The sequence below is a fragment of the Thermobia domestica genome, unplaced genomic scaffold (assembly GCF_964235325.1).
Source record: "Thermobia domestica unplaced genomic scaffold, izTheDome1.hap1.1 HAP1_SCAFFOLD_780, whole genome shotgun sequence".
Lineage (NCBI taxonomy): Eukaryota > Metazoa > Arthropoda > Insecta > Zygentoma > Lepismatidae > Thermobia > Thermobia domestica.
In genome coordinates, this window is record NW_027656490.1 from 22680 (window position 1) to 86219 (window position 63540).

The 63540-nt window shown below is 35.4% G+C and overlaps 1 long non-coding RNA gene across 1 annotated transcript; it reads right to left on the reverse strand.

Annotated features, from left to right (window-relative positions):
- Positions 1 to 47152: 47152 nt before the first annotated feature.
- LOC145677334 (uncharacterized) lies at positions 47153 to 58001 on the reverse strand. Its single transcript, XR_014129773.1, has 3 exons — positions 57595 to 58001; positions 51560 to 51698; positions 47153 to 47415 (listed from the first exon to the last, which is right to left on the reverse strand). It is a non-coding gene; the product is annotated as an uncharacterized LOC145677334 (long non-coding RNA).
- Positions 58002 to 63540: the final 5539 nt, after the last annotated feature.

Sequence of the window (63540 nt, forward strand, 5' to 3'; positions counted from 1 at the left end):
CGTATGCATGCTTGTACCGACAACTCCATGCGCCTAGTAATGCTTGGGCGTGTTTGCTTTAAACATTATCTGTCACAGTTCTGTGTTCAAAAACTATTCTTTATTCCTTTCAGGCCGGTAGCCATCCCAAAAATGGATGGGGGAGCGGTAGAAGTTGGTGGGGGGGGGCGATCCAATCATATTATAGTTTATCACCATATTATAGTTCATTTGCAAGCCTATCGTGAAAATTTTAGGGGGGTAGTAAAAATTTAGGAGGGCCCGCCTCCTAGACCCCCGTGAATACGGGCCTGGTTCCTTTCTGTACTTTTCGTGAATTTTAGCATTTATACTATTATATTTAATTTAGTGTTACTTATTTGTCTTTTGAAAAAAATCATGTAATTTTCATTCTTACAAGTAACACTCCCTAAGTGTAACACTCCGATTTTGATAAAATTTGGCAGGTAGACACTACACATAAAATAAACGAATACGTGTTATTTGTTTTCTGCAGAAAAACGGTTTTAGGAAGCAAAAGCCCCCACCCAAAATTTTGAAAGTTGACGCACGAAAGGCAAAAACAAGCGGACAGAAGTGAACGAAATTGTGTACAAATATTGCAGACGTAAAATGAGGAAAATACGGGTTTCGTATTTTCATGGAAAAAAACCGGTTGGGTGGGGCACGGACCCCTCCAAATCTTTGATCATGAAATATCATTATGTCAGATGTGTGTTAAGGAAATGAAGAATTGCAACAAAACTTTGTGTATTGAATACGCAAAAAAAAAAAAAAAAAAAACAAAGAATACGTTTTTTTATTTACTGCGGAAAAACGGATTTAGGGGGCAAAAGCCCCACCCAAAATTTTGAAAGTTGAAGCGCGAAAGGCAAAAACAAGTGGACCGAAGTGAATGAAATTGTGCACAGATATTGCAGACGTAAAATGAGCGAATGTGTGTTTCGTATTTTCCCGGAAAAAACGGTTCGGTGGGGTATGGACCCTTCCAAACCTTTGATCATTAAATATCAAAAGTGCTAGTAACAGTATGACAGATGTGTGTAAAGGACATGAAGAATTGCAACAAAACTTTGTGTAGGAACAATACGCAGAAAATAAACGAATAGTTTTTTTTTTAATTTTCTGCGATAAAACGGTTTTAGAGGGCACAAGTCCCCACCCAAAATTTTGAAAGTTGACGCACGAAAGGCAAGAAGAAGTGGACTGAAGTGAATGAAATTGTGTACAGATATTGTAGACGAAAAATGAGGGGATGCGGGTTTCGTATTTTCATAAAAAAAAAAACGGTTCGGTGGGGCACGGACCCCTCCAAATCTTTGATCATGAAATATCATTATGTCAGATGTGTGTTAAGGACATGAAGAATTGCAACAAAACTTTGTGTATTGAATACGCAAAAAAAAAAAAAAAAAAAAAAGAAAAAAGAAAAAGAAAAAGAAAAAAGAATACGGTTTTTTTTATTTACTGCGGAAAAACGGATTTAGGGGGCAAAAGCCTCCACCCAAAATTTTGAAAGTTGAGGCACGAAAGGCAAAAACAAGTGGACCGAAGTGAATGAAATTGTGTACAGATATTGTAGACGAAAAATGAGGTAATACTGGTTTCGTATTGTCCTGGAAAAAACGGCTCGGTGGGGCACAGATCCCTCTAAACCTTTGATCATGAAACATCAAAAGTGCTAATAACAGTATGTCAGAAGTGCCTAAAGGACATGAAGAATTGGAACAAAACTTTGTGTAGGGACGATAAGCAAAAGATAAACAAATACGATTTTTGTTATGCTGAAAAACGGTTTTAGGGTTCAAATAATAATAATAATAATAATAATAATAATAATAATAATAATAATAATAATAATAATAATAATAATAATAATAATAATAATAATACACTTTAGAACTCTTTACTTGCTATAGTTATTTGTTGATATTTTCCAGTTTTTGGCCAATTCAAGGCAAACATTTTTTGACATATTTCAGCAGTGTGCTCTGCCATGTATTCTAGTTGAGTTGAGTTGATTTAGAGTTTAAACTCCCTTTCAGCACCGAGGCTATGTGAGACGAGACCTACTAATTAACGTGGAATCCGAACCACATGAGCTCCCGCTGAAAATCGAACCCGGGTCTTCAACGCCAAAGGCGCGTACCCTAACCGCTTAGCCACGAAGGAGCTCTATCACGTATTCTTGTGATTACTGAGTACTATGTTGTAAAAATAAAACAGGAAACCATTCGTAATTTTACCACAGGAAAACTATAGTTATCATTTCCAGCAGGAAAATGTAATGCAGCATATTCACAATTTATTTATATGTTACTGGAGTAATGTATCTTCAAACTGTAACTCAAGAAAATCTGAAATGCGAGATCACGTCACTGTAACTATGGGTTCTTATAAATAGTAATGATAAATATATTTCATTAGAAAGTGTATACAGTATACGAGGTCTGGGTGGAAAATAACGACACTGGTGCCAAGAGTACGGTTTTTTGTAACTAAAATGTAAGTTATACGATGAAAACACAATTCTTTTCTCTTGAGATTTAAGTGATTCCCGACTCGGAAATTTTCGGGCACCTCCAAAAGCTGTCAAATACGGACACCTTCCTATTTCATGCTTTGTATATACCATACGGACACGGACACGGACCCCAAAATACAAATAGTCCGTACAAAATACGGTCATATGGCAACCCTAAACATTGATCGCTATAGAACAAAAACGGTAATAGATAACGAGGAGCGGCTTCTTAGAATCCATTAGGAGTACATTGCATCTCCATTCTTAACTCTATACTAAAACTAGAAGTGATAGTAATTCAGTACAATTTCCGGTTTAAATGTTGATCTACATAGAGCAAAAACGATATGAAATAACAATAATTGTTTTTTTTTTTTTTTTTAGAATTAATTTAGCGTTCTATGAATAAGTACAATCTTCCCTCTTAGTCCTCTACTCAAACCGGAAGTGGTAGAAATCAACCATTTCCGGTTTTAATATTGATTGCTATAGAGTAAGAAACCGTATTAGATAGAGAGAAGGGGCGGTATTCATAGAGAATTCGTTAATGAAGGGTTAGTCACAGACTAGTTAGTGGCATAGTAGCTTATTACTAAGGAAGGTGTACTTTTTGGTATTCAGAGTCTACTTTGAATACAACTAAAAATTTGATTTGAGTATGATTAACTAATATAATCTCAAAGCATCGGGTGAGGAAAATAAATGTGGCAACTACGGAAAAGAAGATGTGAGCATGCGTAGTCTGTAAACATGAAAATAAATGAAATACGAAATACGAAATGTGTCGCACAAGCTAAACCGTGGCTAAAAGGGTACCCTCTGCTCTAGATTAGTCACATGTGATTAACTTCGTGAACTACTACGTCCTAATCAGAAACTGTGAATACACTTTTGATAACAATCCGTTAGTCAAACCCGTAGTAAGTCTTTAATCAGACGTCAAAACGACTCTGCATAAAACCCAAGAAGTTTTCAGTAATTTGTTAAGCATTCCAAAAATACGTTCCATCTCTACTCTAATCTTTCTACTAAAACCGAACGAGTTATAAATCTACTACTAATTTCCGTTTGAATATTAATTGAGAAAATACCACTCGTACTAACTAAACTTCTTCGCTTTGTGTACATGCCACACTGCTACTTAATTTCAATTTCTTTCTTTCATTTCTTCTTATAGACTATGCTGATTAAGAATATTTCAGTTCTCATAGGTTTGCGTTACAGCTATCGTCTTCTTTGTATTGTTGAAATGATGAGTCATCATATCAGCACTTAGTTTGCAGGTTGTTTTATTTCCCTGACACCACAAATTTATTTTCTCAGCGGCTCTACCTTTTGATTCAGCGGAGCAAAAGGAAGAACAGCAACATGCGTTCAAGTCTGGATGTTCTACAAGTATTCATTTCAAGAAGAAATTCCAATGTCTCTTGGTTTGAATTTTGACTTTAGTGTTGCTTTCAGCAGCGAGGCTATATGAGACATTGACCTACAGCTGAACGTGGAATCCAAACCACATGAGATCCCGACTCCAGTGCCTGTTGTTGAATGACTTTTACCTTTTGGACAGTGTGGATTTATTTGTCCATTTTTTACTGTCGAGCAGGCACGTACACAGGAATTTATTTCGGGGGACGGGGTGCAGATCTTTTCAGGAGGTCCAAGTTCAATATGAGGATAAATTATATTAAAATTTGTAAAAAAAAAATCACTTCTAAAATTAGAATAAATTTACAGAAAAGTCGAAATATCGGGAAGGGTGTCTAGACCGCAGCTCTCACTGCCTGCGTACATCCCTGCTTTCGAGCAACGATAGGTGAGAAGAAAGTATGGTGATCGTGAAAAAAAAAAAAAAAAAAAATCAAATTCGGGATTTCAATTACTTTACGGTTCATGATTCGCCCAAAAAAAAGGAATTTTTGAACGTGTATCCATTCTTCTTCTAGGTGTAAATGCAGTACACTTGCCTTGAGGGCATGCTGTTCAGCGTATCAAGACCACATTTTGCACTGAACATTTCTATCATGTTCTCTAGTTATTTTTCCTTTTTTCTTTTCTTTTCGAATTTCCTTCCTATCCCCCATAATAAGAGAAGTTCACTGAAGGTTAAAATCAAAATTTATGATTTTCTTGGAAAGATTTTAATGATTTTGTTTATATTTCATATATTAGTATTCTACGTATTAACAACTTTACAATGTACACTCATGTCCAAAATTATTGTCGCATGTCTATAAATATAATTTGATAACGAATATACCCGGTATATTCGATTGATAGCGATGTTGTAGGAATATAATTTGATAACGTATTCACCCGTTGTATCTTATAATGTTAGTATGTGTATAATCAGCAAAGACATGTATGTAGCAAATTTCATGTCAAAAGAGCAGTAAATAAGAATAATAAAATCAAAATAAAACTATCTTGTCCATGCAGCAACATTTTGTTTTACTCATTCTAATTTTCGTATTTATAATTATTTTCCTATGAAATTTATCACAAATAAACATTTCCCGATTATACACACAGTATCAGTATTAAAAGTGCAATGCAAAATCATTATCATCTTCAATTCTTACAAGAAGACAGTTATAGTTTTACGACAATCATTTTGAACATAACTGTACATCGTTTTTCTAGGAAATATTTTGAAGGCGAAGTTTACTCTAATGGGTTGGTTCTTTCAGGACTATTTTCTCAAAATCGATTCATGTGGTTCTGTTCATATTTCACAAATAAATATTTAATTAGTAAATTTATAACAGGGATGGTCAATCTTTTTAGGTTTGAGAACTACTCTTCATTTGAGAAATTACTGACGGTCTACTTACTACTTATTTGAATAGAGACCAATAGTTTACAATTATCCTTAACCCAGGGACCATAGGCGTGTGGTAAGAACAACCACAGCCTCTCTAAAGCAGAAGGTTGTCCTTTTAAAGATGGACAAACTCTTCAAAAAAGTTTTTTTCTTTCTTCTTCCACCTTTTCCCTCCTCGCCCTTTGAAATGACAGTGTATATTTAGAAATCTCACAGATTCACCATATTGATATATATATAACAATGTGTTTCCTCATAAAGACTAACTTCTGTAATCCAAAAATAAGATTTTCTGCAAATAATCCGTTAAAAAAAAAGTTTTGTTGTATAGTGATATGAATCAGCATACTGGATGGGTGCAATGCTTTTGCGCACACTTTCTTCCAGCTTATCATTCCATGCAGATAAGAAGCAAAACAAATAATCATTTTAATGCTTTTGCGCACAAAATGGTATGCAACGTTGCCAATTCATTCTTTGATCTTAATATACAACATATTTTGTAGTTTTTTTTTGCAAAACAAGACAGGACTCATTTGATTAAATAAAATAAACTAATTTATCAAATTAGCTAAGTAACTCCAACTACCTTACTTTCTTGGCTTCTTCAAACACACTAACTCACTTATCTAACAGAATACATAGCGAGACAGCAAGTGGTTCCTGATTGGTTACCGCCAGCTAGCGGCAGCCAATCCCGTGACAGCTTCCAAAAGAGAACTACAAAAATGAACTTTTAATTAACAACTTTCACTTGGCAGTAGCTCGTTAATTAAAAGTTCGTTTTGTAGTTCTTTTTGGGTAGCTGTCACGTGATTGGCTGGCGGTAACCAATCAGGAACCACTTGCTGTGTCTGTGGAACTTGTTAACTACCTGATATGAATATATATACTGGAGGATATTGAGAATAATTGTAATCTGTTGAAACTGAGACGACAGTATGGACTTCGAGATATCAACTACGAAGAAAGGCGCACCATGCATAATAGTGGGAGGTTATAAATATCGTCGTTTCCGTGAAGGAAGAGAAGGATCAATATGGAGGTAAGTTAAAATAGACTTACTAAATTGGTGAGAGCAGAAACTTTTGTTCTTCTCAGATTGCATTGTGAACAATTTTAATTTCTACAGACTATGTTGACATTTATAATCCTTGAGTTTAAACGTAGCTTACTGTGCCTCTCCACTGGCTAAAGTAAGGTAATGAAGCAGTGGATGTAAACTAACTTAATACTCTAAGATTTCGAACGTTTTCGGTTTTGAATACATTTTCATACAAAAGTAGCAGAGGTAATCTATGGACCTTTTGGTGAGGCACCTGCTCACTATTGCTCCATCTACTAATGATTGTTTACTTACACCAAATCATTAATTTTGCAGGTGTACCTTGAAAACATGCTCGGCTACAATTAAAGTTGATGGTACTAAAAGCAGGGTATTACAGAAGGGAGTGGAGCATAATCATCAGGGGAGTATTGAAAATGTTAACAGGCATTTGTTGAGGGAAAACTGTGAACGTCGTGCTGTAGAATGCCTTGACGAACGGCCAAATAAAGTCATAAGAAAGGAGATTTCAAAAATGACAAGCTTGAACAAGCTTGATTATAAGGTTATGAAAACATGCAGAGAAGCAATGTATCGATCTCTGAGGAAGAAAATGCCCAGTAAACCAAAAGATATCACCGAAGCTATTCAACAATTGAAAGAAAGAACGAACGATATAACTATGGCTGGAGAAAGGTTTCTGTACGTCAATGAAGCAGCGCAAATAGTCCTTCTTACATGCAATGAAAACATCAGGTATGTGTTCCTTTTTAGTTGTTGTTGATTTTGATGTTGTTTTTATATAGTTGTTTCTATATAGCCCTAGTGAAGAAAATGTTTCGCTTCTACGTGTTCTTTATTCTTATTCGGTATTATTATTCCTTTATTATTTTTTCATTTCAGGTTCTGGTGTGATTTCCAGGACATGAATTGTTTGCTGACGGGACATTTGCATATTGTCCACGACATTTTGCCCAGCTAATGTTATATACCATTCACGGCTATAAGAATGGATATTATGTCCCTCTATGCTTCGCGTTATTGCCAAAAAAAGATAAACAGACTTACGAAGCTATATGGAAGATGGTTATCAGTTTAGACGCAAGAGTGACACTCAGATATATTTACACAGACTTTGAAAATTCTGCCATATAAGCTATCAGAGTGATGTTCCCAGACTGTGATATTCGTTTTTGCAGGTTCCACCTAGGTCAAGCATGGTGGCGAAAGATACAAAGTGATAGCGATCTCCGTAGTGCCTATTTAGATTCAAAGTCACAGTTAGGTATGTACCATTATGATTTGTGCCTTAGTTACTTTTCTTTTCGGTTTTATAGTTACTTCTTTAAACTGTGGACTTTTGAAATAACTCTACTATCATGACATTAGATTATGTCTTCTAAATATGAATTTCTGGCTACTACTCTAGGCAAGACTACTCTAGGAAATTTAAGTTGTGAACTACCCATAAAAAAGTCAACAATGTTAAACTCATTTTAATTTCTATGCTTTTTAGGTTCTTGGCTAAAGACATTTTTTGGACTCCCGTATTTATCTCCAGAGCAAATACCAGATGCCTTTGCCGATCTGATTTTGGTGGCACCTGACACCAAAGGATTTAGATTTTCAGATTATGTGCTGAACAACTACATCGAAGATAATTGCAGGTAATATTCTGGTTTGATAAATGTAAAAGATATAATGAATTTTGGGGGCAATAACAACCCTGTGGCTTACACCCGTTCCGATCTGGGAAAAAGCACTTAACTTAGTTTTAACTATTAAAGAATGATAAATATCAAAATTAAAGAGGGCGCATAGAAATAGTAAAGTATTATATGAAATGAGATCCGAAAATTAGTTTCTACTTTATAGCAGTTTTGGAAATCAAAATATTATTTCAAAATAAAAAAATAAACGGTGATAGGATATGGTATTCATGATTACCTTTTTTTTTCAGGTACCCTCCAGTGATGTGGGCTTGTGAACCACCTCCAGCACCTAGGACAACAAATGGACCAAAATCTTTCCACCGTCACTACAACAGCCAGTTCTATTCTAGTGCACCTGATGTCCATAAGGTAGTATCAGTGTTACTTGAAATACACCATGAAACACGTTTGAAGATCGCTTTGGTACTGGAAGGTGATTCGAAACCACAAAGGAAAGAAGAAATTCAAAGGAGAGAACAAATCATGAAATTATACAGGTACTTTCAAAACTCCACACACAGCGAAGTTTCGAGAATGAAATATCTTAAAGTTTCAAGGACACAAATTTCAAGGACTAAAGTTGTAAAAAAATGTACCATACAGCAGAATTGAATATAATAAACATTGAACAGCAGAATTGAATATTTCTTTAGTATCTTTCATATTTACCCTTATCCTCTAAAGTATTCAAACTGTGCGCAACTGCATGATTTGCTTAAGCATGATTATATTGAGATTTGGCAACGTCGCATTTAAAAACTGTGCGCAAAACCACGATTTTATACTTTTCGATCAGCTGTCAATCAACTACAGATTATCGTAGATCTTTGGGAGAAAACTGTGCGCAAACGAGGTGCACCATACTGAATGTGCATGTACAAAACTTCAGGCTTCTATCTTGAAAAGTAAGGACGGGAAAAAATTACCAATATGCTAAGAATATCCCCACAGTGCCCCATATTCCCGCATAAACAAGATCTCATGTAAAAATTTCCTGAGACATCCCTATTTATCATAGGATTATGGTTCGTATGTCATTCTCTTCAGAATAGAACAGCCTTTCAAACGGTACCATTCACATGTCTCCAACACGTATCTGAGAAGGGGGGGGGGGGGGAGAAATCGCGAAACAAGTATTTTTTTGTTAAAAAATAGCTCTTTCTTACTTTTTTTTTGCCCCTCCGGACATCCCTATGTTCACGCAGAGATCTGAAACAAATCTAAAAAATACTAAGGGGTGCACTGAATGTGTGTGCAAACTTTCAATCTTCTAGGTACAAAGGTAAGCCCGCCAAAAATAATTAAAATAGACCAACAAAAAATTATTTTTAAAGTTATAACGTCATCACCCCCTATATCTCGACGTAACGTGTTCTATAATGCCTCCAGGCTTCAAAATACGAAAAAAAAGCTTTATTAGTACTTTTTTAATAGAATAACGAAGATACTACCCTATCGTATAAAAATTACGATAAAATTTATAAGGGTTGTGTAAAAAAAATATCATGCGTACTTTTGAAAAACTCGATGGAAAATATTGTTTACGTTAAAAGGTATGTCGTTCACTGCCCATAATTTTTATTTTACTGGAATAGTTTGTTTGTTTATGTATTTATGCTCTGTTATGTAAAAGAAACTGTTGTTATTGATCTTCTAACAGGCTGCTGCGATGGGTCCCTAGTTCGACCCCAATCCAAGTAAGTTTATGGTGGACAACACCGTGTCCGTGGGTTTTCTAGTGGTTCTCCTGTTTTATTCTACATTTCCATTTCACTAACTATCTAATCATCTTTCACTTTCATTACTCACCCATCTCCTGTAGTCTAAAGTGCATTAAATTAAAAAATTCATTTAATTTTCATTGAAACACTATTTATAATAATAATAAAATATAGTAATAATAATAATAATAATAATAATAATAATAATAATAATAATAATAATAATAATAATAATAATAATAAATAATATATGTAATGTTTACTCATTTATAGATGTATTGCGTGTATAATAATAATATATGAAAGATTTTTTCCTTGGTGAACTCAGCTCTCGAAATTGGCGTTGATTGATGAACTGAAGTTCATATAATGTTACGTATTATGCGTGACGTCGGTTAAAATAACGGAGAAACACCTTTGAATACCCAGGAACAACGTTAAATGGAAATTACGTTCATCAATATCTATCAAACGAATAAACATGTTGAAAATGCTACTACCTATTAACTGGCGCACTATAAAGGCAATTACGGTGATTGATTGCTTGGCTAATACATCAAAATTGCTTTTTATTTCCATCAATTACTTTGAATTTTATTATTAATAATGATACGTATTGTTTTCTTAATCTGTGACAACGACTTTCCGATACTTTCTCTTTTTGATATGTAATCTTCCATTCGGTTATCTCGTTCACAGTTTTGTTCACCAATCATGGCTCATAACAGTAGTGGTAAGAGAGAACATTCCTTCACTGAGATTTTATTTTTTATTTTTATTTTTATTATTATTTTTTTTTTTACAAGTATTGTCTCCTTCTATCATATCGTCACACTACTTGTGGCTAATAGAAAGGAGAATATTTTGTCAACTAAAGGAGCATTCCTCTAACTTTTTTTATTTACTAGGTACGTTATAAAGCACAAAATTTGAGCGAAATTAATATGAAATAAAATGAAATATTTGAGTCTAATGTCCCACGATTATGCCTGTGAGGCTAAGGGAGACGATGATTAAAGTAAGTGAATGAGGATGGAAGAATTGGCGGAATGAGAAAGTGGGAGGAGATGAGATTATCCCGAGAAAACCCACGAGCACCATGTTGTCCACCACAAACTTACTTGGCCGGGAAGCGAACCAGAGACCCCACACACCAGAGGTAAGCGCTCTACCACTGAGTCACCGTCCCCCCTTCACTATGGTAACCCTTGTCTAAAAGCGAAAGTGGTAAAAAAAAAAAAAATATTATTGTAAATTTGTGTGATGCCTGGGCGTTCGGCTTCTGATTACGAAGCGTTATCTTTTGAGTTTCTCTAAAGAGCATGGGGAATTTTTAACTGTTCCCGAAGTTTCTGTGTTCGTGTCTCTGTTGTGTTGATTAAGTATAATATTAATAAATATAAGCTTAGAATCCTTTCCCGTTTGAAATGAGTTTTTAAAAAAAACTGTAATACAGCGCCCTTTTAATGCTATATAGGCCTATAAAAAGTCCTTTCATAAAAAATGACCACTATGAACAAATTTTGATAAATAGTTCCAACGATTACAGAAAGCAAATATTTTATTAACGTATAAATATCTGTCTTCGGAAGACGGAAAGAATATATTGAGAACTAGTATGAGAATATGGATAGATCTAGTAGTCGAGATGAAGAAGAAACTACCGTAAGTAATTTACAATCCTTTGAGGTGAGTTCGAAAATGCTATATCTGAGATGAGAAATAGAAGTGCAACTGACAAATTGAGAGGGCAAGAAACAAGTAATAGAGGGTGGCAAAAAAAAAGTAGGTATACACCCCTGCATTGATCAAGTATAATATTCTAGTTTATGGGTTTATTTGCTTCGGCTATACCAAGCTTAAGATTTAAGTAAACTAATAATAAAGAAACTAAGTCTACCTGATGGATAACAATATGAAATGATATAAAATGCAGTACGGTACTGTATACTACTTTTCGGCCACCCTGTATTATTCTGTAATAAAATATGTGAAACGGATGAGTGGTCGAAAGATTTATTGAAAATCTTTAGTTAAAAAAAATCGAGAGATATATTCCTTTAATTTAACATGTAACAATTATGCTACGAAGCTAACTGAGACGGTGATGATGATGATAATGAACAAAATACTGGCATCAAGACACTGGGAGGAAATTTACATATACTTGAGAATTTGGCCACCACAAAGACCATTTGGCGCGAGCTGTAATCGAACCAAGAACCCCAACTAACAGAGGTGAATGCTCAACCACTGAGCCACTGGTCTGTAATGTCACAATATGGACTGCAACAGATCTGTTTATTTTCAATCACATTTTAGTGTTTCAAGTCTCAATCAGAAGGATTGAAAAGGAAAAACTTATCAATCTTTTTTTTTTTTAAAAAAAAAAAAACTACTTCTGGGGTGACTATAATAATCATTTTAAATATTATGATAACGCGAATTATAACTTCTGATCGTACATAACATTCATAATTCAACGAACTTAAAAATCTCGTTAATGTCTGTGTGTGTGTGTGTGTGTGTGTGTGTTTGTGTGTGTGTGTGTGTGTGTGTGTGTGTGTGTGTGTTTGTGTGTGTGTGTGTGTAGGAAAAAAATAAATGAAATCTTTAAGTTTTATGTCCCATGGTTATGCCGGTTAGGCTAAAGGAGACGGTGATGATGAGAGATGAGTGAAATGGCAGAATGAAGAAAGTGGGAGGAAACGGGAGAACCCGAGAAAACCCATGAACACGGTGTTTGTCCACCACAAAGTCCACACGGGTTGAGCTGGAATCAAACCAGGGACCCCAAGCACCGGAGGTGAACGCTCTACCACTGAGCCACCGCGCCCCCTTTGTGTGTGTGTGTGTGTGTGTTATTTACGAATTTTTCAGTTTCGAGCCCTCCATTTTGAGCATATGTCTTCGTAAAACATCATATCGTAGAACGCTTTAACAGAACTCTTACACAAAAAATGTGGAAAAAATTTAGTACTCAAAGAAATTGGATAGAAAACTGGATAGATATATTACAAGAATTGTTTAACGAGTATAATAATAAAGTACATAGAACAAATGGTATAAAACCCTGTAGAAGTTAATAATAAAAAAATAATTCTTTTTAAGTTCGTTCTGGCAATGCTCTTGGAGCATTGTCAACTGGTTCTTTACAAGAATAATCTCAAGTTCAGTTCTGATAATTTAGTGAGGTTGCATTTAATCAGATCCGCATTATATGCCAGGTAAGCATATTTATCGGCTGAAGTAGCTGCTTAGATAACCACTTTCCGGATATTGTGTGATTTTAAAACTGCTTTAATCACAGAAATTTCGCTGCTTCGTCAATCATACGAATTGTTAATTCTTGGCTTATCGCATTAAAAAAAATCTAAAATAACATGCGTAGATTTAAAGTTTAGAGGTCAGACCGTATCAGCTATAAACAGGTTAAAGTCTTCGTTTATCTTCTACACATTATAATATAAATTTTCCGTATAATATTCAAACGTTTTTTTTTTTTTTTCGCAAACATGTCCTTGAAAATTGTTGAAAGAACGGTGTGATTGTCATATTTTTTATTGTACGTATACAACTTCATGTTTGGGTTCACCTCATCAATCCAGAGAAGATACGTCAATTTAAAAAACAATGATTTGGACAATCAATCAATGTACTTGATGTGTTCGGCGATCCATAACTGTTAGGTCTAGAGAAGAAAAATAGTCTGTATTCTTACTTCAGAGATTCTGTTGCACGTATTTTCCCTTCTTGAATAGGCAAAAGTAAAGGGAGTGTCGTGTATAAGTGGTAGATAGTGGTGGCGTGTATTAAATTGAATTTCAAAGAAGCAAAATTAAATTTTACAGTCAAATATTGTTGAAAGGCACTATTCTTCTTAGTAGAGAGTTCACTTCACAGGTTCATATGTGACATGCGAAAGGTTTCCGGTTCAATTTCAAACCACGTAACAATAAAGTCTCCCTTTATCATTACCTTTCTCTTGTTTTCTGTCAGTATCTTCATGGGATCCACCCTTCACTATCATCTGTTTATTTACATTTGTTCTTTATAATTCATCTCCTTTAGCCGACAGGGCAATAATTGTGTTGTTTCACATTTATTTCTTGTAAACTAGCAAAGCTCATGTAAGCGTCAATGTAATGATATAAAATGTCGAAAAAAAATCGAAACTCTTATTAGATATATCGATAACTATTTTGCATATTTAATTTTAAAATATTGAGAATAATGAATTGTGTAGTCTTTGTCAGGGGCGGATTCAAGGGAGGGCGATCGCCCCCCCCCAGAAGAGGAAACTTTCTTATTTTATATATAGGTAAAACCTATCCAAGAGTTTGGAGCTCTTAAAAGTAGCTCTAAGTAAAACCCATCCAAGAGTTTGGAGCTCTTAAAAGTAGCTCTAAGTAACAGTATTACAACTCACCTGCCCCCCAAAAAGGCCATCCTGGATCCGCCCCTGATCTTAATATACTACCATGGTTATTCCTAGAGACGTAGGAATACACAGCGTACATTGTAACCCCTAAATACAGATGGAGGACGTTGTACTTTTATCATCCTATTCATTATATTAAGTTATTCTTTTCGCATATTACTTACGCTCAATTATAAATTATACAATATTATTATTGTTTATTGAAAAAAAAATTTCCAAAGAAAATAGATATACCAATGTATGGATCTCATTATGCTGAACAAAATGGTATTATGACCTCATTCGTAGTTTTAAGAGAAAATCTAACTTTGTTTGGTAAACTTAAACATTCACGTTCTACGATAAATCACGCCATCTATTAAGATGAAACTAAAGTAAGTCAGCTTCCTCTATTGTCTCCATATTGTAATAAAGTCTATGATAAATTTCAGTCCCCTTCTCACCCTCCGACCAGAGATGTTGGATCATCCTTGATGTTCCTTCTTGGTGCAAACTGCTAGCGGGACACTTTTAAGGGACAGTAGATGCACACATGACCAACTTGAATGAAAGATTTGTTTCTTCATGCATGCTGGAAGAATTTTTTGCCCACATACGTACCAAGTTGCTGTCCAACTTACTAAAAGATCATCCATCGTTAACGACCTTGGCATTATGGAGGATAGAGTCATGTGATTTCTTCCGCTATCGTGATTGGCGGATCTCAATATAAAACAACCAACTTGCATGGACGAACACATATACTGTAACCATGCATAAAGAACGGCAAAACCATCATGCATGTTTACAAAAAAAATTGAAAGCTTTCAACATGCATGAACGAGGCCATACAGGATCAATTAGCCTGTTGTTTTATCATTTTTCATGCATGTTGGAAGGTTTCTTCATGCATGTGTCTGCGTGTATGGGTCCCTTCACGCTGTAAATAACCGGAAGGCAAATGACGATCGGGATCAAATTTCGCATATGTGATCAGAGTCGTACTAACTTAAAATACACATGCACAGAGTGCAGTATGACAACCTTGAGGTTGTGTTACGGTGAAAGTGTAGATAATTTTTGACTCACTCGTATAATAGGATTCCGTCTTACAAATCTTGTATGTTTTGTTATTCTGCTATGCAGTGAAATTTTTCTACTGTGCTTTATATAGAGTTAAATGCAATACATGTGAACTTCCTATATATATGTGCAGCTCGTGCTCGTGTTCATGCGTTAATCTTTCAGTATTACTTTTGATGCTGCTTACTATTCAAAATTCTTAATTCTAAATACAACACTGAGAGCTACTTGTAAAAGAAAGGGGCATATACAACAAATATTAAATCCCTCATAAACTAAGGGAGCATCCCTTTCATTTTCTCCTTAGTTTCTTTACACTTCCTTTGTATATTCCTCAAATTGACGCCCTTCCTTCTCCCCTGAAAAATATTTCCCAGACTATTAAATATATTTAGATGTTTAAATTTACCTGTTTAAATTTGCTAACGATATTAACTTCTCACTTCTCATGTCAGTACGTCATTCATTGTTAAGCATAATTTCCGTTAGCTAAGCACTTTTGAGATATCAGCTCACGATCTCCAAAATAAGATCTAACACTGTCATCAGGCACCGTGTCACGTTCATATTATTATTGTTTATTGAAAAAAAAATTTCCAAAGAAAATAGATATACCAATGTATGGATCTCATTATGCTGAACAAAATGGTATTATGACCTCATTCGTAGTTTTAAGAGAAAATCTAACTTTGTTTGGTAAACTTAAACATTCACATTCTACGATAAATCACGCCATCTATTAAGATGAAACTAAAGTAAGTCAGCTTCCTCTATTGTCTCCATATTGTAATAAAGTCTATGATAAATTTCAGTCCCCTTCTCACCCTCCGACCAGAGATGTTGGATCATCCTTGATGTTCCTTCTTGGTGCAAACTGCTAGCGGGACACTTTTAAGGGACAGTAGATGCACACATGACCAACTTGAATGAAAGATTTGTTTCTTCATGCATGCTGGAAGAATTTTTTGCCCACATACGTACCAAGTTGCTGTCCAACTTACTAAAAGATCATCCATCGTTAACGACCTTGGCATTATGGAGGATAGAGTCATGTGATTTCTTCCGCTATCGTGATTGGCGGATCTCAATATAAAACAACCAACTTGCATGGACGAACACATATACTGTAACCATGCATAAAGAACGGCAAAACCATCATGCATGTTTACAAAAAAAATTGAAAGCTTTCAACATGCATGAACGAGGCCATACAGGATCAATTAGCCTGTTGTTTTATCATTTTTCATGCATGTTGGAAGGTTTCTTCATGCATGTGTCTGCGTGTATGGGTCCCTTCACGCTGTAAATAACCGGAAGGCAAATGACGATCGGGATCAAATTTCGCATATGTGATCAGAGTCGTACTAACTTAAAATACACATGCACAGAGTGCAGTATGACAACCTTGAGGTTGTGTTACGGCGAAAGTGTAGATAATTTTTGACTCACTCGTATAATAGGATTCCGTCTTACAAATCTTGTATGTTTTGTTATTCTGCTATGTAGTGAAATTTTTCTACTGTGCTTTATATAGAGTTAAATGCAATACATGTGAACTTCCTATATATATGTGCAGCTCGTGCTCGTGTTCATGCGTTAATCTTTCAGTATTACTTTTGATGCTGCTTACTATTCAAAATTCTTAATTCTAAATACAACACTGAGAGCTACTTGTAAAAGAAAGGGGCATATACAACAAATATTAAATCCCTCATAAACTAAGGGAGCATCCCTTTCATTTTCTCCTTAGTTTCTTTACACTTCCTTTGTATATTCCTCAAATTGACGCCCTTCCTTCTCCCCTGAAAAATATTTCCCAGACTATTAAATATATTTAGATGTTTAAATTTACCTGTTTAAATTTGCTAACGATATTAACTTCTCACTTCTCATGTCAGTACGTCATTCATTGTTAAGCATAATTTCCGTTAGCTAAGCACTTTTGAGATATCAGCTCACGATCTCCAAAATAAGATCTAACACTGTCATCAGGCACCGTGTCACGTTCAACGAACCAGCTATGGAAGAAAAAGGAAGTCAAGGATACTGTACGACTTAGGCAAGCAGACAGGACAAGGATAAACGCTGTGATCTTGAAAAGACTCTGAAAGCTAGTTAAGAGCCACTTCACGACAAAGGTAGGGAACAATGTCTTTTCTTTCTCCAGCCAAAAATAGCCATGCTCTCGAAACGAGATTGGAATAATTAACTCACTCGTGTATCGGGAGCAAATTAATCAAATCCATTGTCAATCATTCTAGAACATAATAATAATAATAATAATAATAATAATAATAATAATAATAATAATAATAATAATAATAATAATAATAATAATAATAATAATAATATCTTTATTTTTAACGCTACAAACAGTTCTTAGGCAAAAATAAAGCCTTTATGTTATCAATACATAACATATACTTGTAGTTGGAAGCGTATCTGGAGTTTGAGCTTGAATTCTTGGACAGTGGTGGATCTAGAAGGTAAAAACTGGGGGGAGGGAGCAGAAGCTTGACTATGATAGGTATATCCTCTCTCCCCTCGTTCCGAAGTTATTGACGAAAGAACGTGTAACGTATGTGTTATCTCATCGCTCCGAAGATAAGAGTGATAAAACAATTGATCGGACATCATGCCACTTCTTATAGCAATTCATGAAGAAAATGGATGCCAATGTTAAACACGTAAATTCAGCATTGTTAAAATAAATAAATAACATTAAACTAGCCATGTATTTTGTTGCAACCGATATAGATTATTTTGATACCTTGACTTCAAATTTAAAAAAAAAAAAGAAAAAAAAAAACAACTGGTTAAAGACAATTTGTCTTTCATTGAGTTGTATCTGTGGATCTGTGGATAACAAATGCAGGGCTCCTCAGAGAGAGGCGAGCGAGGGCGGGAGGCAGGTTTACGTATTAAACAAGACCATACATCCGATAAGTATAAGCTGTAGGCACCTTGCGCTTCCAGGCTACAGTATGTTCTCTCTCTCAAGTCAATCGATAAATATCATTAAAATGTTGTTCAATAGAAAAACGTACGTGTTACCGGTATTATGTCTAGAAAGACACAAAAACAACACTAAATTTCCAAGTTTGAAAATTAGACTATGTGTCAAAGCAGCTAGTAGAATTAATTATTTGTCATCTGAGTGCTAGAACGAGAGATATATCAGAGGGAGTCCAGAGAAAACTTCCTGTGCTCATAAATAAAAGTTGTGAAATTATTATATGCTAAAGTAATGATACTCCATCCGTACACCATCCGTATGCTCATGTTTTATCAAATACTTTTATTCCAACTCTACAGAAGGACTGCATTACCACAATGTTCCTAAAAGAAAGATGCACCTTCATTAAATTTTACAAGTCAATTCTGAAAGGCAAGTTTCCCAGTTCTCTTTAAAAAGTGTAGGGAAAATTACTGCACTTCAGTCGCATTCCTTGAAGAAATTAAATGATTTTTTTTTTTAAGTTTAACCTCCCTCGGATACGCCCTTTAGGCTGAAGGAGATGGATGATTAATGAAAGTGAATGACTGTAAAATTAAATTTTTATACTCCCTCATTGGGAATCAAACCCGGGATCACGCGCTAACGATTAGAAACTTAGATGACTTTCATATTTCTAAAGTGAAAACGTATTTGAAATCTCTCCTGGCCGAAACTCAAGAAGAAAATTTGTGTCGACTAGAGATCTGCACGGGTTCGAGCCGAGCCCGCGGGCCGGACTTGGGCCTACAAAGCATATATCACTTCGGGCTCGGGCCTGGCTCGGGACGTAAATTTTTAAATATACAAACATATTTTTCGGGCCTTTTCGGGCCTAACTTTATAAATGCACTGTGCAACGATATCAGACTGTTCTTTCTGGAGAACTTTGAAAGCACAACTGCAGAATTAAACCTCTAATTGCTGTAATAAAAATACAATTTTGTGTTAATTAAGTTTCTGTAATTCGGGCTTATTTCGGGCTCATTTGATTATCAGATGCGCTCGGGTCGGGCTCAGGTCTAAAGGCTGAACCATATTTCGGACTCCGGTCGGACTTCATATTATAAATTCAGGGCCGGGCCGGACTAAAAATTCCGGCCCGTGAAGACCTCTAGTGTCGACAGATAAACATACGTTTAAAACATAAACGCAATAATCATAAAGTTTGTTGAAACTTAATCTTGATTTAGACTTACACTTACAAGAATCGCACAATTTTCTAAACAAGTGTTTTCCAACCTTTTCTTTATGGTGACATCGTATTAGTACACACAGTTTACACGACACCGTAGGTGCCTACCAATAGAAATTTTTCTTGTGAGGATCCAAATTCGAAATATTGGAGGGGTCTGGATGAAGTGGAGACTCTGGGATTGCTCCCCTGACGCAGATAAAACACAAATATAATATTTAGAAGTTACGAAGTTGTGAGAGAGTTCGAAACCAGTGGAACCCCCAGTGAGTGCGCCTCTGTACGATACCAATTCACTATTTTTTCTCCACATACCAGACACCCTTCTTCAATACAGCACGTGAAACTCATTTTTTAATTAGTCCTCGCAATTCAGTACTAAAAGACACCCATGTTCGGAAACTCTGTTCTAAAGTATTAACCGTGAAACAATCTATTTGCCATTGACATCGTAATTCCCGCCTTTTATATGTTGTTCCTTTTTATCATGATTTTTTTCCCCTCTTACAATCAGTTTAATGCATAATAGAACCTCACTGAATTGTCGATTCTACTATGTTTTTCTTGCATTGGCAATTTCCACGCATATATTGCTATCGATAAGACGTTTTCATTACTGTAGGAATGGGTAATCAATCCCATATTCAGTAACAACTATATAATTTATGACATTCTTTATTAAGTGCAAAGCAGATCAGGTCAATTATAACCTCTAAAGTGCAACTTGGAAAAACCGTTGGATACACTGCACCGGAGAGACTCGATGTTTCCCTGTCTCCCGCTGTCACATAGTAAACGACGATGAACACAACACAGGCGCCCTCAGCCAAAATCGGCATTGTTATATTGGTCAAGTAATACTGTCTAGGTATGTATCAAAATACACTGTTTACTAACAGGTTGTATCTATTATTGTCTATCTTTTCCTTACGGTGACACACATGGGCGTCTCTGGCGGGGGGACGAGGGGACGCGTCCCCCCAATATTTTGAAATACGAAATATTCAATATTTTATTTTAATTTAATTTATTTAGATACTCACTAGCAGTTAGATCATTTCCTTTGATGTCCCCCCCAAATTTTACGTGCCAGAGACGCCAATGGTGACACATATATTTTTTACACACATAAGGCAGAATAGGATAATAGCGGTAACCAACTTTAGTATATAACAAGACACGAAGTTAATTATTCTTAATTCGTTTAATTGTAAATGTAGGCCATTGTAGAATGCCCCCTTTTCAGCTGCGAGGTTATATGAGACTTACGGGGGCTGTTTCTTAAAACGTGGAATTCGAACCATTGCTCGAGATTGTATCCGAACGAATGTATTACTTCATTCGAGCAACGTGTCCTGCTCATCTTAATAACAATAAAATAATATGAAAGAATCTTAACAATATATTGTAATTTTTCAATAAGAATTACAATGAATTAATAGCAAACTGCATTCAACTATTAGTAAATAAACAACCTTAAAATGGCAATATAATTGCCAGTAATTTATGTAAGCTGTGATGTAACTTTTAAAAATACTCTTAAACTATGCTATGCATAAGTATAGGAATGGCTATATTTGTCCATCTGTCTGTCAATAGACATCAGAGTAGAACCGTAAGAGGTGGCAAGAAATGTCTCATATGTCTCGTGTGTCTGTATTTGTTGTACAGTCAGCGACAAAAGAAGTTGAACCACTGACTGATATAACTTCATTAGGTCTCGTACAGTACTTTTGCTAACACAAACGACCGGACAGATGCAACCCAACTTACACGTAACTTTCAAGCAATTGGTAAACGTGTAGAGCACTGAAACAGGATTGATCTCTATTATTTGGAGCATAGTGCCATTTTTTGAAAACCATAACAACCAAAGCTCTGTGGGGACTGGATTATTGTTTTCGAAACAAGAGCAGAAAGTAATTGAACAAAATGGTGTATATGTAATTACATAATGATATTTTTAAATGAAAACAATTGACCTGTTAATTTTGACCTCCAAGTGCTGAGACTACCTGATACCGGTACTACCAAATCCTAATTTACGATATCCGACATTAGCCTTATTTTTCTACAATACACTATGCATATTTGTTAAAGTGTTAGGTTGAATGAATAATAAATTAATTGAGATTTAATGTGCCTTTCCAGCACTATTTATTTTATGTAACACACTGTTAAAAATCATTTCTTAAATTAGAGAAACCGTTTCTTATCTGTGCACCGAGACAATATTTTTTTAGAAATGAAATTTGGCAATTCTCATTCATAAGGAAAGTAACAGTATATTTTCTTGTTTCGCTTTATACAACCCAGGGGCGGATCCAGAACCGACCTCCGGGGGGGGGCGGTGGGTTGTCATACTGCTGCTTAGAGCTACTTTTAAGAGATTCAAACTCTGGGATGGACTTTATATAAAATAAGAGAATTTCCTCTTCGGGGGGGGGGGAGCGATCACCCCGATCGCCCCCTGGATCCGCCACTGATACAACCTCATCTACTTTTCTTCATTTCTCATTAATGAGAGTTTCAAACTCTTGTTTATAAGAAAATATATTCTCGGTGCACAGATAAGAAACGGTTTTAAGAAAGTATTTTTAACAGTGCAGGAACTCTCAAGTGCATTACGAAACAGTACTTGAGTTTCAAATAATAATAATAATAATAATAATAATAATAATAATAATAATAATAATAATAATAATAATAATAATAATATAAGGTGTAAGACCTACTCCAGGATTTAAACTCACGAACACATGATTAACAAATTGTTCGCCCAAACTGCTTGACTATTTCGTACACTACTTCCGACTTGTTTCGTGTAAAGTGGTCATCTATTCCACACTAGGTTTTCTGTTCCGCAGTCAGGTACGACTGAATTTGCGGCAAATAATTGGAAATTACATCTATTGCAATGTACAAACGTATTTCTCGCACAAGTCACACTTACTTGCACATCAGAATAACTGATTAAAAAAAAAAAGTTGAATCTATGAAATTGTTATAATTGTTTATAATAAGAAAGTAATAATAAAATTGCAATAAATATGATCTAAATAATAAAAAAATTGATAAAGAAAATTAATTAACTCAATTAATGGTCATATTTTTATAGGGTCTTAGTTGCTCGTCCAGACTTTACATGAAGGAATTTTAGCTAAGTAACAGTTTTTGTGTGAACTTCAGAAACTGATTAGCGTAGTTGAGTAATTTGCACATTGGATTTCTAAGCAGAAGGTTCGGGTTCCAGTCCCGATAGGTTCGAACTTCTTAATACGGTTCAATTTGAATTTCAGTCGTTACTCAGTGAAATAAGCAAGATTTTTTTCCAGTGAAGAAGGAAAAAAATGTTGAAATGGGGAGAATGACGAGAATTGGAGTAGAACCATGAATCGAAACAAAGATCTAAACTCATTTCCTTCAATTGTTACTGATTTCATATTTTCAGTTTATTTCAACCATTTTCTAACTTATGTATGATCAGTTGTTTTTTACCTTTCTTCTCATATATAGTATCTAGTGAAATAATACATTATAAACAACACGAGTATAAAGCCATTTATATATAACATTCATTGGACAATATGCTCCAGAGAATAGAGATCAATCTTAAAGTGGATACTTTTTCTTCGTTCACAAATTACACAGCGAAAGCCTGTTTCTGTGCTGCACAGGCTTACCAACTGCTTGAAAGTTACGTGGGTTGCATCTATCCAGGTGTTTGTGATAGCAAAAGTACTGGACCTGACGTAATGAAGTTATATCAGTCAGTGGTTTAACTACTTTTGTCGTTGACTGTATATGTATGGAAGGATGGATTCAGTAAACCAAAGATATGGTCTACCTTTGCTCTTGACTCTGTGATTTCAAGAAGAAATTGTAAATCAACTACTATTAACTTACTATCGGTTTCAGTATTGGCCTATATAGAGTGAAAATGGCAGGGATAGTGTGAAAAAATGCTTTTCTGATATGGATTTAGTGTTTTCAAGTATAGGTTTCTCCCGCATTAACTTTCCATTCAAACCCAAAGTGGTAGAAATCTAGTAGAGCTTTCAGTTTCATACTAATTTCTGTTGACCAATTGGCTGGGAAACCCGTGTTCAATTCCCGGTGGGAGCTCATGCGGCTCGGATTCCATGTTAATCAGTAGATCCACGTCTCATATAGCCTAAGTGCTGCAAGGGACGCTAAATTCAAAACCAAAACAAAATCAAAATCCTATAGACCAAAGAAATGAGTTTCGTTTCACATTTTGTGAAACTACTTTAGGCTTCCACGTTATACGAACTTAATGCTAAAACTGGTCATTGTAGATTTGTAACTTCCAGTTGTGATACAAGAGATAAGAACAGAGAGATGAAAATTATTCTTTGGATGCTAAAGAAATATCAAAAAGCCATTTCTTGTTGTCTCTAATCGCTTTTGTTATATGGAGATTACTATTCAAACTGCAAGTAAGTTTCTAGAACATTTGGTTTTAGTTTAGAGATTGTAACACCCCTTCCACCTAGCCTCGCCTAATCGAAACCATATTGAGAGTTTATTAAAAAAAAGAAGAAAACAAAAATGAAACAAACTGTCAATCTGGGCTCAGATAACAAAGCCTGGCAGAGAGGGCTTGGGAGCGCGGAGTCGAGCCGTATCGCGTAATCTACTCAGAAAGTACAGGCAGGAATTGCAGATCCAATATTTCTCTTTCAGGAAGGTAAACACATCAAACACAAACTGAATAAACATGGACACAATGTTTCAATTTGAAATATAACAATTTTATTGACAATGGTGGGTGGTGTATATGAACTAAATCTTTAGGATAGCGCATATACACTTAGATTAAACGTGCAATAAATAACGTGCACTATTATTATTATTTGTGAAACTACTTTAGGCTTCCACGTTATACGAACTTAATGCTAAAACTGGTCATTGTAGATTTGTAACTTCCAGTTGTGATACAAGAGATAAGAACAGAGAGATGAAAATTATTCTTTGGATGCTAAAGAAATATCAAAAAGCCATTTCTTGTTGTCTCTAATCGCTTTTGTTATATGGAGATTACTATTCAAACTCCAAGTAAGTTTCTAGAACATTTGGTTTTAGTTTAGAGATTGTAACGCCCCCTTCCACCTAGCCTCGCCTAATCGAAACCATATTGAGAGTTTATTAAAAAAAAGAAGAAAACAAAAATGAAACAAACTGTCAACCTGGGCTCAGATAACAAAGCCTGGCAGAGAGGGCTTGGGAGCGCGGAGTCGAGCCGTATCGCGTAATCTACTCAAAAAGTACAGGCAGGAATTGCAGATCCAATATTTCTCTTTCAGGAAGAATGCTTCTCTGTCAGTAATTTGAGTAATTTAAAAAAATCAACTTTAACTTTAATAGCAGCATCAAATCTTCTTCTCAATTCCACTTTTAATAATATTATTTTAAGAATCGAGAGTCAATGATTAATATTCTCACAAAAAATTCGACTTTTAATAATAATAATTCTCATGTTCATTTTTATGAATATCTACTACTCAAATTCAATTTCATTCATAAATTGAAATTTCTTCTGAATAATATTTCTGACAATATTTTCAACAATTTCACATTGATATTAATCCAAAAGTTAGCAAATAAATTGATCTTGATCAAAATTGTTACTTTTAAGGCTAATTACAACTTTCGAGAGAAAAATTCGAGTATATTCGTATTTCGAGAAAAAAAGCTAATCTCTTACCCCTTTTAAATATATTGTCAAGTAGCTGTAGAGAAAAATACTTAATTAACAGAAATACTGGATCCGCAGGTGGTTCAAGTCTTAGTTCGATGTTTCCGACTAAAGTAGAAAATAAGAATCGCCACTTAAATCTGGGAGGAATTTTATTACTAGTGGAAAGCAAAGGTCCGCGAGTTTAATCCCTCTAGAGACAAAACTACACACAACCGCACAGTCCACACTTTCAACGAAACACTACTACTTTATAAAGAAATTAGAGTAGCAACTCACCCAATTTTCAGAATACTTAATGGTTTACCTACAGACTTCCTTCCTCTCGTAGGACACTTGACCTCTTTGACTAACGAAAGACTAACCACGTTAGCAATTCTTTGTTCTGTGCCAGAAGTTTTGCTCTTCAGACTTTCGAGATTCTGACCAATTCAAACATCAGATCACGTTATTACAGATTTCACCATCGGACAAATCTTTTGGATTGCCAGAAGAAAAGATGTCTAAACCAGCAATCACTTCAGACTCTAACAAGAATTGCCCAGCACTACAAATTTTCTCTCCTTAATAAATTTCTTTTTTTTTGAAAAAAGAAATATTCCAGAAAGATAAGGAGTGAGGAAATAAACACAAATTATATGTCAAATTCACTCTCTGACTCCGAATAATAGAGCTAAATGAGGGATTACTTTCAATGCTCACTTCCCCTCTATAACTCTGTAAATTTCCACATGCACTAAATCAACCTTTTTCTTTTACAATTTCTTCTTGAAAAACTTTGAACTTGCACCACAATACGTAATATTTTAACTTACTTAATTCAAAAATAATATATATCAATATTAACTTTTCCGGTACGGAACTCTGATTTGCCCACGTAGACGTATTCAACAACATGCCCTACTCCACACACAATCTAAGTCGAGAACACGTAACAGCCAACAACTCCACCATCTCCGGCTGACCACAAGGAACTAGATAAGGAAACCAGGAGTCACCAAGCCAGGTAGAATCGACGAGAAAGCCACGCCCCTCGAACGATCTCGCGCAAAGCTCTTTTTTTCTCTTCAGTTGTCATAGCCCAAGAAATTAAAGTCAATTCCTCCTTACATATTCCTTTTAAATTTTTAAGGACTTTTCTTTTCTTCTTTTTCTTAAAAGAAAACTTTTTTTTTCAAAAGTGAACTAATCATTTTAACTAATGAAAAATCTTAACAATATTAATACAAATAGAAATATTATTAATCTATGTACAATTTTTCCTCCTTGTAAACATCCATACTTTGTCTTCTAAGTACTCAGAAGGATGTGATGTTACAACCGCCTCTCCTTAGAATAAAAAAATATACAACAAGCTATATTTTTTGCAGGAAATCTAAAAAATAGAAAAAACAAACTATTAGTCAAACAACATATTTACAAATAGAATAAATTGAATACAAATATACAATGACTTTAATCAAAGTCCTTAGTCTAAAAAACATATTTACAAATTACTATTTACAATCTATTTACAAAGATTAGAGATCTCTGACTGTATAATTACTATTTTCAAAATTTCATGGCCATGAAAGTAATCTCAAAGAAATTATACTAATAACAAAGGCTATATACAAGATATATACAAGATTAAATAACAACAATAAAATAAATGACTAATAGTTTTTATCACTCAATAATTTCCTTACCAAATATTAACTAATTTCATCTCTCTTCCATCTCTCTTACTATAATTTCATATTCTAGGTTCCCCATACACCTTTAATTCAGATACATGACTTCTTCGAAATGAATCTGAATCATTACTTTCATCCGAGACTAAGACAGTACTTGGGGTTAGGAAACGACGTACTACAAGTGGACCAAGCCATTTATCACAAAGAGACTTAGCAATTTTATCTTTTAAAGATGATTTAACGTGGGAACGTATTAATACCTTATCTCCGATTCCAAAAGATACTTCCCTTCTTCTCTGAGACATTAACTTCTTTCTTGTATTCCATGATTTCTCCATGTTTTGCATGGCATTTAACCAGAGCTCATGGGTTGATTTACCCCCTATATATGACTGTGATGTCCCATCGATTCTCCAAAGGGGTGTTAGTAGAACGTCCGTAAAAGATTTCGATTGGAGCCATCTTTAAGCCAGAATGCTCGCTTATATTTAATGTATGTTGTAAATCGGGAATAAGACTAGACCAAAGGTGTTGCTTATTTGAAAAATAAGCACGAATCGAGGCCTTCAAGTTTTTGATGAAACGCTCAGCAATGTTTCCTTCTGATGGACTTAACTTTATATGCTTTATTCCAAGTCCAAATATAAACTTCCTGAAATGCTCAGAAATAAACACTGAAGCATTGTCAGTAGATATAGCCTCAGGAAAACCCATCCTACTAAACATACACATTAACCTTTCGGTGATTGAGGCTGAAGTTAAAGTTCTTAATTTCTCTAATACCACAAACCTACTAGCATTATCTACTCCAATGAGTATATATTTAAATCCTTTAGAGGTGGGTAATATTCCTATGATGTCAATCATCCAGTGAGAACCTATTCTCTTATTATATTCGGAGATTAAGTGCCCCATCTTCTTTTTATTCTCCTCTTTCGTCAATTGACATCGATGACAGCATCGAACAAACTCCGTAACTTCTTGTTTCATATTTTCCCAAGTAAATCTCTTATACAGTTTCTTTAAAGTTCGAAAAATGCCAGAATGGCCGCCAACCAGTTTATCATTATGATAATACTCAATCAGCACATTCCTTAGATTCTTGGGAATAACAATCTTATAAGGGTTGTTTACTGAATTCGTCTTTTTCATCAAAATTTTCTTATTCAGGATATAGCCTGAAACTGACTCACCCTTCTCAATTTTCTCAATAATATCTTTAAGCTCAGAGTCTTTTCTTTGCAATTCATCGATAGGTTCTATTATTAATGGAAGTCTCCACATATGAGCTAACCTTAAATTTTCGTTAAAGGCAGCTAGTCCCATAGGCCCATCTATAATGTGAAATTCAAAGGGATCGTACACCCTTGTCAATGTGTCAGCCACTAAGTTATCCTGAGATCTAACATGCGTAATTCGAAAATCAAATTGACAAAGGGTCTCAACTAATGGCCCATATTTCATTAGTCTCTTTGAATTACTAAGAATCCATGTTAGAGCCTTATTGTCCGTTAGTACATCAAATTCCTTAACCAAGTAATGTCGGAATCGAGCAATCGTCTTGACTAAACTAATAAACTCAATTTCATAAATGCTGCGGTGTTTATCAGCTTCAGACAGTTTCTTACTGAAGAACGCAACGGGTTGATACTCCCCGTTGCTGTTCTCTTGTTGCAAACACCCAGCAATACTTTTTCCTGAGCCATCCACGTTAACTATAAAACGCTTGTTAAGGTCAGGAGTTTTTAACACAACATTCTCCACCAATAAACACTTCAAGTTGTCAAGAATCTTTTGATGTTCTATATTCCATTCAAATTTCTTATTGACAGACTTAAGTTCACTTAATGGTCCCATTATTTCTTGCATTTCAGGCGCGAATTTAGAATAGTAACTAAAAAGCCCGAGTATTTTCATAAGACCTCTACGATTCCTTGGTGGAGGAATATTCTTGATTGCTGATACCCTTTTCGGATCAATTTCCATTTGATCCCCTGATACCACATAACCTAAGTAATTAATCTTAGTATAGAAAAACAAACATTTATCAGGCGAGACCGTTACATTGTATTCTCTAAACCTACCAAAAACCTTTCTTATTGTATCTTTATGTTCCTCAATTGTATCTGAAAATACTAATACATCATCGAAATACGTTTTTACGCCATCTTTTTCCAAATCTCCCAACATTTTCTTCATAACACGAGTTAGCAAGTTACTTCCAGTTTTAATACCAACTGGCACTCGTGTATAACGATATAAACCTTTAGGAGTAACTATAGTTGTTATGTCCCTTGAGTTATCGTTCAATTTAATTTGATTGTACGCACGGCGTAAATCTATGCGTGAATAAAGTTTCTTCCCTGATAACCCTGCAAGACACTCCTCCAAGTTTGGAGCAGAAAAAGAATCATTAACAATTTAAGAATTAGCCTTAACGTAATTACCGACAATTCTATAAGTATTATTTTTGTTCTTAACCAGGAAGCAACTACTAGCGTAGTTTGAATGGTCCACTTCCTCTAATATTCCCTGATCTACCAACTCCCGAATCTGTTCATCAAAAATCTTTTCCTTTCTTTTAGGGATTGGGAACGGATTCTGTTTAAAGGGTTTATTTTCTATTAGATAAATACGACCAGTGAAGTCTTTAATGCACCCTACTCGTTCAGTGATAACATCTGAATATTCATTATTAATCGAATCTATGAATGAAATAACTTCCTGATCACGATATCTCCAGTCTTCTTCATCTGATTTTTCCCTGTGTGTGTTCAACGGGTTTTTCACCTGTAGAGATCGTTTACAAGTGGTTTCCCCCTGTTGAGTATCCTTATTAATATACTTTTTATTCCTATTGACAAGTTTATGGAAATTTTCCGCTTGTTCAATATCCACATCGGATGCCTCAGATGAACTTTGATGTTGTCCTGTCCTTATCTTAGATACAGAAGGAATATTTTCATTGGTGTTATCAAGCTTGGATCTCTGACTATCATCCTCATTCACACGATCTGTACTCTTCTTCTTCTTTGCCTTCCTCTTCCTAGACTTCTTTGAGGAAACCTTCTTTTTCGAATCTCTCGAGGATTGATCAATCATGTCGCTCCTCTCTTCAACTTCGTTGTTCTTTATAGATATCTGCTGTTCAGATTCTTCTGGTTGAGTTTTTACTAAATCTCTACCATTTCCATCAGTCGAAATCATAGCCATGTCAACACAAGTTGATTTACTAGTAATTTCCTCAGATTGAGTAGTTGGAAATCTTTCTAGTTTCAATTCTTCACTATTCACACTAGGAGATCTTAACTTATCACTCACTGTATTTACTGGATTTTCATTGATGTTAGAAGTTCTTAACAGATCACATTCTATCCAATTCTTCAGTTCAAATAATTGTGATACATTAGGAACTGAATGGTAAGTATCTGATCTTCTAAGGTATGCAGTTCTAGTTCACATTGAATTCCCCTATCACAATATCTATAAGAATTGTGATCCACTCTAATAAAGATCGAAGAGACACTCGCTGAATTCTGATTTACTGATTTCTTTCCCGCTGATCTTCTTTCAAATTGTCGCTGATCTTGAGGATCCACAGATCTGAATTCACTTTTAAACAAGTTCTTCTGAAAGGTTAATCGTACTCTCTTCCTTCCACCGTTCAAAACTAAGATATGGTTCTCATAGTCCAAAACAGCAGATGTTGATCTAAGGAATGGCATTCCCAATAAACATTCACATGAGAGTTGCTCTACCACTCGAAAATTCACAATTTGGAAATATCCGGATAAGTTGACGTTCAACGTTATTTCTTCTCCTGTAGAGAAATGTAATCCCGAAGGGGCATGAAGTGTTTTTTCTTCAACAGTATGTATATGTTGTTCGGCACCACTTCGACGAACCAAAGATCTTGTGACAAGATTAAAACTAGAACCACCGTCCACACAAACACTCGTTAAGATATTATTTATCTTGCCAATAACGAAAGTCGCTACTAATCCATCCATCTCCGACGGAATTTTCTGGTTAACTTTCTTTCCCTTTACTTCAGAACGATCTCTATTGCTATTATACTTTGAGAATCCTGAAGGTATCGAGACCTCAGAACTTCCATTCAATCGATTCGATTTTACATTATTAATGGAAAAATTATGATATTTCTGATTATATTCACCCACTTTTGACTTACTATTTGACAGAACCATTTGAGTTTTACTTTTCAACCCTATTGCTCTATTATATTCGATCTGTTCGCGGGTACTCATAATGAATCTTTCGGCTGTGTCTAATAACTCAAATCTGTTATTAGGAAAATAACTTCCTAGCATCCTATTTCTCTGATTCGGGTTCATTCCCACTAAAATTATTCTAACCAATTCACATTCTTCCATGTTTAAACCTAGAACATTCATTGAGATCATTACTGATTTTACATATTCATTCATTAGTTCCGATAACCTTTGCTTCCTATATACTCTGTGACTCACTAGAGAATGAACAATGGTTGGAGTAACAAACCTAGATAACAAGTTATTCTTAAAAACATTCCAATCTAAATGATCATGTAACGCCGATGTAACTATTCTTAATACAACCCCATCGCATTTTGAAATAAGAACTGATAAAATCATATTAAATGAATAGCTACTTTCCAATAAAATTTCTCCTATCTTGAACAATAATTCAAACATTTGTAAGCTATCATTTCCATTTACGTTATTAATACTCATAAATCTATTTTCCAAATATGTTAATGATCTTGCATGGGTATATTTTAACATTAATTTATGTTCAGAATTTGCTTCTGAATGATGATCATCTAAATTCAAATTAGATTGCACTCCCCTATCAATGTTTCTACCATCTAAATTTCTAAAACTTGGATCGAAATTGGTATTACCAGCATGTATATTATTTATTCCCTCTCTTGGAGTCGAACTGAGTATATTGGAGACTCTACTATAATAATTTCCCAACTCTAGGTATCTATTCCGAGATCTAATATCATTAGAAGAATTTAAATTAGGAGGAGAAGTCCCCATCTCTCTTCTTAAAGACGGTTCATTAAATGTAACCCTATGTTCAGGTCTCAAACAATTCATGCTAGGAGGATTGGCTATCCTACTAAAACCATAAGTCCCCGCTGAACTATTTACTGATGAATCCAAATTATTCCTAACTGGTGTAGGAAAAAACCTAACACCTGTATTATTTTGCATTGACGGCGCTAAACTCATACCTAATGAGCCGAAATTTGAATTTAAACTAGGCTGACCAGTTGCATTAATAGTAACAAATTCAGAGTCTGGTATATCTATGCTGGCATAGTCACATTCACTTTGAATGTTCTCCATATCAAAATAATAGATGAAGCAAAACAGAACAATATATAAATAATACTTATAAATAATCATACAAAGATACTAAATTACTAATACTACTACGAACATAAACTAGAAATTGATACAAAAATCTTGGAAGAGATCTGAAATTATTCACAAACCACAATAATGATCGACCAACTAATAATCCACAATTCAAAACAACAAAAACGGAGTGGCGATATATTTTTATAAGTATTCGGAAAATAATTCTCAATACCTTTAAATTTATATTCAAAAACACTAAAGAATTCAAAATCATTCAATTTATATAAGTTCGATATTATTATTAACACTAAGTAGAATGACTGTTGGAGGAAAATAGCAACTTGAACATTTAACTAAACAAAATTGAAAGTCTTTCACATTAATCATCAAATGATTGAACAACATTCATAATTTTGTACAAAAATGCAAAAAAAATTGTGGAATTAGAATGTAGGAGGAAAAGACTAACTAACCTCAAATAGGGGAAAATATTTTCAAAGTTCAATTCTAAATAAATATATTTAACTAACATTCAATATGTTAAATTATGGCAATATTACAAAATTTTTGTAGAATAGGAACGTTGGATGAAAATATTAACCAAATCTTTAAAAGGTGAAAACCTAATAATAAATTCAATTTAAAGCATTCAAAACTCCAAAACATTCACAATCTTATCTTTAGATTCAATAATAAATTTAAGTGGAATGATAATGTTGGAGGAAACTGAATTCTCAACTAAGTTTGTATCTAGAATACTAAAGTTAAAGATAAATTATAAAAATCTAATTTCGTATTATCTAAATCAATTATATTTCCTATTCTTTTAACTTTATATTTCTTAGTGGAATGAAAATGTAGAAAATTATCTACCATAAACTTACTCTCTTTTAAGGCGAAAAAAATAAAACGTACTATCTTAAGATTAGATCTAGTTCCTTGTGAATTGTAACGCCCCCTTCCACCTAGCCTCGCCTAATCGAAACCATATTGAGAGTTTACTAAAAAAAGAAGAAAACAAAAATGAAACAAACTGTCAATCTGGGCTTAGATAACAAAGCCTGGCAGAGAGGGCTTGGGAGCGCGGAGTCGAGCCGTATCGCGTAATCTACTCAGAAAGTACAGGCAGGAATTGCAGATCCAAATTTTCTCTTTCAGGAAGGTAAACACATCAAACACAAACTGAATAAACATGGACACAATGTTTCAATTTGAAATATAACAATTTTATTGACAATGGTGGGTGGTGTATATGAACTAAATCTTTAGGATAGCGCATATACACTTAGATTAAACGTGCAATAAATAACTATCATAACAACTACTTCTTTGTTAGTAATTTGAGTAATTTTTTAAAAAAATTCAACTTTAACTTTAATAGCAGCATCAAATCTTCTTCTCAATTCCACTTTTAATAATATTATTTTAAGAATCGATAGTCAATGATTAATATTCTCTCAAAAAATTCGACTTTTAATAATAATAATTCTCATGTTCATTTTTATGAATATCTACTACTCAAATTCAATTTCATTCATAAATTAAAATTTCTTCTGAATAATATTTCTGACAATATTTTCAACAATTTCAAATTGATATTAATCCAAAAGTTAGCAAATAAATTGATCTTGATCAAAATTGTTACTTTTAAGGCTAATTACAACTTTCGAGAGAAAAATTCGAGTATATTCGTATTTCGAGAAAAAAAGCTAATCTCTTACCCCTTTTAAATAAATTGTCAAGTAGCTGTAAAGAAAAATACTTAATTAATAGAAATACTGGATCCGCAGGTGGTTCAAGTCTTAGTTCGATGTTTCCGACTAAAGTAGGAAATAAGAATCGCCACTTAAATCTGGGAGGAATTTTATTACTAGTGGAAAGCAAAGGTCCGCGAGTTTAATCCCTCTAGAGACAAAACTACACACAACCGCACAGTCCACACTTTCAACGAAACACTACTACTTTATAAAGAAATTAGAGTAGCAACTCACCCAATTTTCAGAATACTTAATGGTTTACCTACGGACTTCCTTCCTCTCGTAGGACACTTGACCTCTTTGACTAACGAAAGACTAACCACGTTAGCAATTCTTTGTTCTGTGCCAGAAGTTTTGCTCTTCAGACTTTCGAGATTCTGTCCAATTCAAACATCAGATCACGTTATTACAGATTTCACCATCGGACAAATCTTTTGGATTGCCAGAAGAAAAGATGTCTAAACCAGCAATCACTTCAGACTCTAACAAGAATTGCCCAGCACTACAAATTTTCTCTCCTTAATAAATTTCTTTTTTTTGAAAAAAGAAATATTCCAGAAAGATAAGGAGTGAGGAAATAAACAAATTATATGTCAAATTCACTCTCTGACTCCGAATAATAGAGCTAAATGAGGGATTACTTTCAATGCTCACTTCCCCTCTATAACTCTGTAAATTTCCACATGCACTAAATCAACCTTTTTCTTTTACTATTTCTTCTTGAAAAACTTTGAACTTGCACCACAATACGTAATATTTTAACTTACTTAATTCAAAAATAATATATATCAATATTAACTTTTCCGGCACGGAACTCTGATTTGCCCACGTAGACGTATTCAACAACATGCCCTACTCCACACACAATCTAAGTCGAGAACACGTAACAGTTAACAACTCCACCATCTCCGGCTGACCACAAGGAACTAGACAAGGAAACGAGTCACCAAGCCAGGTAGAATCGACGAGAAAGCCACGCAAAGCTCATTTTTTCTCTTCAGTTGTCATAGCCCAAGAAATTAAAGTCAATTCCTCCTTACATATTCCTTTTAAATTTTTAAGTACTTCTCTTTTCTTCTTTTTCTTAAAAGAAAACTTTTTTCAAAAGTGAACCAATCATTTTAACTAATGAAAAATTTTAACAATATTAATACAAATAGAAATATTATTAATCTATGTACAATTTTTCCTCCTTGTAAACATCCATACTCTGTCTTCTAAGTACTCAGAAGGATGTGATGTTACAACCGCCTCTCCTTAGAATAAAAAAATATACAACAAGCTATATTTTTTGCAGGAAATCTAAAAAATAGAAAAAACAAACTATTAGTCAAACAACATATTTACAAATAGAATAAATTGAATACAAATATACAATGACTTTAATTCAAACTCTTTAGTCTAAAAACATATTTACAAATTACTATTTACAATCTATTTACAAAGATTAGAGATCTCTGGCTGTATAATTACTATTTTCAAAATTTCATGGCCATGAAAGTAATCTCAAAGAAATTATACTAATAACAAAGGCTATATACAAGATATATACAAGATTAAATAACAACAATAAAATAAATGACTAATAGTTTTTATCACTCAATAATTTCCTTACCAAATATTAACTAATTTCATCTCTCTTCCACCTCTCTTACTATAATTCAATATTCTAGGTTCCCCATACACCTTTAATTCAGATACATGACTTCTTCGAAATGAATCTGAATCATTACTTTCATCCGAGACTAAGACAGTACTTGGGGTTAGGAAACGACGTACTACAAGTGGACCAAGCCATTTATCACAAAGAGACTTAGCAATTTTATCTTTTAAAGATGATTTAACGTGGGAACATATTAATACCTTATCTCCGATTCCAAAAGATACTTCCCTTCTTCTCTGAGACATTAACTTCTTTCTTGTATTCCATGATTTCTCCATGTTTTGCATGGCATTTAACCAGAGCTCATGGGTTGATTTACCCCCTATATATGACTGTGATGTCCCATCGATTCTCCAAAGGGGTGTTAGTAGAACGTCCGTAAAAGATTTCGATTGGAGCCATCTTTAAGCCAGAATGCTCGCTTATATTTAATGTATGTTGTAAATCGGGAATAAGACTAGACCAAAGGTGTTGCTTATTTGAAAAATAAGCACGAATCGAGGCCTTCAAGTTTTTGATGAAACGCTCAGCAATGTTTCCTTCTGATGGACTTAACTTTATATGCTTTATTCCAAGTCCAAATATAAACTTCCTGAAATGCTCAGAAATAAACACTGAAGCATTGTCAGTAGATATAGCCTCAGGAAAACCCATCCTACTAAACATACACATTAACCTTTCGGTGATTGAGGCTGAAGTTAAAGTTCTTAATTTCTCTAATACCACAAACCTACTAGCATTATCTACTCCAATGAGTATATATTTAAATCCTTTAGAGGTGGGTAATATTCCTATGATGTCAATCATCCAGTGAGAACCTATTCTCTTATTATATTCGGAGATTAAGTGCCCCATCTTCTTTTTATTCTCCTCTTTCGTCAATTGACATCGATGACAGCATCGAACAAACTCCGTAACTTCTTGTTTCATATTTTCCCAAGTAAATCTCTTATACAGTTTCTTTAAAGTTCGAAAAATGCCAGAATGGCCGCCAACCAGTTTATCATTATGATAATACTCAATCAGCACATTCCTTAGATTCTTGGGAATAACAATCTTATAAGGGTTGTTTACTGAATTCGTCTTTTTCATCAAAATTTTCTTATTCAGGATATAGCCTGAAACTGACTCACCCTTCTCAATTTTCTCAATAATATCTTTAAGCTCAGAGTCTTTTCTTTGCAATTCATCGATAGGTTCTATTATTAATGGAAGTCTCCACATATGAGCTAACCTTAAATTTTCGTTAAAGGCAGCTAGTCCCATAGGCCCATCTATAATGTGAAATTCAAAGGGATCGTACACCCTTGTCAATGTGTCAGCCACTAAGTTATCCTGAGATCTAACATGCTTAATTCGAAAATCAAATTGACAAAGGGTCTCAACTAATGGCCCATATTTCATTAGTCTCTTTGAATTACTAAGAATCCATGTTAGAGCCTTATTGTCCGTTAGTACATCAAATTCCTTAACCAAGTAATGTCGGAATCGAGCAATCGTCTTGACTAAACTAATAAACTCAATTTCATAAATGCTGCGGTGTTTATCAGCTTCAGACAGTTTCTTACTGAAGAACGCAACGGGTTGATACTCCCCGTTGCTGTTCTCTTGTTGCAAACACCCAGCAATACTTTTTCCTGAGCCATCCACGTTAACTATAAAACGCTTGTTAAGGTCAGGAGTTTTTAACACAACATTCTCCACCAATAAACACTTCAAGTTGTCAAGAATCTTTTGATGTTCTATATTCCATTCAAATTTCTTATTGACAGACTTAAGTTCACTTAATGGTCCTATTATTTCTTGCATTTCAGGCGCGAATTTAGAATAGTAACTAAAAAGCCCGAGTATTTTCATAAGACCTCTACGATTCCTTGGTGGAGGAATATTCTTGATTGCTGATACCCTTTTCGGATCAATTTCCATTTGATCCCCTGATACCACATAACCTAAGTAATTAATCTTAGTATAGAAAAACAAACATTTATCAGGCGAGACCGTTACATTGTATTCTCTAAACCTATCAAAAACCTTTCTTATTGTATCTTTATGTTCCTCAATTGTATCTGAAAATACTAATACATCATCGAAATACGTTTTTACGCCATCTTTTTCCAAATCTCCCAACATTTTCTTCATAACACGAGTTAGCAAGTTACTTCCAGTTTTAATACCAACTGGCACTCGTGTATAACGATATAAACCTTTAGGAGTAACTATAGTTGTTATGTCCCTTGAGTTATCGTCCAATTTAATTTGATTGTACGCACGGCGTAAATCTATGCGTGAATAAAGTTTCTTCCCTGATAACCCTGCAAGACATTCCTCCAAGTTTGGAGCAGGAAAAGGATCATTAACAATTTAAGAATTAGCCTTAACGTAATTACCGACAATTCTATAAGTATTATTTTTGTTCTTAACCAGGAAGCAACTACTAGCGTAGTTTGAATGGTCCACTTCCTCTAATATTCCCTGATCTACCAACTCCCGAATCTGTTCATCAAAAATCTTTTCCTTTCCTTTAGGGATTGGGAACGGATTCTGTTTAAAGGGTTTATTTTCTATTAGATAAATACGACCAGTGAAGTCTTTAATGCACCCTACTCGTTCAGTGATAACATCTGAATATTCATTATTAATCGAATCTATGAATGAAATAACTTCCTGATCACGATATCTCCAGTCTTCTTCATCTGATTTTTCCCTGTGTGTGTTCAACGGGTTTTTCACCTGTAGAGATCGTTTACAAGTGGTTTCCCCCTGTTGAGTATCCTTATTAATATACTTTTTATTCCTATTGACAAGTTTATGGAAATTTTCCGCTTGTTCAATATCCACATCGGATGCCTCAGATGAACTTTGATGTTGTCCTGTCCTTATCTTAGATACAGAAGGAATATTTTCATTGGTGTTATCAAGCTTGGATCTCTGACTATCATCCTCATTCACACGATCTGTACTCTTCTTCTTCTTTGCCTTCCTCTTCCTAGACTTCTTTGAGGAAACCTTCTTTTTCGAATCTCTCGAGGATTGATCAATCATGTCGCTCCTCTCTTCAACTTCGTTGTTCTTTATAGATATCTGCTGTTCAGATTCTTCTGGTTGAGTTTTTACTAAATCTCTACCATTTCCATCAGTCGAAATCATAGCCATGTCAACACAAGTTGATTTACTAGTAATTTCCTCAGATTGAGTAGTTGGAAATCTTTCTAGTTTCAATTCTTCACTATTCACACTAGGAGATCTTAACTTATCACTCACTGTATTTACTGGATTTTCATTGATGTTAGAAGTTCTTAACAGATCACATTCTATCCAATTCTTCAGTTCAAATAATTGTGATACATTAGGAACTGAATGGTAAGTATCTGATCTTCTAAGGTATGCAGTTCTAGTTCACATTGAATTCCCCTATCACAATATCTATAAGAATTGTGATCCACTCTAATAAAGATCGAAGAGACACTCGCTGAATTCTGATTTACTGATTTCTTTCCCGCTGATCTTCTTTCAAATTGTCGCTGATCTTGAGGATCCACAGATCTGAATTCACTTTTAAACAAGTTCTTCTGAAAGGTTAATCGTACTCTCTTCCTTCCACCGTTCAAAACTAAGATATGGTTCTCATAGTCCAAAACAGCAGATGTTGATCTAAGGAATGGCATTCCCAATAAACATTCACATGAGAGTTGCTCTACCACTCGAAAATTCACAATTTGGAAATATCCGGATAAGTTGACGTTCAACGTTATTTCTTCTCCTGTAGAGAAATGTAATCCCGAAGGGGCATGAAGTGTTTTTTCTTCAACAGTATGTATATGTTGTTCGGCACCACTTCGACGAACCAAAGATCTTGTGACAAGATTAAAACTAGAACCACCGTCCACACAAACACTCGTTAAGATATTATTTATCTTGCCAATAACGAAAGTCGCTACTAATCCATCCATCTCCGACGGAATTTTCTGGTTAACTTTCTTTCCCTTTACTTCAGAACGATCTCTATTGCTATTATACTTTGAGAATCCTGAAGGTATCGAGACCTCAGAACTTCCATTCAATCGATTCGATTTTACATTATTAATGGAAAAATTATGATATTTCTGATTATATTCACCCACTTTTGACTTACTATTTGACAGAACCATTTGAGTTTTACTTTTCAACCCTATTGCTCTATTATATTCGATCTGTTCGCGGGTACTCATAATGAATCTTTCGGCTGTGTCTAATAACTCAAATCTGTTATTAGGAAAATAACTTCCTAGCATCCTATTTCTCTGATTCGGGTTCATTCCCACTAAAATTATTCTAACCAATTCACATTCTTCCATGTTTAAACCTAGAACATTCATTGAGATCATTACTGATTTTACATATTCATTCATTAGTTCCGATAACCTTTGCTTCCTATATACTCTGTGACTCACTAGAGAATGAACAATGGTTGGAGTAACAAACCTAGATAACAAGTTATTCTTAAAAACATTCCAATCTAAATGATCATGTAACGCCGATGTAACTATTCTTAATACAACCCCATCGCATTTTGAAATAAGAACTGATAAAATCATATTAAATGAATAGCTACTTTCCAATAAAATTTCTCCTATCTTGAACAATAATTCAAACATTTGTAAGCTATCATTTCCATTTACGTTATTAATACTCATAAATCTATTTTCCAAATATGTTAATGATCTTGCATGGGTATATTTTAACATTAATTTATGTTCAGAATTTGCTTCTGAATGATGATCATCTAAATTCAAATTAGATTGCACTCCCCTATCAATGTTTCTACCATCTAAATTTCTAAAACTTGGATCGAAATTGGTATTACCAGCATGTATATTATTTATTCCCTCTCTTGGAGTCGAACTGAGTATATTGGAGACTCTACTATAATAATTTCCCAACTCTAGGTATCTATTCCGAGATCTAATATCATTAGAAGAATTTAAATTAGGAGGAGAAGTCCCCATCTCTCTTCTTAAAGACGGTTCATTAAATGTAACCCTATGTTCAGGTCTCAAACAATTCATGCTAGGAGGATTGGCTATCCTACTAAAACCATAAGTCCCCGCTGAACTATTTACTGATGAATCCAAATTATTCCTAACTGGTGTAGGAAAAAACCTAACACCTGTATTATTTTGCATTGACGGCGCTAAACTCATACCTAATGAGCCGAAATTTGAATTTAAACTAGGCTGACCAGTTGCATTAATAGTAACAAATTCAGAGTCTGGTATATCTATGCTGACATAGTCACATTCACTTTGAATGTTCTCCATATCAAAATAATAGATGAAGCAAAACAGAACAATATAAAAATAATACTTATAAATAATCATACAAAGATACTAAATTACTAATACTACTACGAACATAAACTAGAAATTGATACAAAAATCTTGGAAGAGATCTGAAATTATTCATAAACTACAATAATGATCGACCAACTAATAATCCACAATTCAAAACAACAAAAACGGAGTGGCGATATATTTTTATAAGTATTCGGAAAATAATTCTCAATACCTTTAAATTTATATTCAAAAACACTAAAGAATTCAAAATCATTCAATTTATATAAGTTCGATATTATTATTAACACTAAGTAGAATGACTGTTGGAGGAAAATAGCAACTTGAACATTTAACTAAACAAAATTGAAAGTCTTTCACATTAATCATCAAATGATTGAACAACATTCATAATTTTGTACAAAAATGCAAAAAAAAATTGTGGAATTAGAATGTAGGAGGAAAAGACTAACTAACCTCAAATAGGGGAAAATATTTTCAAAGTTCAATTCTAAATAAATATATTTAACTAACATTCAATATGTTAAATTATGGCAATATTACAAAATTTTTGTAGAATAGGAACGTTGGATGAAAATATTAACCAAATCTTTAAAAGGTGAAAACCTAATAATAAATTCAATTTAAAGCATTCAAAACTCCAAAACATTCACAATCTTATCTTTAGATTCAATAATAAATTTAAGTGGAATGATAATGTTGGAGGAAACTGAATTCTCAACTAAGTTTGTATCTAGAATACTAAAGTTAAAGATAAATTATAAAAATCTAATTTCGTATTATCTAAATCAATTATATTTCCTATTCTTTTAACTTTATATTTCTTAGTGGAATGAAAATGTAGAAAATTATCTACCATAAACTTACTCTCTTTTAAGGCGAAAAAAATAAAACGTACTATCTTAAGATTAGATCTAGTTCCTTGTGAATTGTAACGCCCCCTTCCACCTAGCCTCGCCTAATCGAAACCATATTGAGAGTTTATTAAAAAAAGAAGAAAACAAAAATGAAACAAACTGTCAATCTGGGCTTAGATAACAAAGCCTGGCAGAGAGGGCTTGGGAGCGCGGAGTCGAGCCGTATCGCGTAATCTACTCAGAAAGTACAGGCAGGAATTGCAGATCCAATATTTCTCTTTCAGGAAGGTAAACACATCAAACACAAACTGAATAAACATGGACACAATGTTTCAATTTGAAATATAACAATTTTATTGACAATGGTGGGTGGTGTATATGAACTAAATCTTTAGGATAGCGCATATACACTTAGATTAAACGTGCAATAAATAACTATCATAACAACTACTTCTTTGTTAGTAATTTGAGTAATTTTAAAAAAATTCACCTTTAACTTTAATAGCAGCATCAAATCTTCTTCTCAATTCCACTTTTAATAATATTATTTTAAGAATCGATAGTCAATGATTAATATTCTCTCAAAAAATTCGACTTTTAATAATAATAATTCTCATGTTCATTTTTATGAATATCTACTACTCAAATTCAATTTCATTCATAAATTGAAATTTCTTCTGAATAATATTTCTGACAATATTTTCAACAATTTCAAATTGATATTAATGCAAAAGTTAGCAAATAAATTGATCTTGATCAAAATTGTTACTTTTAAGGCTAATTACAACTTTCGAGAGAAAAATTCGAGTATATTCGTATTTCGAGAAAAAAGCTAATCTCTTACTCCTTTTAAATATATTGTCAAGTAGCTGTAAATAAAAATACTTAATTAACAGAAATACTGGATCCGCAGGTGGTTCAAGTCTTAGTTCGATGTTTCCGACTAAAGTAGAAAATAAGAATCGCCATTTAAATCTGGGAGGAATTTTATTACTAGTGGAAAGCAAAGGTCCGCGAGTTTAATCCCTCTGGATACAAAACTACACACAAACGCACAGTCCACACTTTCAACAAAACACTACTACTTTATAAAGAAATTAGAGTAGCAACTCACCCAATTTTCAGAATACTTAATGGTTTACCTACGGACTTCCTTCCTCTCGTAGGACACTTGACCTCTTTGACTAACGAAAGACTAACCACGTTAGCAATTCTTTGTTCTGTGCCAGAAGTTTTGCTCTTCAGACTTTCGAGATTCTGACCAATTCAAACATCAGATCACGTTATTACAGATTTCACCATCGGACAAATCTTTTGGATTGCCAGAAGAAAAGATGTCTAAACCAGCAATCACTTCAGACTCTAACAAGAATTGCCCAGCACTACAAATTTTCTCTCCTTAATAAATTTCTTTTTTTTTTGAAAAAAGAAATATTCCACAAAGATAAGGAGTGAGGAAATAAACACAAATTATATGTCAAATTCACTCTCTGACTCCGAATAATAGAGCTAAATGAGGGATTACTTTCAATGCTCACTTCCCCTCTATAACTCTGTAAATTTCCACATGCACTAAAGCAACCTTTTTCTTTTACAATTTCTTCTGGAAAAACTTTGAACTTGCACCACAATACGTAATATTTTAACTTACTTAATTCAAAAATAATATATATCAATATTAACTTTTCCGGCACGGAACTCTGATTTGCCCACGTAGACGTATTCAACAACATGCCCTACTCCACACACAATCTAAGTCGAGAACACGTAACAGCCAACAACTCCACCATCTCCGGCTGACCACAAGGAACTAGATAAGGAAACCAGGAGTCACCGAGCCAGGTAGAATCACAGACAAAGGATATACAGACCGCAAACTTCCAATATGTGCAATTGAAATCAGTTTTTATCGTCTGCACAGCGAAAGAGCCAATCAGCGCTCGGGTGGGTGGAACGATGTCTCGTCCCGGGTGAGATGGCGCTGCCATCGGTCTGTGAACGTGACGTCATGGGTTGTCATAGTAACCAGGGAATTGTTTTCGTCTGCTTTGAATCACAAGTGTTAGACGCAGTGCAGAATGATTAGCTAGCGTGTGTTCAGCTTTTCTTGTACTGCCTCTGAATTTGACATTCCTTTCCAGCTTTATATTATATATATATATATATATATAATCAGATTTTTCTTTTTTCCCTATTTTTTTCGAGTTCACTGAAAATGCCCAAGTTCTGCAAAATACGTCAACATAAAAAGCTGTTCCCCAAATGCAAGTAAAGGAGCCAAAGAGTAATAGTTTTAAATAAAAATATAGAAATTCCTCCTGTGGCTGCGAGTGTGTGCACAGACAAAGGATATCCTTTGTCTGTGCTCGCAGCCACTCTTCCACCACGTGCTAGTATCCTAACCCGCGCCCAGTGAGACAAAGCCTCGAAGGTGGCGTCAGATCGACTGATTAGTTCCGTCGTCGTTGGTGCGGAGGCGCAACTGTTCACGAAATTTCCAGTTTGCCGCGGAGTTTGCGGTCTGTATATCCTTTGTCTGTGGGTAGAATCGACGATAAAGCCACGCCCCTCGAACACTGAGAAAAAAAATTGTAGGTGGCATACTTAAAAACGTAGGTTACATTCGTAATTCCTGTAGTTTCTGGACTTAACGTACAACCGTATATAACATCCTGCAGCAAACGTATAGCTGAAAAAGTATGTATTATACGTACTGTCTGCATAAGTGCAATGACGTCATTCGTGTGACGTCATCTGCAGTAACAAGTATATACGGAGGTGATATCTAGCTTTGTGACGTCAGGGTCGTATGTAGCATGTGGGTTAATAATGACGACATACACTGACTATCAGGACGGAGCATGATTTCAAGAAGTATGCAATATACGTTCTGTACGTATGTTTCTTGCGTTCAACCCCGAGACAGCATCTATATTGTACTTGTGCCCCATACGTACGACTAGATACAGTATACGTATTGTACGTATGTATTATACAAATTTTCCTTATGTCGCACACAGCTTGTCCAGATACAGCATACAGAATATCCGTATGCACCATACAGAGTGCATATATGTAGCTTACAGACTGTCTGCATGCAGCATATAGATTATACGTATGTCGCGTACAGGTTGGCCATATGTAATGTATAGATTGGATGTATATAGCTAATAGGTTGTCCATATGAAATATACAGATTTTACCTGTATCGAATACGTATTGCCTTCTTGTAATGTATGGATCGGACATATGCAGGATCTAGAGTGTACGTATAGTGCACCATTATTAAAGTGCTGCAACATACTGCAAAGTGCATGATACATTCTTACTGTAATGTTGTCAAATATTGTTTTACTCTGTATGAAAACAAAAATAGCTTAAAATATGGTTGATCTCCTTTGTGCCAATAATAATAAAATTAACAATACTACACTTTTCAAATCTTAGTTTGGAGCAGTGAAACTGTCCAAAGAAATGTATTTACCTGCAGGGTGTCCTATAAGTTTGGGCTTCCTGCTAATTCGTTGGAAAGCTACTGCAAAGTCAAGTGTTGAAAAGTGACAAACGTTAATTTTAAAATTATGGGCACAAAGCAGGGGCGGATCCAGGACGGACTTCTGGGGGGGGGGCGGTCGGCGGTAATACTGCTACTTTTAAGAGCTCCAAAATTGTTATGGATGGGTTTATTTATATATAAAATAAGAAAGTTTCCTCTTGTGGGGGGGGGCGATCGCCCCGATCGCCCCCCTCTGGATCCGCCCCTGGCACAAAGGAGGTTAACCATATATTAAACTATTTTCGTTTCCATACAGAGTAAATCAATATGTGATATATTACTGTAAGAATTTATCATATGGTTTGCAGTTAGTTAGTTGCAGCACCTCAATAATAATGCAAAATGCACAGCCTTATACAATCCTATATTCAAACTCAAACAAGATTTACGTACAATCATTTATTAAGCTGTTATCATCCATTGCTTGTACGATATAAAGATTATTTTACCTCATTCTTTTCCTTAATAGTATCTTCTACTAAAGTGCAGTTGTTACCACAAGAGACCTGAATAGAATTTTCCAGAAATAACTTCTCTGTACATTTTAATTAACAGGTATTTTTTTTTAAATGTCGCAATAATTAAAAGTGTGGTGTCAGCCGGAAACGCATTCGCTTACAATATTATTCCTACTCAGTACTCGCCATTAAAAATGAAACACCAAGAAGGAGACTGGGTAGATGCGCCAAAGTTCCCAGGCCGATACCTAATAGTAAGTGCAGAATACTCTTAAACGTTCGCTGTATTCGCTGTGTGACAACGTGGTGACAGCGGAGGCGTTGTGCAGCCATCGACTAAACATATTTATTCTTCCCTGCTATAGACATTCTGCAAATTTGGACTTTCCTGGATGCATCCTTCTTAGTGCAACATTTTAAGGAAAGAGCAATTTAACAGTCTCATACATTGCTTAAAGAAAGAGCAATGATTCTCAGAATTACTCGGAAGATATATATACACAATAATTTAAAACGGTTATTTCAAACTTTGCAATTCAAAGCACGAAAAGAACTATAGATAAAGGAACACTGATTTTAGCCAAATAGTAATTAGTAAACTCAATCACACTCAGTACCATTAGTTGCTTGGTGTTATCCGTAAGTCAGAGATCACGGTATCTCATTTCGTGTAGATTTTTGCATTTGTTTAACGCTAAAAATGTATTTTATCGCTAATTGAACCCAGTACCATATATATACCAACAGGACGTACCTTAGTCACAAGGTGACATGAGTGAAACACTAAACTATTCGATTGACACCTGCGGCCTTGTCAACACTAGAGAAAGTTACAAAGTGATTAAGTAAATACGGAACATAGTTCATACAAAGTATAGCGATGTATGAAGTCTCCGTTTCATACGACTTGGATAAAGGATACATCTGAAATAGCAACAAAGAAATATATAATGATTTCTCTGGATAATTTGGATTAGTCCAGAATTCGAACACACACACGCTGGTAAGTCCAACATTTTTTTTTTTTTTAACTTCGTTCTTCGGATTCCCAATAAAGTTGACTACTGAAAAGCTGAGTTATAGATTCTGTATTAAAACAACACCTTCGCTAGACATGTTCAGTATACACATTGTCTTACATACAGAACAATACATTAGTTATTAATGCATGTCTGAAATAATAGTGCTTCGTATAGAATTTTACTTCATCCAATCGCAATAGCACAAAGATAAAAAATATTGCTAGGGATAATGTTCTTATTACAGAGAAAAATAATTAAAATGACTTAACATTAACAATCATTTTCTTTAAACAGAGATAATATTTTATTATAATTTATGGAAGAAAGAAATAATTTGTAGTACAGTATCTTTATTAGGGTTATATATTCGTACAAAATAATGTAAGTACAACTGAGTCTGTCTTCAGAAAGGGCGTACTTTTAGCCACAACCTACACTGCTTCTTTTGACTGTCTTTCAAGCAGAATTCTGGTTTGATGCACGAAATACCTGCAACAAAAATCAGAAAATATTTAAAATGTTATATTCAGTGTGCTTAATTTGGTTGTACTTAACAATACAAAGTATCTTAACATTTTTGAGATTAAATGGACAAAATATGTTCGGTCAGGTATGGACTTTTGGGTTGCACGTAGAAAAACTATGAAGTGTTTATTGATGCTGAACAACAACTCAAAATGTATTACCATTCAAAAGTAAGTGGGTACCTCAATGGTGTTCGGGCTACCATGGGGTACCTAATGTCTGTATTTTTTAGATATATGAAAATATATGTCTCTAAAATGTAAGGAACTGACATCTGTTTACCGAAAACCTCAACTCGGTAAGCCTTATGGATATCGAGATATGGGAAAATAAAGAGCGACACTACAGAACTGTGGAGTTTGCGTACTAGATGGTGCAGTTTCGGAAACGTAATTACGAGGGCTTACAACAACCTCAAAAGTAGTTTCAATTAAATACACTACACACACGCCCTGATGGGGGTTTTCGGGTACCATGATATTCCCAGAACTCTCATTTCTAAATATTCTAAAATATGTCTTAATAACGTTTTAAAGAACGTTAGAGGTGTGTGTTTACCGAAACCGCAAGTCGGTACGCCTAACAGTTACCGAAATATGGTGAAATAAAAAGCGACACCATAGGTACGTGGAGCTTGCATATTAGACAGTACAATTTAGAAAATTAATTAAAATATGACTATCAAGATATTGTCAAATAAAGGGAGGATCCATATAGTTATGGGGTTTTCGTGTTAGGTGGTAAAATTTCCGAAACCGGTCATGTAAAGTTAATAAGCATCAGTAGGAATTTCATCTTAAAATAATTAGGTATTTCCATGGAGTTTAAGAACATCATGGGGTCTACCAAGATTAAATTTTAAAAGTTTTGTAAAATATATTTTGACATTTGTAAAGAGTATTAGAAATATGTATTTACCTAAAAGTTCCAGCTAGTACATCTAGCAGCTAGAGAGACACCATACAATAAAAGCGTATTAGATCTTGAAATTTCAGAAAACAATTATTGATCCTAACAAAAGTTAAATAAGATGGTACTTATATGGGTTAAGTGAGAACCTCAGACTCGTCAGTACAATTTCGATCGAAAGATTAATTCAGCTCTAAATTTTCTTTGGACAATTCCAAGCGTTCATCGGGCTCTGAAATAAAGTGAACATTTTTTGTCAATATCTAATATAGCAAGCGAGATATAAGGAATTATGTATTTTATGACGTCGTAAAAATAGAGACCCACATGGATTTGTACTTTTGAGTATTTGCTGTAAGAAGAAGAAATTTCAGAAAACAACCGTATATACCTTAATAGACAATTAAATGGGCGGGGGCACAGTGGCTTAGTGGTAGAGTGCTTACCTCCGGTGTATTGGGTTCTTGGTTCGATCCACGGCCAAGTCAGTTTGTAGTGGACATCGTATTCGTGGGTTTTCTCGGGGTACTCTCCTCCCACCTTTGCATTCCATCAATTCTGTCAACAACATTCACTTGCTTTAATCATAATCTCCCTGAGACTAAAATGCATAATCGTGGGTCGCTACACTGAAATATTTCCTTTTATTTAATTTTAAAATTAAATAGGGAGTTAAGTATGATCGTATCTCTACGGGTTAAGTGAATACTCCAATAGTTTCTGCAAAAAAAAAAAAAAAAAAAAGATTAGTTAAACACCCTACCACTAAGCTACTGTGTCCCCGCCCATTGAATTGTCTATTAAGGTATATACAGTAGTTTTCTGATTTTTTTTTCTTATAGGAAAGACCCAAAAGTACAAATATATAAAGATCTCTATTTTTACGCCATAAAATATATAATTCCTTTTATCTTGGTTACTATCTTAGATATTGACAGCGAATTTTCATTCTTTTGTACAGCTCGATGAACCATTGGAATTGCCTGAAGAAAACCTAGGACTGAACTAATCTTTCGATCGAAATTGTACTGAGGTACTGATTTAACCCATAGAAGTACCATCTTATTTAATTTTGTTGCGACCAATAATTGTTTCCGAAATTTCAAGCTTTTATTTCACAGTGTTTCTCCAGATGTTAGATGTACTAGCTGGAAGTTTTGGGTAAATACATATTTCAAATACTGTTTACAAATGTCAGATTATATTTTCAAAAGCTTTTAAAATTTAATTTTGGTAGACTCCATGATGTTCTAACACCCCATGAAGATATCTAATTACTTTAAGATGAAATTGCTACTGGTGTTTATTAACTTTCCATGACCGATTTCGGAAATTTTAGCATCTAACACGAAAACCCCTTAACTGTGTTGGTCCTCCCTTTATTTGACAACATCTTGATAGCCGTTAGTCATATTTTAATTCAATTTCCGAATTGTAGCGTCAAGTATGCAAGCCCCACATACCTATAGTTTATTCCCCCCCCCCTAAAAAAATCAGTTCTTTACATTTTAGAGACATGTATTTCCATATATCTAAAATGCAGAAATTAGGTACCGCATTGGAACCCCATTGGAGTACTCACTTACTTTTGCATAGCAAGGTAAAAACGCCAGTGGTTCTCACTTTAAGTTTGAAAACATACTATTTTGTCTCTTCTCTGAGCATCGTGAATCTGTCGGAGCTGTACCATAGTTGGAAAGACTCACTGATCCTTCCTATAGTGACCATGTAGTCAGAATTCAAAAAGGAGTAGCCCTTGAAGGAAAAACAATATTTTAAAATCCTTGCACCAGTAGTCGTCACCTTAAAATCAAAATGTTCCAGTAGTAGTCAGGATTTTCTACCAGTGTTCATCACTCAAATAACTTGACAATTTATTCAAAAACGCACTGTGTATCAGTTTAGGGTTGAGAATACAATATAAAGTAGTAAGCTTAATAACTTTGCATCACTTTTAGCACTCAAGAAAGAAAATAAAAACGTTTTTACATACTTTTTAAAGCAATTTCAGAAAGAAAAATGTTAACTGAATTCAAAAGTTAACTGTATATCACTTCCACGTTAAGAGTACAATATTAAATACTATGTTTAATAACTATACGTCACTTTAAACTCTCGAGAATGAACATAAACAATTGTACATACATTTTAAAAACAATCTGAGAAACAAAATAAGTTAGCTGAATTCAAAATTTAATTATACATCACCTTAAGCTTAAGAATACACTATAAAATGCTGAGATTAATAAAAAATGAAATCTTTAAGTTTAACGTCCCACGGTTATGCCGGTTAGGATAAGGAGACGGTGATAATGAGAAATGAGTGAAATGGTGGAATGAACAAAGTGGGAGGAAACGGGAGAACCCCGAGAAAACCCACGAGCAAGGTGTTTGTCCACCACAAAGTCCACACGGCGCGAGTTGGGATCGAACCAGGGACCCCAAGCACCGGAGGTGAACGCTCTACCACTGAGCCACCGCCCCCCCTGAGATTAATAACAATGCATTACTGAAGAATGAAAACAAAAATGTTTTAGCTACCTATATTGTATTTACATGTTATTTCTCATTAACATTTTTTTTTTTTTTTTGATAACTCATGATCAAGTCTAGGGATGCGCAAGAGAAAAGATTTGAGGTTGTCTCCTCTCGAAAAGGTGCCGCGAAAGTTGTCTCGTCTCGAAAACTGGATCCGTTTCTATTGGAAAAGCTCTATCTTGTCTCGAATTTCGTAACAAAAATTGTCTCGTCTTGTCTCGTGCGCATCCCTAATCAGGTCCATAGCCAAAAACTTCATTTCGGAGGGTGCTCGATAGGGCTTTGGGATATCCGAATTTAGATATAGATAATCGATGTCGACAAACTATCGAAACTTGTTCGAAATATCGAAAAATACAGCAATATCGAAATATAAACAATATCAAAAATCGAAAATATAGAAATATGAAAGAGATCAAAAATATGGATATATCGAACAAAAATGGATATATGATCTTGGAATACGATTTGGTGGAATAATGAGGGAGAAAAATAATCATTGATTAAATATTAAATTGAAAAGAAATAAGAGCCTGACGCTCAAATACTTATCTATCCGGCACCCATCTTGATCCCCATAAAATATCATGAAGTGCTTCATTGATTCTAAACCCAATAATAGTAATTTAACAATAAACACAATATATAATTTACTACGCACCTTGAAATGTAGAAATTAATGATTGTAATCCCCAGCTTTCCAATAGACCTTTGATTTCTCCAAATGAAGATTCGGATATCTTGTTTCTTCTCAAGCAATAATGGGTTACAATAATCAGTTGCAGTCCAAAGCCAAGTCACTAAGTTAAGTATGAATATAAAAGAATTCATTAGTTAGATGCATACAAAATCCTACGCATGTAAATCCGAATCTACTTGTATTAAATTGTAAATTTAAACAAACTAAATTATACTACAGTTATAGTGACATCAAACATACATTAAATAAGGTATACAGGGTGTCTCAAAAGTCCCCTGACATAGGGTAACTCTGTTATTATCAGAGTTACAACAGAATGTAGGAGGGAAAAGCATATCCAATTATGATGTTTTCAATCTAAAGTGAAGGAATTTTTAAAATCGGATGACCCGTTTGCGCTGTACACTCTCTATGCGCCCAATGTGAAATGAAAATGCAACGTTGCCATTTACCTGGACCCACAACAGAAGTGAGTGAAGTTACTGTCTTTTACGCTAACATGTCGATGGCCAGCCCCCGTTTCAAACAGTAACTTCATTCACTTATGTCGTGGGTCCAGGTAAATGACAACGTTGCATTTTCATTTAAAATTGGGTGCATAAAGAGTATACAGCACATTCATCTTGTCCGATTTTTTAAAAAAGTGTTCACTTTAGATTGAAAACGTCATATTTCGAGATGTTTTTCCTCTTACATTTTGTCGCAACTCTGATAATAACAGAGTTACCCTATGTCAGGGAACGTTTGAGACATCCTGTATACATCATAAGAGGTTCCTTTCTTAATTCTACACGGATGTGGTTTCATTGAATGTGAGGTGGGTGATACACATTAGGCCTTTTGGGAGTACGTCACACGGACGACCGTAATTTTGTGTTCAAAATTTTTATGAACTGGTGGGATATGTGATACATATGGCCACGGGCTAGAATTTTCTCAGTATGTCAAATATGCAATCAGATTTCATGCAGCTTAATTTGGTGAAAAGCTATTGCCAATTGAACGTTACATTTACCTCTTTCTTGCAGATGTTGAACCATGCCGTTAGCACGTGAGGAATGGATCGAAATAATCAAACTGTGGGGCGGGAGGAGTATATGTGCAGTGGTTGCCGATTGCAGAGTCATCCACAATGTGACTCTGTGTCACATGTTTCAGTGTCACAGTAATTAACTAAATTTGAGAAGACGGGCACATTCGTAAACATACATCGTAGCGGTTCAAACTCGCGGGACCTTGTTCCTTCCCCATTTTGAACCGGTACATGAAAATGCCATTTACTCCATGTTTGCCTGCGCCGATTTTGAAATTCCTTCACTAATCGATTTCTCCCGTTGAGTACTACAAGAACCAGTTAAAATCTCGCGGGCCCTTTATTCTTCCCCATTTCGAACCGGTACATGAAAGTGCGATTTTTTTTCATGCTTGCCTGCGCCGATTTTGAAAATTCCTTCACTAGTCGATTTCTCTCGACGAGTACTACAAGAATCAGTTAAAATCTCGCGGTCCTTTTTTCTTCCCATTTTGAACCGGTACCTGAAAATGCGATTTTCTTCATGTTTGCCTGTGCCGATTTTGAAAATTCTTTCAGTAATCTATTTCTGTCTTCGAGTACTACAAGAATCAGTTAAAATCTCGCGGGCCCTTTTTTCTTCCCCATTTTGAACCGGTACATGAAAATGCGATTTTCTTCATGCTTGCCTGCGCCGATTTTGAACATTCCTTCACTAATCGATTTCTCTCGTCGAGTACTACAAGAATCAGTTAAAATCTCGCGGTCCTTTTTTCTTCCCATTTTGAACCGGTACATGAAAATGCAAATTTCTTCATTCTTGCCTGCGCCGATTTTGAAAATTCCTTCACTAGTCGATTTCTCTCGACGAGTACTACAAGAATCAGTTAAAATCTCGCGGGCCCTTTTTTCTTCCCATTTTGAACCGGTACCTGAAAATGCGATTTTCTTTATGTTTGCCTGTGCCGATTTTGAAAATTCTTTCAGTAATCTATTTCTGTCGTCGAGTACTACAAGAATCAGTTAAAATCTCGCGGGCCCTTTTTTCTTCCCCATTTTGAACCGGTACATGAAAGTGGGATTTTTTTTCATGCTTGCCTGCGCCGATTTTGAACATTCCTTCACTAATCGATTTCTCTCGTCGAGTACTACAAGAATCAGTTAAAATCTCGCGGTCCTTTTTTCTTCTCATTTTGAACCGTACCTGAAAATGCGATTTTCTTCATGTTTGCCTGTGCCGATTTTGAAAATTCTTTCAGTAATCTATTTCTGTCGTCGAGTACTACAAGAATCAGTTAAAATCTCGCGGGCCCTTTTTTCTTCCCCAAGCCAATATTTTTTTGTATATTTTGAATGTATTCAAGTATGGAACAAAAGTATTATATAATTCCCTTAGTAGGCTTCTCAACTTAATATTTTTCAACTTAAATTTTATTTATTTTAATTATTTATTTTCTTGTGACTCAATATTTAATTGCAATCGTTCATTGGGGAGAAGGGTGGCCATTCTCAAATATATAAATATAGTATTCTTAAAATTTATGTGTTCTCGTACTATTAGTTTCTTCCACTAGACCTGGAAATTGCAAAATTAATACCTGGAAAACCTGCAAAATTCAGGGAAATTGAGTTCCATATTTATGTATGAACACTGCTATTTACAATTTTTTTTTTTTCGAATAGGGAGAACTGTACGAAAGGGTGGTTTGAGAATAGTATAACAGTAGGTTTCTGGGAGTGTTGTTCGAAATGAAATCTTTAAGTTTTACGTCCCACTATTATGCTGGCTAGGCTCAAGATGACGGGGTGTTGTTCGGTGGGGGTCAATGTTGCCAATTTTGGGTAAAGTCGCTAAATAAGGGGAATTCGACCTCAACGATAGCGCAGGGTGACCATAAAATTTTCAGTTAAAAACGGGACAGGTTCTTGCAACACTAGACTTTTAGATCTACCTTTGTTCTTATCAGTGCCTTGATATCAGAGTTCCCCGTCTCTCTCTTCGTTACAGAGCGGGTACTTATGAAAAAGGAAAGACACGTTGAAGTTTGTTTAACACACAACCAACTGCTAAAACCTCTGCTGCCTTTCGAGCAGTACTGCGAACTATAGAGTATTTTTAATATAGGGATTTTCAGTTCAATTTTTGCCGCTTTGTTATTATTAATACTTTTAAAAGGAGTAAAGGTACTGGGTTTGTTATTTACTTCTTTCATTTACATAAAACGGGACGAATACTACTTTTTTCCATCTACTGACGGGACGGCCGCGACACGCCCCTAAAACGGGACTGTCCCGGTCAAAACGGGACGTATGGTCGCCCTACGATAACGACAAAAAAAAATTCCGATTGGAGACTTTTTTGGGTGATTTTTAAATAACGATTTACCTACTTACACATTTAGCGACTTTTTGCTGCAAACAAAATGTTCATCTGTAGAGAAGCATTATTAGTTCAAAACAGTTTTTACGTTATTTTTTTCTGTTTGTTTGTTTTAATCAGCGCAAGTGATGAAGAGTTTGGAAATACAGCGTACTCACTACTCCACAATCCTGCATTGTTATGTTACCCTTGCCCTCTAACGAAGAATAACTACAAACTTGATGTCCTTTAGTTCGCAGAGTTTCCGTTGAGAGACACACGTAATACATCATTACCGATAGCAACAAGATTAGCTATAGATGCGTGAAAAAAGGCGAAGAAGGTGTTTGTTATATTTGTCCTCTGGGGTCTTTTAATTATTCTGCACTTTTTCTTTTACAAAAAATTGCTTAACGTAAGTACTGTAGTGTTAATTATTTCGGAACTATTTTGACCACAACATGAACAAAAGTACCCGAAACAACCTGAAATGATCCCTGAATTAAAGGATTGGTTGCGCCCTGTTTACAAAGATGTGAATAGAACCAGCGGCGCAAATCTGTCTTCAACATTGGGGGGGGGGGAGGGTAAGACCGTTACCATACTTTTTTTGGCGATGTCCAAAATACTTATGAAGTTGAAAAACAATGTTGTGGAGGATCAGAGCGTTAGGAGGCGATGTTGTCTTTAGCGTTAGGAGGCTGCAGATTTGAGGCTTATTCTGGGGGACATCTCACGTTCCTTTGTAGCAATCGGACAAAAATCATCAAATTTCTCCCAAAAAACACATTTCAAATCGGATTATTTGGGAGAAGTCCCCCTCAGTTCCAAGATTGGAGGGGACATGTATCCGTCATCCCCCCCCCCCCGGGATTTGCGCCAGTGAGTAGAACATATTGTTTAGTTTACATCTACAACTTTTACAATGCTTATAGACAATGAATTTCTCGATTATTTCTTATAGCGACTTTTCACCCAAAATTGGAGTCGTCACCTCTCGTTTCGCAAACTTATTGCCAACATTTTAGAAACTGGTTGCGGGGAGAGCTACAATGGATGATTCAAGTTATTTCGTCGCTTCCGCTGTGAACCTAAGTACAAGATTCCAAAAGTCACATTTTTTTGGTTCCAAACAATATGTCTGCTGGGTGAAAGCATAGACTGGAATGTGTTGCCTTTCCTACCTTAACTTTAATCCCATAGTAGCTCCTTTCCCAAAGTTAAAAAAATGCAATTCTTCCTTTCTTAATAGTACTTATGACCCAAAGTATTACGTAAGCATTGTATGTTACTTATGTAGCTCACAGAGCCGCAGCTATGGGCAAGCAAGCAAAGCACGTGTCCCGGGCGCGTGGTTGGAGGGGCGCCTAAAAGAGAGGTTATATATTAGTACTTTTCCTGGCGGTATTTAATACTTTTCATCAGAGTGCGAAATCATGAAATCAAAGTGAGAGGAAAAAATGAAATGAAATCTTTGAGTTTTACGTCCCACGGTTATGCCGGTTAGGCTAAAGGAGACGGTGATTATGAGAAATGAATGAAATGGTGGAATGAAGTAAGTGGGAGGAAATGGGAGAACCCCGAGAAAACCCACGCACACGGTGTTTGTCCACCACAAGGTTCACTTGGCGGGGCTAGGATCGAATCCGTGACCCCAAGCACCAGAGGTGAACGCTCTACCACTGAGCCACCGCGGCCCTAAAAGTGAGAGGAGACTGGAGGAGTGAAGAGAGAGAGAGAGAGACAGAGAGAGAGAGAGAGAGAGAGAGAGAGAGAAGAAAACGCTCGCACTTTTACACTTCAAAGTAAATTAAGTCATTTATTTTTTCTGTCCCCCTCCTCCCCCTCCCCTAAGTTCTACTGTCAAAGTAAATAGCTAAAAACACTCCCAGGCCAGAAGTGCATCTACGTTGGAAATTTGATCGAGATCGGTCGGTCGGTGCAAGAGATTAAGAAAAAATGAAATGAAACCTTTGAGTTTTACGTCCCACAGTTATGCCAGTTAGGCTAAGGGAGACGCTGATGATGAGCAATGAATTAAATGGTGGAATGAAGTAAGTGGGAGGAAATGGGAGAACCCCGAGAAAACCCACGCACACGGTGTTTGTCCACCACAAGGTTCACTTGGCGGGGCTAGGATCGAATCCGGGACCCCAAGCACCAGAGGTGAACGCTCTACCACTGAGCCACCGCGGCCCCCGGCCGGGAATCGAACCCGGGTGTCCCACGCCAAAGGCGTGTTCATTAACCACTTAGCCACGAAAGAGCTCATCTGTGAGGCAGTGTAAACCCCCCAAAAAAGAAAGAAAATAAACGCACACTGGATGTTTGCGCAACTGAGGATCAAAACATTCTCAATGGAGTATGAGAAATAGTAAACGTCAATCAATGTGTGCTTTTGCTTATTCATTACTTCGTTAATACTTAATTCCTTCTAGAAATAGTGAAACAATACTATGAAGAAACACTAATTAAACTAATAACAATTACGTTGTATTTCTTACCATACCGTTTTTACCACCCATAGAATTTCAATCTAGCACTATACTGCATTATCACGCCGTAACGAAAGCTGAAATTCAAAGACATGGCACTCGTTAACTGTTGAAGCTGTGTTGTAGCTACCTGTATATCACGCGGCCTTCGTTGGTACTCCTCAACATAAATACGTCACAGCCCAAAGCCAGGAAACATCACAAACAGAAGACAGGGGCACAAGCAGTGCCTGACACTTCACGAACTCAAACCCACCAAGACTCAACTCAACATGACCTTCAATTACGTTCTAGAAACCAAACCAGTGCTAAGGCACAAACTCACCAACTTCCTATATGAAAACACAAGAAAAAAATCTAACGTTTTGGTTCCAAAGTGATGACATAACAATAATACTAAAAAGGTTTTAATTTTCAGTAACCCAAACATTAATTAACTAGGGAACATAACAAAGCAAAAATAAATAAATAAAAATAAATTAAATTAAAAAATAAAAACCTGACAAGTAAGCTCTCCCTGACTACTTTTTTTTTAAATTTCAGTGAGGCTGTAAAATATGTCAATATCTTCGTTATATATATATATATATATATATATATATATATATATATATATATATATATATCATTGTAAACAAGTTCTTTAAACAAAAGAAAGCTCTGAGAGCGCTTACCTCTGACGCGGTAGGTCCCTGGTTCGATTCCTGCTCCCGACAAATAGGCTTTTGGTGAACACTGTAGTTGTGGTTATTCTTAAGACTTTCCAGTTTCCTTACATTTTCTTGATTCCACCATTATCATGTATCTCATCGTCACCTTCTCTCTTACATTGATGTACAATCATGGGGCGTTAAACTAAAAGAAAAAAAAATCTTGCAAATATCCTAGTAAAAATGAGTTTTCTAAACTACACTAGTGGCCCCGCGTAGCGTATTCGCTAACGCTCTCGCCTTCGGTGCGAACGGTCCCGGGTTCGATCCCGGTGGGGGAACTCGGTCGAAAAAGTATCAAAAGATTTTAAGTCCAGCCATCCTGAATGAGGTTTCCTTGGCTTTTCCTCATTCACAGCAGGCAAATGCCGGAGTGGTACCTAACATATAGGTCCCAAGCCGTTTTCTCCCTTCCGAAATCCAAAAATGAAAATGAAATCTTTGAGTTTTACGTCCCACGGTTATGCCGGTTAGGCTAAAGGAGACGGTGATGATGAGTAATGTATGAAATGGTGGAATGAAGAAAGTGGGAGGAAACGGGAGAACCCCGAGAAAACCCACGCACACGGTGTTTGTCCACCACAAAGTTCACTTGGCGGGAGCTGGGATCGAACCCGGGACCCCAAGCACCAGAGGTGAACGCTCTACCACTGAGCCACCGCGGCCCCATTTTTCCCCAATCCATTCTTCCCTTCCTTTCCCCGGATAGTGTGATCACCGAGGGAAGTCATCCCTCATATGCGACGGGCTAACAAGGCCATTGATGCCGAAAGCCCAGAAATCTAAATCCTAAATCTTCACTACACAAGGGAATTTTCGCGCTGAAAACGGTTTATTAGCAATTATGTTAAGCAGCCCTGTAGTAAATCTGCACCAAGTAATAAATCGTCACATATAAAACGGAATGAATAAACACATAACATTCATTTTGCTACCTTGAAATGTAAAATGTTTCAAAACATTAATATTCAAAGATTTCTCAAAATTCAGATTCACCCATTCCATTGTCCTCAATCATTAACGAGTTTTACAATAGTAAGAATTGTATTCGTAAACTACATTACTTACTTAGTACTATATTAAAGCAAGTTACACTAAAAGAATATATAATTAATGGAATATTTAACTAAAGTAATAGTTAACTAGTGTACTTACCCAAGCATTTTTCCTTCCTCTCTTCTTTTCCGTTTGTAAACAACCTCGTTTCGCAAGCAAAAGACGGTAGTTCAATGACGTCAGCCATGGCGAAAGAAAGAGGTGTCTATAGGCGGCCTGGATCTCACACACAGATGGACGTATATAACATATAGCTGAAGTATTTAACATACGTATATGTATGTAAAATACAGAAGATTGTTAGAAGTCAGACATCCTGCAGCGACATGATGTAATATCTAAGCGGGTAAAAGGCAGTACCTGTGTAGCATATGGATAAAGTACGCTCCGTACAGATTTCCTTAGTAAACATAACGAATCCTTGTATTTGTACAATATACCGCTGTCCGGATAATGGATTTTTCTCAGTGAACGATCTCGCGCAAAGCTCTTTTTTTCTCTTCAGTTGTCATAGCCCAAGAAATTAAAGTCAATTCCTCCTTACATATTCCTTTTAAATTTTTAAGTACTTTTCTTTTCTTCTTTTTCTTAAAAGAAAACTTTTTTTTTTTTCAAAAGTGAACTAATCATTTTAACTAATGAAAAATCTTAACAATATTAATACAAATAGAAATATTATTAATCTATGTACATTTTTTCCTCCTTGTTAACATCCATACTTTGTCTTCTAAGTACTCAGAAGGATGTGATATTACAAGATGCGGGTGAAGATCGTACCTTTCCTTGACACACTAAATCGATTCCAAAAAGCCTCTTGTCGCTATCTGTTGCCGTTTTCGCTCTGTAGCGATCAAACGTTGAAACTGGAAATAGGAAACGTTGAAGGTTGTGAATAGAGGGAATGAGATTGAAACCTCTTCTTGGGACGCTGAATTGATATAGCAATAGAGATCTATCTATAAATGATATAATACGAGGTGGTATCAAAAAGTTTCGAGAGTAGTTCTGTAATACTCCTACAGATGGCAGCGCAAGGTGCACGCACAGACATAGGAAGTATCGACCTTCATAAGTCAGTGTGCCAAGAAACATCGTCCTGTGTACATAGGGAACTGTGCAGCTGGTGCTATTCTGACCACGTGCGTTACCGCGTATTCGATTTCATCATGGACAACAAGTTAGAACACGCGCCGTGTTGCTGCCAATTTCATCCCCAAGCTTCTGATCCAGGAGCAGAAGGGACACCGCGTCGGAGTCTGCCAGGAACTCCGTCAGCATGCCTTGAATGACCCGTCCTTTATGTGTAGGATAATTACAAGTGACGAAACTTGAGGTGTATGGGTATGACCCTGAGACAAAGCAACACTCTTCACATTGAAAGAGTCCATCATCTCCACGACTGGAAAAGGTGAGACAGGTTCGCAGCTCGACTAACGAGGAAACCGATTCAAGTGTGACACGAAATTATGGACGAGTTTATGAGCAAACGAAGTGCTTTTGTGTACAACTAAACCTATTAGAGGGGGAAAAAACCCTTTATCTCAACCGTTCCGGACATATAGAGGAATAAGGGAAAGTTTGGTGCTCCGATATTTTGCGAATTTTTGTATATATAGCGTTAGTACAAACAAAAAGTCCTTTAAAAATGAATAGTTCCTTCATCCAGGAAACTGTAGTAATACGTCGCCTTAGACATAAGGGTTATAAAACCGAAGAGTCCATAAAAAAATCTAGGGGAAGAATGTTTTGGACTGGGAAGGTGAAAATATCGGAGTTCCATTGTTGCCTGAAATAGGTATGTCAGGTATCTATGTTCAGGTTTCTTAGTACGCTGAGTCGAATAAAAGTATTATCAGTTAAATAGGATGAAAAAGAAATGATGGCCGTCCGAACTTTCCAAATATTTATAATCTCTACAATTATTAACCGATCGGAACTGTATATGATATACAGTACATAAGACGTACCGGTCTTCGTTTTTTAAGTTGAAGATACTATTTTTGCTTATTGATCCATACACTGCGTTTTAATATATGTCACACAACTGCACGCTGTCGTACTTGCGTTTGCAACAGTATGTGTTTATGATTCATATTATTTAATTTGTTTTTTTTTATAGCACTATTGCACAGAATATAACATTGCATTTTTGTTCACATAATGACGTCTCTGTTCCTTTGGCAAAGTAATTAATACATTTTCATATTACCTTTTCTCATTTTCTACGAACTAACGGCATGATATATTAGCATGTAATATTATACAATTTTGTTCTTCGTGTCAATGACGTTTGTTATTCCTTAAGCTTCTTCTTTTTCCGGCTCCGGGTAAAAGCTACGCCACTCACCTCAAATTCAACACCATTTTTATTCCACCATAGTGCATCTTTCTTAACGTTTCAATGCAATTTTCAAACATATTCACTCGCAACCTAACCGAAAATTCGCAAAATATAGCAGTACCAACCTTCCCCTTATTCCTATATATCCCCGGAACAGTTGAGATAGAGGGTTTCCCCTCTAATGGGTTTAATTGTACACAAAAACACTTCGTTTGCGCATAAACTCGTTCACAATTTTGTGCCACACTTGAATCGGTTTCCTCGTAAGTACATGTTCGTCTTTTTCAACATCCCTGGCATTGTGCATTACGAATTCGCCCCAAGAGGTCATACCGTTAATAGCGAGTCCTACTGACGAGTTTTAAGGCATCTCTGAATGAAAATTTGGCGAAAGCAATCAAATCTGTGGCACGCCAAAAAACTGGCTGCTCCAAGACGACAATAAACCAAGTCACTATGCTCCCCTCATGGTGAGTTTCTCACTCGAAACAAAATGATCGGACTTCCTCACCCTCTCTACTCGCCAGATTTGACTCCTACGGACTTCGTCATCTCCTGAAACTGAAGATCCATCTCAAACGTCACTGTTTGAACACGATTGCGGAGATCCAGCACGCATCACAGAAGATACTTGACACGTTTCAAAGAGAAGGTTTTCCAGGACACATTCCAACGGTGGCAGAAACGTTCGGAGTGCTGTATTACTGTACCAAATTGACTATTTTGAAGGTAGTAGTATGTAAACGTAAATAAACAAAGTACTTTCTTGTAAACAAAACTAATATCGAAACTTTTTGATACCCTCGTAGCCCCTCTCTTGGACTAATAGTATGGTTCACTCCAACCCAATATTTGTATCACTTCCCTTTTCATGCAGCCAGTCCACTGCTGGTGACGGAAATGAGAATAATATGAATGTCTGGATTAACAAATAAGGTAGGAACAAACAAATAAGGCAGAGTAAAAGCAGCAGATCTGAAGAATGAAATACAGGACAAAAAGTTGATGGTTATGAAGAGAGACGTTGGTTGGATGATTTAAAGTTTAACATCAAGTTTCAGCCAAGGCTATATGGTATCGAAAGCACATGAGTTTTCGGCTGGTAATCACACTGAATTCCGCTCCGAAGATGTGTATGTTAACCATATAGCCACAATACATTGCATAGCCCTTCCCGCTGGTCTCGTGACTAGTGAGGGCGTCTTTGATATATGGCGTCCTGGATTCGATTGCTGGTGGTAAAGCATTTGAAAGCATTAAAGTGCTTCATATTCTACCTTAAAATATAGATTCACGTCTCATATAGACCCAAAGCTGAAAAGAGACCTTCAACTTCAAGAAACAAACAAGGGAACATATAAAAAGTGACAAGAAAAACAATAATAAAATAGAGACAGAAGAAAAACGAAGAAGAAGGGAAGACTTAAGAAGAGAGAAGGATAATGACAATAAAAAGAAGAATCTAGGTGAGCAGCAGTGAGAGAAGACCTACCTGAAGGTAGATTATTAAAAGTAGCGACCAGAAGTGTATCCAGAAATTTTTGTTTGGAGGGGTCCAGAGTTGGGGAAGAGGGTCTAATACTAGAAGAAACAACGTTTATGTAATAGTGCACTAATATTATTCAGCACCCAAAAAGACGAGAAGTAACTGTTAAATACTGTCAGCTATATTCTTAGAAAAAATTGTGGAGTTGATTTTAGTTTAGCGTCCCTTTCAGCAGCGAGGCTATATGAGACGTGGACCTACTGATTAACGTGGAATCCGAACCACATGAGCTCCCGCCGGGAATCGAACCCGGGTCTCCCACGTCAAAGGCGCGTACGCTAACCGCTTAGCCACGAAGGAGCTCTCTTAGAAAAAAATAGAACTAGATTGTTATTATAAAGAAGAGCACAGATGAAGTATAAGATCAAAGTTTTATGCAATATCAATAATTTCTCTGCTAAACAAGTATAATTTTATTAAGAA